At 38.8% G+C, this 53,976-nt stretch overlaps 1 pseudogene; it reads right to left on the minus strand.

Annotated features, from left to right (window-relative positions):
* Positions 1-1,893: 1,893 nt before the first annotated feature.
* Positions 1,894-28,784, minus strand: LOC120304353 (annotated as a pseudogene).
* Between the last annotated feature and the right edge of the window lie 25,192 nt (positions 28,785-53,976).

Raw genomic sequence — 53,976 nt, forward strand, 5'->3', positions numbered from 1 at the left:
CCTGTGCATAGATGGGAGGAAACACAGTCCCCATGGTCTAGGGTGCACATTGACTACGCTGGGCCCTTTCAGGGCCAGTTCTTCTTGGTCCTTGTTGACAGCCATTCAAAATGGCTTGAGGTTGTGCCTGTCTCATCCACCACCACTGCAAAGACTATTCAGGTACTGAGGGGGATTTTTGCTGCACACGGGCTGCCAGATGTCATCGTGTCCGACAACGGCCCTCAATTCACCTCCTCCGAATTCCAAGCTTTCTTACAGGCAAACCTGATTCGTCATGCCACGTCTGCGCCTTTTCACCCGTCCACCAACGGTATGGCGGAACGCATGGTGCGCATCGCAAAGGACGCCTTGAAGAGACTCACCTACGGGGACTGGCATCACAGGTTGGCTGACTTTCTCCTTTCTTATCGCACCACACCGTCCACTTCTACAGGGAGAAGTCCAGCTGAACTTCGTTGGGGGCGCCAACTTACTACTAGACTTGACCGGTTGCATCCGGACAGACTGCCTTCATCTACCTCACATCCTAGGGCACCTAGACGACTACTTGTGGGTGCCCCGGTTTGGGCTCGCAATTACGGGCCTGGTCATACATGGGTCCCCGCTTCTGTGTCCAGGATCACAGGTCCTCTCTCCTACGAGGTTGCCCTGGACAACGGTCGTGTCCTGCGTCGGCACATCGACCAACTTCGCTCTAGGCGAGACTTTTCTGCTGAGACTCCTGGGTCTTTTCCAGGGGGGGAGGGGGACCCTTTGGAGCAAAGGGAAGGGCAAGAGTTACTGCCCATCTCCACTGAGGGAGCCACAAACGGCCCGTCCCCAGATTCCGCAATTGCTCCGAAAAGGAAGTCATGGAGCTTACCCACACAACAGGCACTCACGCCTACTCCAGCCAGGGAGTCACCCCGGGGGCATACTCACGTTCCACACACGTCACACAGCACTCCAGTCACGGAGGATACCCGGGGGCATCCCAACAAATCATTCCCCGCAAGAGAGCTGGCACACAATCCCCAAAGTTGGCCTGACCTTACCCCAAATCCTACAGGGGGTCAAACATACACAGAGCTAGTCGAGGAACCAAGTCCCGACTACAACAACCCTAGCACAAATCAGGGAACACCTGAGTTTTGGGAAAGTACAGAAACCCACACGAGCCCGAGCACAGAATGGGGTTCAGGGAATGGACAGCCTCCTGACAGGTCTTGGACTGACCTAGGAGGTTCTACAGAGACGCCCAGCAGTGGCTATCACTTCAAGGGGCCTGAGGGTCTACAGCTAGGTAGGACAACCAGGTCACAAAGCAACAGAAGCCCTGGCCTGACGAGCCCGGTGGGCAAGCAAGCAGGCCAGGCATCGGGGCACAGTCCTTGGAAGACACCAGGGCACAATAGAGAGAACAGGCTCACGCCTCCCTCCAGTCAGGGGACTTATGCCAGTAACCCACAGCTAAGAAGGTCACAGAGAGCAAAGAAATCTCCTAAGTACCTAGAAGACTACATAACATTGCTGGCAAGGCAAAGGCCAGTAAACAGTGGGAGCACTGGGGAGCAAAATGTCATATAAAATAAATGTTGTATGTTGGTAGTAGTTTTAGCCCGGGGGAAAGGGGTGTTATGTCCCGAGCCTTTGCAAACGGCTCGGGCGTTTGCAGGCAGTCCCGGGCAGGTGCAAAGCTGCCCGGGACCAGACAGGCTGTCGCCAGCGCCGTGCGCATGCGCGGGTGCTGGCGCGGGAAAAGTAACCCATTTACCCGGGAGTTGCCTATATAAGAGGCTGCGAGGCGTTTGGGCGAGGCTGAAGCCATCTTCCTGTAAGCTGAACGCTGAATAAAAGAAACTGAGAACTCCAGCTGCTTCTCGTGTCTGTTTTCCCGCCAAGGACGCAACAGGAAGCCCACTATATTATTTTATTTTAGCAGAAGCAAGTAGCAGAGCAGCCTGACTGTATCAGTTCATTCTGGCAGCCAATTTGTTGGACCAAACTTTTGCAGTTCGCGTAATCATCTACTCGTGTGCAAGGATTTGCTGAAAAATTTAAAAAGAGAAAAATGTAAATAAAAGTGAGACATCACCAAAAGTACAGCTTGCTAGGGACTCTTTTACAATTTTATGCATTGTTTTAGAGCTCAACATCAAAGTTATTTTTTTTCTTAAGGGGTGGATTCAAAGCTGAAGATTTTTAAAAATGAAAATAGTACTTAGAGTAATTATTTTAGAGTATATATTAGAATGATTATATGCAGCTGCTGAATTATTACTTTCATCAATAGTCCTGAACAAAATCCAACAAAAAGCTGGTATGGATTTTAAGTTCTTCCTAAGCTGAAATGGATTGATATCGTCCTTGTCTTCCCTGATTCAATTATCTGGGCTCATCAACCACTAGTGTGGGAGCATATAGAAGCACCATTGAGGCAACTCTGGATGTCTGGTTATCCCACGATAGCATGCTTCATGTATGTGGTGATCCAGATGTCTTGCCTAGGCCTATCTTACTGGATAGTTGGCTATCTTCCATTAAACCTGTTATTCTACCTAGAGATGATTAGCTCCTCATATGAAATCTGTTCTTTGCTGACATGACATGACCTTTAAAAATGTTGGTTTAATAATTTACTTTAAAAAAAACTTACTGCATAATCCATTGTCACAAGCGGAAGGACAATCCCCACAAGGTGGCCCGGATTTATATGGAGTAGCAGTTTTACCTATGATGTTTCCTCTGGAATGAAAAAGATGAACAGAAAGGTGCCATACATTATTACTGTTCCATTTGTGATTGATGAAACACCCATGCCATTTCAATAGATAATTGACTTTGGTTGTGTTGTCTTGGTTTCTCTGGTTTGAGTTTCCAGTTTGGAGAGAGCAGACAGCACTACCATCAGAGGGGAAGACCTGACTTCTGAAGTCTTCTCCAAAAGGGAGTAAACCCTGTCAAGTTTTGTGAGAGAGCAAAAAAGGATTTTTCTGGCTTGTTAGAGAAAGAATTGAGGGAAACTCTGACTTCCTCCTAATGTCTTCCTCCTTCCCCTCTTTCATTTCTCCTCCGAAACATTCTCCTTCTCCCATCTCTCTATCTTTCTCAATTCTCTCTAACCAATACAGAAAAGATTTCCCCCTTTCCTGCCAATCATATGCCATGATAGCTTGAGGATGCAAGTCTGCCTTCTATGCCTATCATCCATGCTGTCTCTCTGCAGGTTATTTCCCATGTATTGCCCATAGTTGGAGAGGGACCATGTGACAAACATGTGACTGCAGATTGAAGATTTCCAGTTCCATTCCTGGAATTGCCACTCAAGTTAAAAAGAATAAGATGAATGAAAAAGTAAGCAAAATGAATACAAAACAATGAAAAATTAAGGAAATTAAAATAAGTAAAATCTAATATTGTATATTTTATATGTCCATGTAGTAAATAATTTGTCCCTTTACTCATATCAAAAATAGTAATTTGGTGTTCTGGGGGCTGCATTCAATACTTGGGTTACATCCAGGTCTAGAAGGAGAAAGAAAATATCTATTCATCCACAGCTTTCTATTTTTTTTTTTTATTTTCTGGATGGATGGATGAATTGAAAGAGTTTCTTGGCTACTCCATTCCAGAATGACTCTGTTCAGCTTCACGAATTAAAGAAACAGTATTATATTAAAAACAGATATCCAAGCAATATCATAACATCCTACCACATCATGACCAACACAGAAGGGAAATTGTCTGCAGAATTATATAGGTAGTCTTCATTCAGTGATTGACTTAGATAGCAAACTTTTGATGGCAACAAAAAATTAACGTTGCGGTCAATCCTTGATTTTACAACTTTGCAGGTCTGTAAAAGTAAAGGAAAGTAAGATCGACACTGTAACACAGTCAAGATTCCCCTTTGGGACCACTTGGCTTAATGACTGAGTTGCTAGTCCAAATTGTGGTAATTAAATGAGGACTACCTGTATAGCCTTTTATTTAAAAATTCCAAAGTCAGTTTTGATTTAAATCTATTCATAATCCAGCACAGAAACAATACAATTAAATAATTGGAAGATATATTCCTGAAATATAACTGTGTATGTCAGCCAATCTTATGAAAATTTAAGTATTTTTGATTCTATTGCTTGCTAAAAGCATCTGCAGGAAGGAACAGTGATGTTAGAGCACAACCTTGTGGCTTAACATGTTGTGTTTAATCAGGGCACAAGAAAAAAAGGATGGGATTTGCATTGTACTGTTATACAGTACAGATACTTCTTTTTTTACAGCAATTATACAACGGTAATCTAATATTTACATTTCCCCCTTATTCTTCTTTAGAATATTTGTCCTTATAGCCCTGTTATTTCTTATTTACATTTTTCTACCTTCATGTTCTACTTCTTACTAAGAATAATTCATATTAATATTATTATACATTATTATACACATATTTTCACTTTTGACCTTTCCATATTTATTCTCCTCTATTAATTCTAGTCTCCAACCAGACGTACAACTTGTTCCATATTATATAATACTCTGCGTCTTCCTTTTCTTTTATCTCTTTTGTTAATTTGTCCATCTCAGCACAGTCCAGGATTTTCCTTATCACTTCTTCCTCTGATGGTATATTCTCATTTTTCCAGCACTGTGCATATGCTATTCTTGCCGCTGTTATTATATGTAAAATTAAGTACCATATTTCTTTACTATATTTTCTATTTAAAATATCCAACAAAAAAATCTCTGGTTTCCAGTCTATGGGTTGGTCTATTATTTCTTGGATCCATTTTCTTATTGTAGACCAGTATTTTTTAGCAGTTCAAACTTTTTTTATTAGATAACATTTCAGCCCACAGCAACTAGAGAAGACTATTGAAGAAAACCTGTGCCATTTTGGATTCTATCCTAGAGCATCACTGGCTTTGGGACAGGATGAGGCCATTTTCATTCTTAGCAAAAAGGATTCTTCTTGTAGAAGCACAAGTGGAACATAGTAAATTACTTTTGAGGATAGCATTAGGAAATTATATTCTTTCAAAGTGGCAAGGTCAGTAAATGATCTGGGAGATTTTTCATTGCTTCAATTTCATATTCTACCATCAGCCAACTTCAAAGGCAGATTTAGAAAAACTACCTACATAGAAAGGATTTGTCCATATGCTTCAGGCCCATTGCTTAGAACTCTTAGAAATTCTTTGTTGGAACCCCTATTTCAGGTAATCCTTGGTGTCTTGATATGTTTCATCTTCAATATCTTATACTGAACAAATGCCCTCTCCAAAAACTCACATACAATGGCTAAACTTGAATTATTAGCATGCAAAAAATATTGCAGTTAGCTGACGTATAAGTCTATCTAGGGCAGTGGTTCTCAACTTGTGGGTTGGGACCCCATTTGGGGTCAAACGACCATTTCACGGGGATCGCCAAACAACGCAGTCCACCATGTTTTCCCCTTTTCCTTAGCTGTGCTACTCCCTTTTATTCTATTGGCTTTTGAAAGCCAATAGAATAGACTCTCTTGAATAGAGTCTAATTCTATTGGCTTTCAAAAGCCAATAGGAATTGTCCAGGCTGTCTCTGCCCTGCTGAGCCTGCCAAAAGTCCCATTCTGCAAACGGTGCTGCACCAGTTGAGTAGTTTTCGACTTACGACTGGTTGAGAAATCCTCGACTTACGACCGGTCGGGGGTCGCGGCATTAAAAAGGTTGAGAACCACTGATCTAGGGTAGCGATATTTTACTGCTACATTCGCATTTATTTTGTTCTTTTTATCATACCCTGCTTTATATTTTGTTTGAGTGTAAGATAGTAAACAACATTTGATTTAAGCCCATTGTTTTCTTTTCCAGGGCAATCAGAATCATTCTAATTAGACTTGCTGTAAATGTGACAAATAAGGAAATCATAGTTGATACATACGCTGGGCAGTACTGACAAACATAGAAGTAGCTGTATTCCGATGAAGGACAATAGGCAGCAGCACAACCAACACGGTAACTTTTGTACCAAACTACCTGTAGATACAAAAATATGCACACAGGTTAACATGCTAGTAGCTTAATATTGATAATAAACATTCAGATTGTATAGGGGCATGTAAAGAAAATTGCATAAGGGATGTAAGAAAATGTACTATATATAATTGTCTGCTCCTAGCCAGTGAAGTGGGATACCACAATAACAATGAGTGTACAATGAACATTTCCAATCTTTTTTTTCCTCTGAGTTAAAAAGTGTGTTCATTTCTATAGTTTCAGAAGCAAATAAATATTAGAACAAATGAGGCTTCATCCTCTGTGCTTTAAATGTATGTATTTAAAATGTAAAATATGAAAATGCTCCATCCTGAACTTTATAGACCATCTCTTTCTAAAGTGCCCCATCACATCCAAAGCAAGCCAAGTAACTTGCTATTACCAGCAAGTTAGTTCTTCCTTCCTAGCTGCATGAAAGCCAAGATCTGAGGCACTAAATGCGAATAACAAATAACACATTTAGTATGTTTGCAATCCTATATCAGAATTCAAAAAACAAAAAAGTACAACACTTTAACCTAGTCTAGTTTTCCCTTTCCTTAACATGCATTGGGACTATGGCTCTTAGCCCAGATGCTCATGTTTATGGAATTAGTTAGTGATTGTAAGGACACAGTTGCTTGGTTTTCATGGCCACAGCACCACACATATTTTGCTATTATCTTTTTGTGGGGTGTTTTCTCAATTTTCCAGTCTACCTTCAAGTCATGGCTTTCCTGTGCAGCAGCCAGGCCTGGCTTAGCTCAGTGATTCAGGATCAGCCAAGGACTTGAACTTGATTCAAGGGAGTCTACTTTTTTAATCTTATTCATTTTTGTGGGTTTATACCTGTGAACATAGAAATGAGAAAGATATGAAAAAGTACTACCTGAGTGAAATGGCCGGTTACAGCATATGGTGGGTCTGCTCCAATGCCATACTTGAAATTTTTGTTTTCACCATGCCAACCGTGAATAATTTCAGTCCATTTTATAGGAACAGATGACATATATATATATATTCACCACATTTTATTCCTTCTAAAAATGGGGAGGGTTGAAAAAAAGCAACAGCAAAAAAAACCACAGGTGAATACATGTTTTGAAAGAAGTGAAGGACAGCAAAACTCACGGGGGGGGGGAAAGGAAAATTAAGAAAATTATTACCTTCTCAATTCTTCTACCCCCCAATTAGAAAAGAAAAAAGAAAAGAAAAAATAGGGGTGACATGATAGTAGTATTCCAGTATTTGAGAGGCTGCCACAAAGAAGGGGAGTAAAATTATTCTCCAAAGCACCGGAGGACAAAACAAGAAACAATGGTTGGAAACTGATCAAAGAGAGAAGCAACCTGGAATTAAGGAGAAACTTCCTAACAGTGAGGACAATTAATCAGTGGATCACCTTGCCTTCAGAAATCGTGGGCACTCCATCACTGGAGATTTTTAAGAAGAGACTGGATAGTCCTTTTCTGAGATGGCGTAGGTTCTCCTGCTTGAGCAGGGGGTTGGACTAGAAGACCTCCAAGGTCCCTTCCAACTCAATATTCTATTCTATTCTATTCTATTCTATTCTATTCTATTCTATTCTATTCTATTCTATTCTATTCTATTCTATTCATTATCTACATGGGAGTGGCAACTATAGAGTGATTCATAGGTATTACTCTTGCTGCTAATATTGACGAATAAGATTGATTGTAAGTGGTATTTAATGTGAAATATACTATTAATCCTCTAACCAGCTATAGCTATACTATGCTTTTAGATTGACTTACCAAGAACTCTTGAATCGCGTGGACTGTGACTCTCAATACATCTGTATGCCCAACGTTCTGCATTAGCAGCAGCTTCAGGATACCATTCCTGAACAGAATAGAAATCAACAGCAACAATCAATCAATGAAAGAGGCATAATTTAAAATTGCAGAAAATATTTGCTCCTTTTTTACTACCTTTTGGCTTCCTTCAACTCTGGTAGTTAAGAACTCAGAAGTTACAGCAATATTCACTAAAACATCCTTTGAATAGTTGGAGTGGGAGTGTATGGCTTCCTCCCCACCCTTTTTGACACCAAGTGCAAGCAACCTATGTTGCACCCTGATGAATGCCATTAATGTTTCCTTCTGACCAGCAGTGTTAAAATTCTGATTAAGATGGAGTTCTCTAATGAGTGTATGTTGAATGCTCCTGCATGCAGAAGCCCAAAAAAATATGGTATTTTCCAATCCAAGAAAAAGTAAGGTTAAGAGATGATAATTATGGTTGGAACCTTTCAACCATTATTATTGTAGCTTGCTTATTTATATTTATATTTCAAATATATATAGCTGTCTATCTCACAAAACTCTAGTGGTGTGCATAAATCATTACATTTGGGCTTTTTATTCTGTTTTCTGGTGATATTGCCATGTAAATCAAAGATCTACCTGGGCCATTTGCTTTGGCAATATGCATTGTTATTTTAATGGATAAAATACTTTGTAAAACTGGTTTTACTTTTGAAAAAAGCTAATCAAGTTTTTTCATAAAATAAAAAAAATCACATTGTACAAAACAGTACAGAAAACTGGTATTATCCTTTTTAAGAACAGACTGGACAGCCATTTTGTCTGGAATGGTATATAGGATCTCCTGCTATGTGCAGGCGGTTGGACCAGAGACCACCAAGATCCCTTCCAACCCTATTATTTTATGTTTGATGGCAATTGAAACCACAGTGCTTGGATGTAACTGGCAGTATTTTAACTGATTTTCATGTAAAAGAAGGAAAATCCAGATGTCGTAGGTATTGTACTATGCTTGTTGTGTCCGACCCATCGTCACCCCATGGACAACGTTCCTCCAGGCCTTCCTGTCCTCTACCATCTTCTGGAGTCCATTTAAGTTCACACCTACTGCTTCAGTGACTCCATCCAGCCACCTTATTCTCTGTTGTCTCCTTCTTCTATTGCCTTCAATCTTTCCCAGCATTAGGCCCTTCTCCAGTGAGTCCTATGCTATGTAGTTACAATTATGTATGTATGTATGTATGTATGTATGTATGTATGTATGTATGTATGTATGTATGCAGTGTAGGTAAAATTACTAGAGCACGTGCTATTGATTTCCATGGGATTTATATCAAACTAAAGGACCTTGAGACTGCAATTTATGTGAAATGTTCAACTCTGCAAGTCTAGCCTTTGCTGTGATTATGGCAATTAAAGATACAATAGCCAATATTGGAAAAGATATAAAAAATACAGCTATGGGGAGATACTTGATATTGCCGAAGACCCTCTTAATTTCCTCTCAATTTCCTACTTTGATTATATGTTTTCATGATCTTTTTTTTCATTGTATATTTCTCTGAGTGATATTATAACTGACAGATTCAAATATAAATACAGGTGCACCTAAATGCATATGGGCCAAAAAGAGAATCACTCAGTCAATAAATAGTAGGTATGTTCTCTTATCCTATTTGGTAAATCACATAATTTTTATACTAGAAAGAAAATTAAACTTCCAAACTCTCTGACAAATACAATTACATTTAGTTTACCATTTTTAGCATGTTGCTAGCAGTTGGATTCACAGATCTCCTTAAAGAATTGTGCAAGTCAACAATCTCGTTTTGTATTTCTGGTTTCCTGGGTGACTCAGAATCAAAATCAACCTTAAGATAGCAAGCAAAATAAAATAAAAACAATTAAAATTGTATGACTTTAAACAGAACAGGCAACTAGTGGTCTCAGGACTCAGTGAATGACTTTGCCTTATCTCCTTCTGTCACCATTCTACTCCATGCAACTTTCTTCTGATCCCCAGCTATCAAACAGTGGCCCTATTTGTCTTTGTATTTGAAAAGAGACTAGCCATAAGATAGGAAAAGGGGATCACAGAACCAAGTTAAAATAAATTAATCATTTCCCCCTAATCTATTCTTCAAGGGAATACTGCAATGGTATTTACGGATTTATATCAAGAACTTATATGGATGTCTATATAATGATCCTAAGTGGCTCACAACAGGAATAAAAAGAGAGCCATCATACCCACCAAATGTCAGACCAAGCAGCCTCATTGAACCCCCATCCTAGCCCTACACTTGGGGAGGGGGACAAAACCAGGTCTTCACTGCCCCCCCCGAAGGCTTAAAAGGGTAGGGATCCCTAAAATCTCAGTTGTGGGGGAGCTATTCCAGCAGATTGGGACTTGAGTTCTATTATAGACCACAGGAATTAAAATTATTCTTTTCATTAAATCTGTCAGCATGATTGTGTTTTGCTTTGTGTGTTCAGCCCTGTAATATATTTATGAATTAAAATGAACAGTTAGACTGACCAAGCTTCACCGACCAGACCAAGAAACCATAGTAATGAATCTAATTCCATTTGATTACAAGGTTGATGTCAAAGCTGCTAACATTGGATGTTCTTGCTCTGACAAAATATGCAGAGCTGTGTGGTATTTTTAGAGTTAACTCAAAAGACGCTGGGAGGGGAGAAGGAAGAAAGTATGAGTTGCAAATGGAAGAGAACCTTTGCCCTTCAAACTAATTGGAGAACGTGAATCATGAAAGCAAAATAAGGGAGGGAAAATGTTAGCGAAAATAACTGCTGGGGGTGTGTGTGGAGATTTCAGATCTTAGCATCCTCTCTTCATGCCATGCCGACATTTTGTCACATGAATAAAAAAGACGTTTTAGAATAAACAATGCCTGGAAGTTCTTTGAAGTGTTTCATTAGTCGGAAGCATGACAGTTACAGTGTTACAGCAAGAGTCTTGAAAGTCTGAATGCATTTTCCAGCCTTCTTCTTATTGAGAGCTAAGAGTGGTCTTGTCTGAGAAGCTTTCTCAAATTATATTTACGCGCTAGATTCAGATTTAACTGACTGTTGTCTCAGCTACATCTCTTCCTCTTGTTCCTCAAGGTTATTTCTACCGCTCAGGACACATATGGAGCAATCCAACATATATTAGGCAGTTTAATGAATGATTAATTGTAAGAGGAGAAAGTTATGTACTGTATATATATTAAATCTGCTATATGTGATACAAAATTATTAAACTTACACTTCCAGAAGACTGTTGCAGCACTGCAGCAAGAATTGGCAAGATAATGAAGGCAATCATTTCTAAAAACAAAAGAACATTGAGACGTATCAATGTTTTATCTCCTTAATGGGATTTGTCTCAACTTTCTGTAAGTAGTTCAGATATCTCCTAGACACAAAACTTACTCTATGTGTGTTCTCTTTTATTCCCTTGTACTCCAATAGGCATCCTACATATTCATGGTTCATTCCATGGATATGTAAATCATCTATAAACCCACACTAATTCCTTAAGTTTTCCCTTATTTAACAAGACTGGCTGAATCCCACCACTAAGTCTAACAACAGGGTGATTTTACCTTTCATGTTTGTTTCGAAATGATATTGAATTTGTGGATGTTTAAACTCTGCATTATAAGGTGGGGTTTTTTTATGTAACTATTTTTGTTTTAAGTAAAAAACTACTACAAATTATCCAGAAGATTCACAGCACTGAGGAAGACTTTGTTTAAAATGTCTGGTTTAAGAGTGCCATCAGGGATATTAGACTGCTTTATGAAGGTTACCTTTTTATAATATTTTGATAGATGATTTTTATATCAAATTACAAACACACAAACAGACATATAGATACATATACACAATACATTGACCAATCAATGAGGCATTTTGCTGTTCTACAGAATTTATTTATTTGTTTGCTTATTTAATTATTTATTACATTTATAAAGCTGCCCGTCTTTCGATCAACTCTGGGTGTCTCCCAATCAAATATTAAAAGTAATATAAAATCATATCAAACTATGAACCATAACCAATTAAAACATGAAAAACACCAAATCCTGGCATATATTTTGCATGAATGGCATCAGATCAGTTCTAGATTAGTTTTAATATAAGCATTTAAGAAATCCTTGTGGTATAGTTGTAGTGCAAAGAATTTTGGTGATGTTATTTTCAGGCCTTCAGTATTTTCTTTAATCAACCTTTTTTGATACTACGTAGGCTTGTGATTTTTCCTGTGACCCTTTGAACTTACAGTTTTCATCCCTAGCCTTTACTCCTGTTGATGTTTCCCTTAGGCATTCATAGGACATTCATGCAAAGTATATGAAATTAAATGTCAAGTAAGAATTTGCTGATACTAAAAGATGCCATGATTTTAAGATATTTCCGGCAAAAATAAAAAATATTGAATGGGAAGCCCACTATATTATTATTATTTGATTGTCTACTAGGACTCGGAGGTCCCTCTCACAGTTACTACTATTGAGCAAGGTACCCCCTATACTATACATGTACATTTGGTTTTTCTTGCCTAAATGTAGAACCTTACTTTTTTCACCATTGAATTTCATTTTGTTAAATAGCACCCACTGTTCAAGTCTGTCCAGATCCTCCTGTATCCTAAGCCTGTCTTCTGGAGTGTTGGCTCTTCCTGCCAGCTTGGTGTCATCTGCAAATTTGATGATTTCCCCATCTATCCCCTTGTCCAAATCGTTGATGAAGATGTTGAAGAGCACTGGGCCCAGAACAGAGTCCTGGGGCACCCCACTACACCTTTCTCCCATGTAGATGCGGTTCCATTGAGGACCACATGCTGAGTACGGCTGGTCTTTATGCAGCCGTGCTGGTTTCTTTTGAGAGCTGTTATTTTTCCTCTTTGTTGGTATTGTGCAGGACTGGGCTTTTATTATCTCACTTTTCAAAATTTCCCAAGTTTCTTGAGTTGTTTTCCCCTTGAGGATTCTCATCCATGGAATCCTTCCCAAGCCCTCTCTAAGTTTATTGAAATTAGCTCTCTTAAAGTCCAAGACTTTAGTTTGACTGTGTTCTATTGCTTGTGCTTCCATAATGTTGAATTCCAATATTGCATGATCACTTCCTCCCAAGGTTCCTGTGGCTTGAACACCTTCTATCATTTCATCTCTGTTAGTGAGAATTAGATCCAAAATGGCTAATCCCCTAGTTCCCTTCTCTACTTTTTGGGAGACAAAATTGTTTGCTAGGTTTGCAAGGAATCTATTTGATCTTCCACTTGGTGCAGAGTTTGTCTCCCAGTTGATTTCAGGGTAGTTAAAGTCCCCCATTACTATTGTGATGTGCTTCCTACATACCTTAGTTAGCTGACTAGCAAAAAGTTCATCTATTTCCTCTGTTTGGTTGGGTGGCCTGTAGTATACACCTATGGTAATGTCATCCCCCCCCCAAATGCATTCAAGACAGTTTTCATCATTGTTCTGCTCTATTTCTGTAGAGATGTAGTTATTTCTTACATATAGAGCAACTACGCCTCCTCTTTTATTTGGTCTGTTTCTTTTAAATAATTTAAATCCCTCTAGCTGTGTGTTCCATTTGTGGGTTTCATCCCACCATGTTTCCGTAATGGCAACAATATCATATCTGCCCTCATTAACCTGAATTTCTAGTTCACCCTGTTTGCTGTTCATACTCTGTGCATTGGTGTATAGACATTTGAGTCCTTTATGACTGACCCTATGTTTACTTTCTATGTAACCTGTGTAGTGCCTGAGTTCCCCTATTGTCTTACCACCTATTTGGTTAGTGCACTTTGTGTGATACTCGCTATTAGAAGCTTGATTTTGCTTGACAGCAAAGTGGATATTCTTGTCCGCACACACATCTATGTTACATGCACTGATAGCCCTATAGTTTTTAGATTGCTGGGGACAGGGATGTTCTGTATCAATTAACTCACTGTCTCCGCTGTTTAGTTTAAATATTCCTCCAGAAAATCTGTGAATTTATAGCCGAGTAACTCAGTCCCTTTCTTTGATGGATGCAAACCATCTCTTTTGTACATTTTTTCATTGGACCAGCTACAGATATCATGACTAATATATCCAAACCCTTCCCCTTTATACCACTCCTTTAGCCACATATTGAATTGTGCTATACACTGGCCTTTTCCATTTTGCTCCTTATATACTGGTAAAACTTCTGAAAAAGTAAGCTTACAGCCTGTTCTGCTAAGTTCCTGCCCCAAGCTCTGGAAATCGTTCTGCACAGAGAGTACATCTTTTTGGGATAGATCGTTAGTACCAAGATGTACAATAGCCTCCATATCACAGTCCTTGCTGGCATTCTTGATTATTTTAGTAATACGCTTCTTTTCCCTACTGGCAGTAGCACAATGACATATGAGCAAAATTTGGGGTCCATTGTGGTTGGGACTACTTATAATGTTATCACCCCTGCAGTTACATTTCAAGATAATGTAAAAATATTGAAAGTATATAAACTGTAGCTTTGTGATCATTCAAACTCTATACTCATATGCTAATAGTGTAGTATGGAGAATGATAACCTTGATTTACCAAAAAAAAAAATAAACCTACTGCAAAAGACAAACTAGAAACAAAAATTAAAGTAAGCAAGAAAATGGTAACATAACACCTATCCGACCTTGACAAATATAAATCACCAGGACCCGACAGATTACATCCTAGAGTTCTGAAGGAGCTGGCAAATGTTATCTCAGAACCATTGCACCATATCTTTCAAAAATCCTGGAGCACCCGGGAAGTACTTGAGGATTGGAAAAGGGCTGATGTGGTTCCCATCTCCAAGAAAGGGAAAAAAAAACCCAGACGTAGGAAACTACAGACCAATTAGTCTAACCTCAATATCTGGGAAGATCCTGGAAAAGATAATCAAAAATCAGATCTGTGAACAACTAGAAGCAAACAAAATTATAACCAATAGCCAGCATGGGTTTGTTAAAAATAGATCATGCTGGACTTCCAGTTTGCCATCGCAGTGCTGTGGACACTAGAAAACGAGCTTCATCTTTCACATCTGAAAGTCACCCTGTAGGGGTGACGAGCAAGGAGGGGACCCTTCTGTTTGATCCGGGGAAGCCCTCCAAACCAGCAGGAGAAAGACCAGCCATAGCAATATGGCTTATCACTAAGCTGCTGACAGTCAGAATCACCCACCAAGCATTTTTAAAGCAACACAGATGAAACTAGGTGAGATCTGATCCTCTCTTGAAGACTTTAAGTATTTTTTCCTGTAAAAGTTGCCCAAAGTATTTTCCCCCTGTGAGGAGAGAGGGAAGGGAATTTCTACCCCTCACTTTAAGACAAGCGGCAGCTAACTACCTAGGGGAAACAGAGCAACTATAAGAACAATTTTAATCTAATTGGATGTGTATGCTTTTGAAACTTGGGGACTAAAGGTTTTCTGGAGATGTTTGTTTTTATCTTAAAAAGAAAATAAGACTTGAAAAACTATCATAAAAAGCTTTAAAAGGTGTCGGTGATAGCTTGTGGCGAAGTATGGCATTACAATTTGTTATTGCCTAAAAATACTTGGCTTGAAGCCCAGACTCCAGAAAAAACTTCTCTGACCTTGACAGTTACCACCTGTGCAAAACTCATCTGCAAAGAAGGAACCTCTGGGTGGCGTATCTGGCCTGTTTGAACTTTGAATGTAAACTTTTACTGACTTTCAGAGCTATACTTGGGGAATTGCTTTCCTATTTCTTTCCATGAGAAGCATTTGTTGTTATATGAGATGATGGAATACCTTGGACTACAAAAACTTACTTGACAAACAATTTCAACTATAAAGACCACCTATAACACGTGAAATAGGTCTCCCATATCTAGCTATAAAAACGATTTTTATTGTTTGATTCTAAAGTCTTCAACTTAACGTACTATCAAGAGAATATGGATGAAGATCAGGAAAAAAACCCTTTCCATGTTGAAATCAATACATAAAACCATTCTTTCAGCTTGTGACAAAATAAGATTCAACATAAAGGAACAAGATGCCAGCTTAAATATACAAACCCAAATCTTGACTACAACCAAAGAACTAACAATGCAGAAAATAACAAGAAAAGTGGAACAACTAAACACTAAGACAGAGGACCCAATTGACCAACAGATCCAGCCAACAGAAAAATCAGAAAAAGGAGTGACAATACTGAAAATAGAAAAGACTTTTTAGAAACATCAGAAGAAATTTTCCTGTACCTGCATCAATCCTACCCTTTCCCTACCCATATAAAATCTAATAAAATATATTTTTAGAAAAAGAAAAAGAAAACCAAGCTTCTTTTTAAAGACGGCCGCCTTTGGTGGAGTCTTGAGCGATGACTTCTGCTCCTTTGAAGTTGAAAGTATGGCCATGTTCAGCTATATGGGTCCAGACTTGGGAGTGTTGTTCTTGTCTTTTTATTGCTAGAATATGTTCATATATTCTAGTTTTAAGCCTTTTAGATTTCTCTCCAATGCAGTTACATTGGCATGTGTTGCAGTTAATTTTGTATATGATGGAAGACAAATCACTTGTTGGTGATGGCTCTTTACGTCTGATGAAACTTGGTGGGTAACCATTTTGTTTGCATATGCGGAGGAAATATGCTTTCTCTTTAGACTTTGCTGTTTCTATGCTGCAGTGGGTCTTGACTCTTTTGAATAGTGTTCTTATGCAGCTGGTTTTATGTGATATGGGATGATTGCTTTGGTAGTGAAGAATTCTATCTGTGTGAGTGGTTTTATGATAGACGGTGGTTGACAGATTGCTATCCGGAAGGCGATGGACCAATACATCCAGGAAGGGTAAGGTGTTGTTATTCTCTTCTTCTGCTGTAAATTGAATGTCTGGATAGATGGAATTAAGTTTTTGCAAAAATTTGATAGTGTCACATCGCTTGTTGATTGCAAAGGTGTCATCAACATATCTAACCCAAAAACTGAGTTGATAATCAGTCATCACCACATGTTCTAGTTCTTGTAATACCGCTTCAGCAATAATGCTTGAGATGGGTGAACCCATGGGTGTGCCTTTTACTTGCTCATATATTGTGTTTTCGAAAGTAAAATAGATTTGAAGGCAGAAATCTAGTAATTGTATGTAATCCTCTGTGTTAGGAGAATTGGGGTGTTGTAGTTCTTTTTTTTGTAGAAGGTTTCTAAAAATAGAGATGGCTAGATTTTGGGGAATGGAGGTGAATAGGGATACTACATCAAATGAGGTCATAATCTCATTGTTCTTCACCTTTATTGGATGCAATTTCATTAAAAAATCTTCAGAGGATTTTACTGTGGTTGAAGAGTTACTGACTAGATGTTTAAATTTTAGGCTTCACCACTTTGCCAGGCCATTAAGACCCATTGTATCTTTTAGAGGCACACCCACCTATGGCCTGGCAAAGTGGCAAATCAAGATCACATTAAGTATTAGTATCACTTTAAAAAAAACCTAGTAAGACCACACCTGGAATACTGCAACCAATTTTGGTCACCATACTGCAAAAAATATGTTGAGATCAACTAAGATGATCAAAGACTAAGATACAAAGATTAAAACATACGAAGAACAGCTGCAGAACTTGGGTTTGGCTAATCTAAAGAAAAGAAGAAATAGGGGTGTCATGATAGCAGTATTCCAGTATTTGAGGGGCTGCCACAAAGAAGAGGGGGGTCAAATTATTCTCCAAAGCACCAGAAGGCAGGACAAGAAACAATGGTGGGAAATGATCAAAGAGAGAAGCAATTTGGAATTAAGAAGAAACTTCCTAACAGTGAGAACAATTAATCGGTGGAACAGTGTGACTTCAGAAATCCTGGGCGCTCCATCACTGGAGATTTTTAAGAAGAGACTGGACAGTCACTTGTCTTAAATGGTATAGGTTCTCCTGCTTGAGCAGGGGTTGGACTGGAAGACCTCCAAGGTCCCTTCCAGGTCTATTCTAATTCAACCTTATACAATAGATGCTCTTCAGAAGGTCTTGGGTTTAGATATCCTAATTCCCAAACGGAATAGCTAGGTAATCTTAGCCAACCATACCATCTAAACTTTAGTGGTAGCATGACAAGCAATAATATGGATCCCCTTTTCATTACCGCCCTCAATGTATTGTTTTCCATAACAACAGATTTGAAGTTCCATGTCCTGCCAGGTTCAGCTGTTGTAGTTGGCTCTGTTTTACCCCTTGACAAATACCAGGGATACCTCTCTGGGCTTCCCACAAACCTGGGGCTCATAAATCAGCTTTATCTGCTAAGGACATCTATCAGGATTGATTCAAGGAAGTCTGAAGATGTTTCTGTCAAATTTTAGGCTAGGGATCATTGATCCTCAAACACCCTATATTAGTCTGACTATCTCAAACACATTTAGCCACAGAATGGTCACAGTAACCATCTGTCCTAATATGGACCCCAAACACTTGTAACTTTGGATACTGCTGTCAAATCTATACATAGGATATTCATAGTATCTTTTGGTCTCAGTACCATACCAGGGATGCTGCCACATCTTCCATCCTTTTCACCATGGCCATGCTACAACATCCAGGCTACACCGCTCTTTGGGTCTTTGAGTAAGCTTAAGGCTTACAGATCAGAGCAGGTTTACTTAAAGCTTAAGAAATGACATACATGTCATATAAAATCGAACATCTAATATTTTGTAAATATTTGCAAAGTTTACCATGCTCATTTAAGGGAATGTCATCTTCTTTCCAAATTACATCCTTTTTTTTTTTTGCTTCTTCTGACAACCTGAGAAAATCTAGAATCAGTTTTTCCTTGTAAAATAAAAGCAAGGACTGGGAGTGAGAAAGACAAGAAAAAGATGGCGGGGGGGGGTATGTGCTTTTGCCAAATTATATCAAAATAAAGGAACATTCAGTGTTTCTCACAGGGCTCCTTTTATTACAACCCAGAAAGAATTTCCCCATTCTGAGAGGGGGCATCACCTGCTGGAGATGTACATAACTATTTCGTGGTTATCTCTAAAGGACAGTTGTGGGATTTCTCTTACGAATGTTCTACACCAGGGGTAGTCAACCCTGGCTCTTTTATGACTCGTGAACTTCAATTCCCAGAATTCCTGAGCCAGCTTAGCTGCCTCATGAATTCTGGGAGTTGAAGTCCACGAGTCATAAAAGAGCGAAGGTTGACTACCCCTGTTCTACACTAAACTGAATAGGCATAAAGAATCAGATGTTTATCAAATGACTAGGAGCATCCAGAGGAAAGTGTCCTTTCATTCCCATTCTACTATTGCTCCTCCAGGCTTTTTATTTTTAGAGCCACATTTCGCTGGCAACTTACTTGAATTTTGGGTAGTAATAAAAAGATCTGAACCAAAAGAAAATTAGCCTTTTCCAACTATGCAGCAATGCGAGAATTTGAAAGCTACCATTGTTTGCTGGGACTGAAGTAATATTTATGAAATTTGTTCTGTACCACGTTTTTACAAATGTAATGTTATTGAAATATTTTTAAAAGAGTAAACATTAATGCAAGCTAAAAATAAGAGTATAAAGGAAAAAAGAAAAGGGAAAGGGAAGCAATGAAAGAGAATGCTAAAATACAAAAAGAAAAAAGACAGAAGAAAAATAAAAAATAACGAAAAAAGGTAAGTGGCTTCCAATCTGCTTTGTAGCACTTATAAATACAATTATAGATTTTCCTATTTCTCAAAAATTATGTTGTGACTCTCTTCTTTGTGTAATCTATCCCACCTACTTGTCAAAACTATAGTGCGTAAGTATGTTTTTCTGCTTTACACAAAAAGTCCATAAGGTTTCCAGTCAGCAATAAATTTGGCCATCTCATTCACCAACCACTCCTCTGTATTATCAATTCTTTCAAGTATTCAATTATTGGTTGAAGAAAGGATCAATACTGTCCCAGTCATAGTTTGTAATATTTTGCCCTATCTTCAGACTTGTTATAATTTTATTTAATAACCTAGCTAGTATTGCAATGGAAAATTATATTGGGACCAAGTCCAATTCTCCCTAAAAAAATAACTCTCCCTACTTAAAGATCAGGAAGTGAAAACAGTGGGAAAAGCTATGCAGTAAGTCATGACTTTAATGTTCAAAAGATTGAACATTATATACATCAAACTTCACAGAAGTATATCAAGGTCTTACATACAAATTAAATACTCTGCCAGTGTTGTGATATATTTAGCTACAACATTAAACTTACAACATGTTGGGGTAAATTAGGTTGTCTTCATATAAGAGTTTCTAAATAAGTCTCTTATTTACTTACTTACTTACTTGTTTATTTATTTATTTATTGCTGATCTTGATAGTAAAAGCTGTAAAATGGTAAAACATAAATATGTCTAAAAAGAATAAAATAGAATAGAATCACAACAAAAAATAAAATTACAGTTGAAAGATGGGAGCAGGATGTGTGTGTGTGTTTGTGTGTGTGTGTGTGTGTGTGTGTGTGACTTTCTCTTAATCTATCAACTATCTCCAGTGTGATACCCCTTCCTTACTTCCCTTTTGTAGACCTCAATGGATGAGCTTTTAAGGATTTCTCAAATTTGTGTGGTCCGTTTGTGTATGTGCAAATGAGGCCGCTAGTGCCGCACCAGTGCGCATGGACCCGTTTGTGTCCACATAAACACATACATCAATTTGGAAGCTGATCTCCTTTCCTTTGGGCTGCGAGCCTGGAACGATTGGAGACCTCTGTTCTAGACAGTCTGCATTAGAGACTAGTTGGAGATCCCTCAGTTCCTTTTACTATTACTGATCATAGGAAGCAGTTTTGAAGCAGTTTTGGTGGGTCTGCTTTCATTTCTCAAATGCTACTGGAAGCACTGCTTAAACCCATTGAAAGGTATCCTGAAAAGTACAAGTATAAGTATCTCCTGTACATCTTTTGATAACATCTATGGTAGCACAGTGGTTAGAATGCAGTATTGCAGACTAATTCTGCCAACTACCAGCGGTTTGATCCTGACCGGCTGAAGGTTGACTAACCTTCCATCCTTCCAAGATTGGTGAAATGAGGACCCAGAGTGTTGGGGGCAACGTGCTGACTCTGCAAGCAGCTTAGAGAGGGCTGTAAAGCACTATAAAGTGGTATATAAGTCTGAGTGCTATTGCAATTGTTATAATTTAAAAGAGAGAAAGGCAAGCGTCGAGTTTCCTAGTCAGTATATGTAAAAGAGGTCACATTACTTTATAAAAAACAAATCCAGCAATATTTAATAAAGATTGTGTATATACATAGCTATATTTATTTCAGTCATTTACCAGTCTAAAATCACATCAAGGTGTAAAAATATAAAAGTCTTTTGGATTAAGATATGGTGGAATATTCAAAGTATTTTTAGAAAGAGGGTAAAATTTACCCCACAATTGTTTTTGTTAGGTATTATTACTGACTGTGACGCTAAGGAAGTTATATTGATGTTAAATTTGATTACGGCCGCTAGGCTGTTAGTAGGGCAATACTGGAAGAAGGAATCTTTGCCTACCTTGCAAGAGTGGTTTTTTAAAGTTTCTTATTTGGCGGAAATGGCAAAGATTTCGGCTTTCTTAAAGGAGCAATCGCAAGAGAAATTCTTTGCGGTATGGGAAAAATGGATAAATTTTATACAATATAAATTGGATATAAAAATATCATTTAGCTTTTTAATAACTTGTATAAAAATTTTAATATTTTATAGATTGTACTTTTTTATATCTCTTTTCTTCTTTCTCTTTTCTTTTTTTTATTATCTCTTTTTTAAGTACTTTTTCTTTTTAATACTTATGCTTTTTTCTTACATATATTTTATTGTTAATTACTTTAGAAGTTGTTTTTGTAAGGTATTTAGATATATTTATGATTTATACTTTTTCAATTTTTTTAAGATTCTTAAAAATTTTAATTAAGCCTATAATCAGCTCTGGGAAGGTCGGGGGGGGGATGGAGAGGGAGGATTGGGGTGGGTGGGTTAGGGTTGTTTTTTTGTTTTTTTGTTTTTTGTAAAAATATTTAAAAATTTTCAATAAAAAAAATAAAAAAAAGTATTACAATCATTTCAATAAAAACTATTACAATCATTTCAATAGAAACTATGAGATAGCAAAGATCTTAATCACTCTGGTATTCCTTTAGTGTGGTAAGGAGCGGTATAGAACCTATTAGAGTGCATGATGGAAAGCAATTTTTTTATTTCTTGTGCTTGAACATATCTATACTTTGATACTTCAACCTAGTAAATACATATTTATCTTTGTGTGCTTCTGTTTGGGTTTGTTTGATGAGTGCATGCACTCACACATACAGATACATAAATATGTAGATAGATAAAGATCAGTGTGCAGGAAGGAAAGTGATTGGCTGCTCCTTTCCTGATCCAGGAAAGGTTATAACCGGTGCATAACACAAAGCTGTGCAAAGGCTTTCCTAGCCACCAGGTCTTTGAGCTGGAATTGCAAGACCAGGAGAAACCCCAAGTTGCAGAGCAGGTCTGTCTGAGGTAGTGCAACCTGTCCAGAACTAAGAATGTTAAAATCCTGTATCTTGAAGCTCTATGTACCCAAAGTCATTTGGTCTTGCCAATGTTCAGTCAAAGTCTGTTACCCCCATCCAGACCCCTGCAGCCTCCAAAAACTGTGAGAGGGCAGCAACTGCATCACTTGGATCACTGGTGTGTGTGTGTGTGTGTGTGTGTGTGTTGTGTGTGTGTATAAAGTTGAGGATTATCGTACTGATGATACCTCAGTCTATGGTGGTGAATGATCTCACCCAGTGGCTTCATGATAAAAAGGAGTAGGGACAGCACCGAGTCCTGTGGCATGCCAAAAAGGAATGGCCATAGGCTGGACCTCTCACTCCCTATCAAAACTGATTGGGATTAGCCTTGGAAAAAGGAGCCAAACCAGTGCAAGACTGTGTTGCCCAACCCAAACCCTAGAGCAGGTCCAAAAGGATATAATGGTTGATGGTACTGAAGGCTGCTGAGAGGTCAAGGAGAACAAGGATGCTTGCACTACTTCCATTCCACCCTCTATAGCGATCATCAACAAGGGTGACCAATGCTGTTTCTGTCCCATTACCAGGCCTGAATCCTGACTGGAAGAGGTGTAGATAATCTATTTCATCCAATATCTTCTGAAGATGCCAAGCAACCGCCTTTTCTATCATCTTCCCTAAAAAGGGAAGATAAATAACTGGATGAAAATTGTCCAGGCAGGTGGGATCAAGTGATGTTTTTAAAGGAGGGGGTAAACCAGGGCCTCCTTAAAAGGCCCTAGGAACATCACTTCTACAATAAAGGATTTACCGCTGCTTGAACTCACCTGATAGTCACCATTCTGGAAGCATTCATAACCAAGAGGGACAAGGATTTAATTGACAGGAGGTTGCAGTGATAGCCTTGAGGACCCTACCCACTTTATCAGATCCAAAGGATCAACTTGTTTCCAGACTTTTCCCCAGGCATCTCACATGGACCTGCATCACACATGATTCCAACTGGAAATGAATCCAAGCAACTTTGTTTGTTAGGTGTTGAACAAATTCCTCTGCATGGTGCTGAAGATGATCACCCAAACCTGCCTGTTCCAGGAGGGACCTGGTCGTCTGGAACTGGACCTCCAGGTGTAGATGCAACAAGAAATAATGCTGTTTCACTGCTCTTATTGCCATTGATAAGCCTTAATAGCAGCTCTAATATATTCAGTGTGAATCATCCTTTGTTTTCCTACAGTGTCCATAACATATTTCAGAACCCACATCTCTTCTGTGAAACATGGGAGAGTTAGGAGTGATGGATTAAGAGAGGGGTGATCTTTTTCCAGAACTTGGCCATCCTTTGATTCCAGGATTACATCAAGGCTTCAGCAGGGTCGTGTGGCAAAGCCCCTGGGATATCCCCCATTTTCCTCTGGAACCCATTTGAGTTCATCAGTTGCTGGGGTGGACCGCTTAAATGGATCTGGCTTCCCTATGAAGGGATGGTGGTGGTATAGGAGAATCTCAAGGATACCAGGGCATGATCTGATCATGACAGAGGGGATAAGGTTAGATTCCCTTACCAAATCATGTTACCATTGCTCTGACAAAAAGATCATATCTGGTATGTGACCACTGTCCTAAGTTGGATCCAAGATGATCTGGGATAGGCCCATGGCTGCCATGGTGGCTATGAACTTCTGGGCTGCTTCCAAAGCCAAACCAAGAGATGGTAGATTGAAGTCCCCCAGAACCATAACTCTGGGGAACTCCACTGAGATGGTCTCCAGGAGCTCAAGCAGAGAGGTTGCTGTGCAGCCAGGTGCATTAGCAACAATTCAAACTGATCTCATGAGACTTGAGAAGCAAGGCCCCTGAAGGCCAAGAGAGATTCTGAATGACCACTTTCATCCCACCTCTCCTACCCTGGGGTCCCAGCTGGTGCCAAATCCTAAACCCACCTAGCCACATCTCTGAAAGGGAAACACCTGCCTTGTTTTGACAAATAAGATGTTCTTTAATAATTATGATCATCAGCAAAAAAATGCAACAAGTGTTTCTTATTTCAAAATGAATGTCAGGCTGGCTGGGCTAATACATTGCCAAATCAGACAAGCACTTTAATGATGTAATAGTTAATTTTAATTATAATAGTACAATCTTTCTTTTTAAAAAATTAGCAATGATCTTGTTTTAGCTTTTTTTTGTGCCTGGGTGAATGTTGCATCAATCTGATGGCAAGATGAGGCATTTGTAAGCTTGCATAAAGTGGGACATACATGGAAAACTGTTTCAAGCTAAACTATATTGATCAGACATAAGTAATGGTTACCAAGGGATGGATAAATACCTCATATCCACCTGCGACATTAGATAAAATCTATTCCTTCCCCTTAATAATCAGGCCTGCCTTTGGAAAGCTTCTCACGGTCAGATTTCCATTTAATGCTTCCAGCTTTTAACAGAAATGAAAAAAAACAACAGTTCATTCTGTACAAAATATGGGCATCTAATCATCTGTGCTCATAAATATTTCAGTTGCTGTCAAGCAAAATCAAGCTTCTAACAGTGAGTGCCACACAAAATGTACTAACCAAACAGGTGGTAAGAAAATAGGGGAACTCAGGCACCACACAGGTTATGTAGGAAGTAAACACATGGTCAGTCATGAAGGACTCAAATGTCTATATACCAATGCACAGAGTATGAACAGCAAACAGGGTGAACTAGAAATTCAGGTTAATGAGGGCAGATATGATATTGTTGCCATTACAGAAACATGGTGGGATGAAACCCACAAATGGAACACACAGCTAGAGGGATTTAAATTATTTAAAAGAAACAGACCAAATAAAAGAGGAGGCGGAGTTGCTCTCTGTAGAAGAAATAACTACATCTCTACAGAAATAGAGCACAACAGTGATGAAAACTGTCCTGAATGCATTTGGATCAATATAAAAGGGGAAAAAATGACATTGCCATAGGTGTATACTATAGGCCACCTAACCAAACAGAGGAAATAGATGAACTTTTTGTTAGTCAACTAACTAATGTATGTAGGAAGCACATCACAATAGTAATGGGGGACCTTAACTACCCTGACATCAACTGGAAGACAAACTCTGCATCAAGTGGAAGATCAAACAGATTCCTGTCAAACCTAGCAGACAACTTTGTCTCCCAAAAAGTAGAGAAGGGAACTAGGGGATTAGCCATTTTGGATCTAATTCTCACTAAGAGAGACAAAATGATAGAAGATGTTGAAGCCTTAGGAACCTTGGGAGAAAGTGATCATGCAATATTGGAATTCAACATTATGGAAGCACAAGCAATAGGACACAGTCAGACTAGAGTCTTGGACTTTAAGAGAGCTAATTTCAATAAACATAGAGAGGGCTTGGGAAGGATTCCATGGGTGAGAATCCTCAAGGGGAAAACAACTCAAGAAGCTTGAGAAAGTTTGAAAAGCGAGATAATAAAAGCCCAGTCCAGCACAATACCAACAAAGAAAAAAAATAATAGCTCTCAAAAGAAACTAGCATGGCTGCATAAAGAATTCTCTGATAAATTGAAAGATAAAAAGGACAAGTATAGAATGTGGAAAGAGGGGCACATAACGAAGGCAGAATATCAGCAAATAGCCCGAGCCTGCAAAGATGAAGCGAGGAAAGCTAAGGCTCAAAATGAACTAAGGTTTGTGACCAAAGTAAAAAATAACAAAAAAAGCTTCTTTCAACATGTAAAAAACAAAAAAGTGAAGGAAATGATTGGTCCATTCGTGGGGGAAAGTAGCAAGAAGGTGACAAGCAACAGGGAGAAAGCAGAACTATTTAACTCATTTTTTGCATCTGTCTTTACAAAAAGGGAAAAAACAGATCAACCTATCAAAATAGTGCCATAAAAAACAGAATAGAAACACAAGTTAAAAATGAAACATATAAGGAATTGTTGCTGGAATTGGATATGTCTAGTTTAATGAAGAGAAGGACGAAGGGGGACATGATAGCAATGTTCCAATATCTCAGGGGCTGCCACAAAGAAGAGGGAGTTATAAAGAAGGCAGGACAAGAAGCAACGGATGGAAATGGAGAGAAGCAACCTAGAACTAAGGAGAAACTTCCTAACAGTTAGAACAATTAACCAGTGGAACAACCTGCTTCCAGAAGCAGTGAATGCTCCAACACTGGAAGTTTTTAAGAAGAGACTGGACAGCCATTTGTCCAAAATAGTATAAGGTTTCCTGCCTGAACAGGGGATTGGACTAGATGACTTCCAAGGTCCTTTCCAACTTTATTATTATTATTATTATTATTATTATTATTATTATTATTATTATTATTATTATTTAATCTTCCAAATTATTTTCTCTTTTATTTTTAATCTTATCTTTATATGATGCATAAGGAATAATTTGACTTTGAATAAATGTTTTATATCTTTCCCATTCAAAAAGTTGGGCACTTGATGTTTCTGAATTCAAATCAGAGTATTGTAAGGTCTCTACTGGCATTTGTTGTACAAATTCTTTATCATTCAATAGGGAAATGTTGATATAGTAATTTCTTGATACCTTAACCAGTTTCTGAAAGACAAATTTAAAGGTAACTGCACTATGATTGCATACATAACAAACATCAATATTGCATTCTTGAATTTGGTGATTTAAAGTCAATGATATTTAAAAAAATCAAGCCTAAAAAATACCAGTGCATTCTTGAATAAAATGTATATTCATTTTTAGTTGAATATTTTAAACACCAAAGTCTATTTAATTCAATTCTTCCATATAAGTTTTAATTGTTTCCCTCAGTAATGATTGTTTTATTTCATGCTGGGGATCAAGCCCAGGGTCCAACTCTTCTATTATCACTTTATCATTCCTTGAATGCCTATGCAAATTTATCAGCACCACCTTACAATGATACTATGAAATGCATGTCAATTTTTTGAAGGCACCTGCTTCTCTTTCTGGTTTGATGATTACTCATGCAGGCCACCATAAAAGGGATTGCTGACCAGCAAAGTAGTTTATGAAAGTAAGGGTTGCTGTATTTATTTATGTTTTAATATATGTATATATTTATCTTTTATTATTGTAATCTGCCAGAGTTAACCTGGTGGTAAGATGGGCAGCTAATAAATTTGATAAACAAGCGAATAAACAAATAAATAAGGCAGGTATATCACTCAATTCATTCTTGCCAGTCCTAAAGATTAAAAAGGAAGACTACCAATCTCAAGAAGAGACATTCTTATATGAGGAAGTTTAATCCAACACTAATAAAAACAGAAGAAAAACTATAAAGTGTTATCATGCAAAAATATAGAATAACATTAAAAATATATTCAGAATAAGAATATAGCTTATTTTTCTGAGATAAGCTTTTAGTTTAAAAAGACTGTCTGAGATTAAAAGAGCAAGAACAGTTTCAACAGCAATTTAATCCTTTTTCTCCTGGGATTATAAAGGCTGTAGAATATCCAAACAAAACCAAAGGTAAAAGTAAACAAGGTTGACTCAGGCTTCCATCGTTCCAATGTCAGTAAAATGAGGGCCCAGATTGTTGGGGGCAATATGCTGAGAGAAGGCTGAAAAGCACTGTGAAGCAGTATAGAAGTCTAAGTGCTAAATGCTACTGCTATGGTTGAACAGTCAAGGAAAGAAGGATGTGTTGCATTGAACGAGAAAATACTATCATGTGAGGCCATGGTTAATTTATGACTGCTGGGTTAATTAGCTAAAGCATTAAGAAGTTTGTCATGTGAATACAACCACAGTGAGCTTTGGTAATCCTGTGCGGATTAACCACTCAAAGCGGGTATTTTATTTCCTTCTAATTCACTCTTTTTTCTCTCAACATCTGCTCATAAAAATACAGACTTCTCTTTGAATTCCCTTTCGTAACTGAGCAAAATAAAGTAGTGATTTCTAGGTTGTCACAACTTTATGTCCAGCATTACAGGACAGGGTAAAGTGTTTAAGCACTATAGACTTTTTAAATATAATATCTCAGCTAGCTTTTCAGGTTTTATTTACTGATTTATTCAATTTATATAGCCACCCATCCTACACTTGTGATCAGAGTGACATACACAAGTAAAAGCCAAACAATCCACAGAATTAAAACATGTAAAATAAAGTTAAAATGGTTAAAATAACTATAATAACAAAAAGATGGGGAGAGTACATTCTCAACTTATATGCATGCAACCATTCAAAGGGCTCCATAGTTCCATGAGATCTCCAGACCTGAGGGCAGAATCAAGTTTGAAGGGCCTCCTGGGAGGGCAAGAGAGTTGAGGCCAATTTCACCTCAGGGGAATGATGTTCTAGACTAGAGGGAGGTGACATACCGGTAGCAGAAAGGCTCTCTCCTGGATCCGTCAAATGAAGCTTTTTGGTCAATGGAATCCACAAATGTTCCTCCAGCCTCCTTAGATTAATTTTAAGTGGGCTTTTAGGAATGGTTTGGGCTAAGACTGTATGGTAGTCTGGTGCTCACCAATTAGGTAATGATTCAACCAAGTAATATATTAAGTTCAAGGAGGGCATCACTGCTATATGGTATATGGGATTTTGCCAAAAATTCAACCGTAGCTCTAGCACTGTTACTTAACTATTTACTTACCTAAGCAGACACTCCATGCCATTTTGTTTTACTGTATTTGTGGTTTTTATGTTATAACCTATAAAGGAGATATGTTTCAAGCATTTCTCTCATTTTCAGAAATAAATGTAATTATTTCAGACATAAGCATAGAAACGTAAGCAGAGTTGGCCAGCGTTTCTTCTCCATGATCAATGGCGGGTGTATAGCATTAGTTGCCAGCCAGGGCTAAGTCCCTGATCTTGTTCTATTGCGTTGCTGTTTAAAGAAAAAAAAATCGATAGATTCTTGCTAAACTACCACATAAATATAGGAATACCAAGGTATGTTCTAGTAATTTCCCCATCACTAAAATCAGAATGAAGAGTTTGTAATTCCTTGGAACATAGAATATTAGAACATAGAATATTAGAATTGGAAGGGACCTGGGAGTTCTTCTAGTCAAGTGTTTCTCAACCTTGACAATTTTAAGGCTTGTGGACTGTGGCATTCTGGGAGTTTAAGTCCACATGCCTTAAAATTGTCAAGGTTGAGAAACACTGTTCTAGTCCAATGCCCTGCTTGAGTAGGGGACCCTATACCATTTCAGACAAATGGTTGCCCGATCCCGTTTTGAAAGTCTTCAGTGATGGCCCGAGCACTCACAACTTTTGAAAGCAAGCTATTCCGTTGACTGATTGCTTTCATCATTAGGAAACTTGTCCTTAGTTCTTTTTTTCAAAAAAATATATTTTATTGGTTTTTTAATTTTAACAAAAAGTACTTAAAACGCACCATGGTGTTTGGATAAACAAACATTTCAAGGTAAAAAACATACATAAACAGCTCAACTTAATACATTCACTATCATCTCTCTATTTCTCACAAATGACATAATAGATTTAATATATTCCATTTCTAGCTTAAATTTCTATTACTACTCAACCTGTTTTAAAGCTTTATCAATTTAAAATTACCTTAATCAAATATTGTTTTACATCAACAAATTATCACTTCAAATATCTCTACCAAGTATATTCAAGTTCTTAATCTCTCTCAGCCTCTTCTTATCACTAATCTCATTTATTTCTTCTTCCATTGATAACTAACTTGATTAAAAAAAACAATATTAAACTTTAATTCCTTGGGGATTAAATTAAATTGGGGATCCCATGGGGGTACTCTTAATCTGCTCATATGTGATGCCCTGAAACGTAAAATAAGTTTTCAAGCCCTAATGACCTTGTGGACCTTTTGGGATTGTGCTTGAAAACCTATTTTACGTTTCAGGGCATCACATATGAGCAGATTAAGGGTACCTCCATGGGATCCCCAATTTTGAGCATTATAGCCAAAGCTATTTTGCAGCAATTAGAGCACGTGGCGATGTCCCAGTATCACCCCAAGTTCTGGGCCCGCTATGTGGACGACACTTTTGTCATCATTAAGAGGAGTCGGAAAACTGACTTTGTGGGCACATTAATTCAGTGTGTGCGGATATACAGTTTACGGAGGAAGAAGAACACCAGGGTAGGTTGGCGTTCTTGGATGTTCTAATCCACCGCCAACCCGATGGTACCCTGAGAACCAAAGTCTACCGTAAACCCCCACACACTGATAGGGTCTTACATTATCACAGCAACCACCCGGTGGCCCATAAAGTCAGCTGTATTAGAACACTCTTTAAGAGAGTGGACTCCCACTGCAATACAGCCAAAGCCAGAGTGGAAGAAATGCAACACCTCTTCCATGTCTGCAGGCATAACAGGTATCCCACCAAATTTATTAAACGCCATGGTGCTCTGTCTAAAACCCCCAATGGTTCACAGATGGAGGTTTTACCATCTCAGACGACACCTGTCACCCTCCCTTATGTTAATAACATCTCGGAAGCCACTGCTAGGTTGTTGGCACCCTACAATGTTAGGGTGGCACACAAACCTAACCGGACACTGCGCTCTTGCATTATGAGACCCAAGGATCCACTCCCCACAGTGGAGAAATCTGGGGTGGTGTACAAAATTAATTGTAATAACTGCCCCAGCAATTATGTGGGTGAGACCTCTAAGAGGGTTAAGACAAGGATCCAAGAGCACAAGTTGGCCATAAGAAGAGGGGAGCAATACTCCCAAATTTTGACACACATGATAGAGTCTGGCCATAGGTTTGATTTTGATGGGGTGAAGGTGGTGGCCAATGACACCACGAAGAGTGGCAGATTACTAAAGGAGGCCTGGCTCTCGTGTGAAGGATCCATCAATTGCCACATAGACCTATGCCCTGCACATATAGCGTTGAAGGCATGGGAAGCTTGCACCCGACCACCATGGCGTAGACAATTCCATAGTGGCAGTCCCATTCCCTCACCTCAGAGAATTAATACCCACGGGAATAACAACTGATGATTAGAGACTTTCCCGACTGTGAGAATGGAGACACGTCCACCACATATGGAGAAACCCATCAACCTTAAGGACTTGACCCCCATCGACTTGGATACTCCCTCCACTCCCATGGAAGCCTCCATTACTATTGATTCCTTTACTTGCCCGTCAGGGACGCATTCGTGCCCGTGTGAAGTGGCGGAAACATCGCAAGACAGAAGTAGAATGGTGCGCGAGTTGGATCCCCCACCTTATTCCCTGCATCCGAAGGGAGCCACACCCCCCCATTGTCACATGGAAAGAGAGCGTTTGCGAGCTCCTTGTCCCAGGAATGACTACACGCTTCCGAATGGCAGCGCAGCGGATGAAGAAAGACGAAAACACGACCACTAGACCAGACTCCACATTAAAACTCATGGGGGGGAAGGGCAAAAAATACCAACTAGATCGTGTGCTGAAACGAGGAAAGCCTATCGCTCCGTTTAACGGGCAGCAGGGATCATAGATCAGCCCTTGGAATGGATTAGGAACCATCACAGGCAGGAAGGGGATGGGCGCTTTAAAGGATTGTGATAGTGGGGAGGTTAGAAAGATGGAGTGTGAAAGGGAATCCAGCAGTGAGAGTGCGTGCAGGGTGTTTGCAATGAAACCTCGGAATAGAGAGTATGAGAACAACGATGACGGACATCAAAAGGTTGGAGGGGGGAAGGGATCCGTCCATATAGAATATCTCAAGGAAGAGGAGAGGGGGAAACAATTCGACGATGATGGTTGCATGCTGGATTGGAGGAAGACCGATTGCCCTCTCACGTCATGGATGCGGAAAAGTGGAGAAGTAGCGGCCAATACGCATGTAGACAAGGGGGATGAGGACAAATTAACTAATTGTGTAGAGATTAGCGTAGACACAGTGATTGGTCGGTTAGGACCTGTTACACGGTCTAGAAATCGAGCGCATGCGCTGGCATGCCTATAAATGTTTCTTCCATTGATTTATTTGTACCCTGCTGATGTTGGCAGGAGCCAACGAAAGCTAGGTCTGCTTTTTATTAAAATTTTAATGTTTTATATTTAAAACTTTTAGTGTTTTATATTTAAAACTTTAACTTATTATTTTTCCTGGTGATCACATTATATATGATTATATATTTTTTATCCTTAATACAATCCATAGAGCCAAGGTTCTTTTATCCAAACAAATTTCCATACAACAAAAAAAAATCTAACTAATTTAAACACATATGTATATAATTATAACTGACTTAATTAAGAGAGAAAAGAAAAAAAATAATAATGTTAAACCTTAATTCCTTTCAATTCATTACACAAACTTCAAATTCCATCCAATTAATTATCATACCTTATTAGATCATATTATTATACAGAAAAATCACCTAATCAATTTAAGCACTTACTAATTTAAACACACATGTATATAATTGCATTTTTCTTACTCCTAACTCTAGATCATTATCCTTAAAACAATCCATAAAATCAGCATTGCCTTTTACTCCATTAAACATTTTTGAATTTCTTTTTCAGTCTAATTCTGGGTTTCTTTCTATGCCACACACGCTTCCATAAAAGCGCTTCCCTTTCAACCAATAAGTCCATTCTTGGTGCTTGTAGTAATCTTTGAATAAATATAAGTCCCTTCCTCTGCAGTAAACATCTTTTTTCCCTTTCAACCAATAGATCCATTCTTGTTGCTTGTAGTAATCTTTGAGAAAATATAAATCCCTTCCTCTGCAGTAAACGTCTTTTTCTGTTCTCCTTGCGGTATAGTTGCTTTGTATTTTGAGGTCTTGGTCTTTGCTTCTTCTGGTTCTCTAAGTTGCTGAAGAAAGGATTGTCAGATGAAATAAATTCCACTTCTATCTCTGTAAATTCCTCTTCCGGTAAATTTTGATTTATGCCTTAGTCAGTTGTAACCTGGACATCAGTTTGAACAGATGTAGTAGAGTCTCTGGATCTTAATTCTAAAGTACAGTTTTTGAATGTAGCACAAATTTCTGCAGTGGCCTCATAAATCTTTTCCAATATAAGTGCATAGTTCAGTTGTATCTGAGGTTTCTCCATTTTAATACTAATGCTTAAAAGAAAATCTCTTTTTCTTTTTTGTAGAGGCTTTATTTAATGCAAAAACATCCACCCCTACAGCTTCACAGGTGCACAGCTTATTTTTAGTGTTTTGAAATTCAGTAGAAAAATAAGCAAAGTTGCAGTATTACATTTTCGCCATTAGATGCCCTCAGTGAGTTAAGAAAGTCTTTTCCAAAAATCAATTCCTTTTTTCTGTCTTTTAAAGTATAATATATATATAAAAAATAGAAACAGTAGAGTTCTTAAAAAAAGAGGAGAGAGAAAACCTTTTCCTTCTTTTTTCTTTTTTAGTGTCCAAATAAAAGTACAATATAGTCTTTCAGTGTTTATAAGATGCCTTTCTTCCCCAAAAAATCAGAAGCCGCCTTTCCAAGCCAGGGAAATAATTCCAAAAGCTCTTACAGGTACACAAACAAAAAACGGCAGAAAAGAAAGAGAAACAAGAAGAAATTCTCACCCGGATTCACCACGGGGGCACTCAAAGCTTAGATGTTGTCTGACTTATGGTCTGAAGCGGCAGGGCAATTGGCCATTTTACTGGCCGATCTTCTCCGTCGGCCCTCGGAGATTTGTCTGGACAGCTGGAGGAGCTGCTGCTCCTCCGCAGCCAGATAGCAGCCTTCTCAATGGAAGTCGCACCCTCCAGGGTGACTTTGGACCCATATAAGGGTCCACCACCCCTTTATGGATTACTGCCTTGTCGTGGCGAAGGGGCTTGCGTAACTCAATGAAGCTATAAGCTATGCCGTGCAGGGCCACCCAAGACGGACAGGTTATAGCAGAGAGTTCTGACAAAATGTGATCCACTGGAGAAGGAAATGGCAAACCACTCCAGTATCTTTGCCATGAAAACCCCATGGACAGTACTAAAAGGAAAAAAGATATGACGCTGGAAGATGAGCCCCTCAGGTCGGAAGGTGTCCAATATGCTACTGGGGAAGAGCAGAGGGCTAGTACTAGTAGCGCCAGAAAGAATGAAGTGACTGGGCCAAAGCCGAAAGGACGCTCAGCTGTGGATATATCTGGTGGTGAAAGGAAAGTCCGATGCTGTAAAGATTTTTTCTCCATAGGAACCTGGAATGTAAGATCCATGAATCAAGGCAAGCTAGACGTAGTCAAAAAAGAGATGACAAGACTGAACATCGACATCTTAGGAATCAGCGAACTAAAATGGACAGGAATGGGTGAATTTAACTCAGATGACCATCAGGTATACTACTGTGGGCAAGAATCCTCAGAAGAAATGGAGTAGCCTTCATAGTCAATAAAAGAATAGGAAAAGCAATACTGGGATACAATCCCCAAAATGACAGAATGATCTCAATTCGAATCCAAGGCAAACCATTCAATATCACAATAGTCCAAATCTATGCCCCAACCACTGGTGCTGAAGAGGATGAAATTGACCGGTTCTATGAAGCCCTACAGCACCTTATAGAATTAACACCAAAAAATGATGTCCTTATCATCATGGGGGATTGGAATGCTAAGGTAGGAAGCCAAAAGATAACCGGAATAACAGGCAAGTTTGGCCTTGGAGTACAAAATGAAGCAGGGCACAGGCTAATAGAATTTTGTCAAGAGAATACGATGGTCATAACAAACACTCTTTTCCAACAACCCAAGAGACGGCTCTACACATGGACATCACCAGACGGTCAACATAGAAATCAGATTGACTATGTGCTCTGCAGCCAAAGATGGAGAAGCTCTATACAGTCAGTAAAAACAAGACCAGGAGCTGACTGTGGCTCAGATCATGAGCTTCTCGTTGCAAAATTTAGGCTTAAATTGAAAAAAGTAGAGAAAAGCACTAGGCCACTCAGGTATGAACTAAATCATATTCCTGATGAATATACAGTAGAGGTGACAAATAGATTTAAGGAACTGGATCTGATAGACAGAGTGCCTGAAGAACTATGGATGGAAGTTCGCAACATTGTACAAGAGGTAGCAACTAAAACCATCCCAAAGAAAAAGAAATGCAAGAAAGCAAAATGGCTGTCTGAGGAAGCTTTGCAAATAGCTGAGGAAAGAAGGGAAGCGAAAGGCAAAGGAGAAAGAGAAAGATACACCCAATTGAATGCAGAATTCCAGAGAGTAGCTAGAAGAGATAAGAATGCCTTCTTAAATGAACAGTGCAAAGAAATAGAACAAAACAACAGAATAGGGAGGACCAGAGATCTCTTCAAGAAAATTGGAGATATGAAGGGAACGTTTCATGCAAAGATGGGCATGATAAAGGACCAAAATGGCAGAGACCTAACAGAGGCAGAAGAGATTAAGAAGAGATGGCAAAACTACACAGAAGAACTATACAAGAATGAGCTTAACATCCCAGATAACCACAATGAGATGGTCATTGACCTCGAACCAGACATCCTAGAATGTGAAGTGAAATGGGCCTTAGAAAATCTGAGCAACAACAAAGCTAGTGGAGGTGACAGTATTCCAGCTGAGCTATTCAAAATCTTAAAAGACGATGCAGTAAAAGTGCTACACTCAATTTGCCAGCAAATTTGGAAAACTCAACAGTGGCCACAGGATTGGAAAAGGTCAGTTTACATTCCAATTCCAAAGAAAGGCAATGCCAAAGAATGTTCAAACTATCGCACCATTGCACTCATTTCACATGCTAGTAAAGTTATGCTTAAAATCCTACAAGCTAGACTCCAGCAGTATGTGGATCGAGAACTACCAGAAGTACAGGCAGGATTTCGAAGAGGCAGAGGAACTAGAGATCAAATTGCCAACATACGCTGGATCATGGAGAAAGCTAGGGAGTTCCAGAAAAACATCTACTTCTGCTTCATTGACTATGCAAAAGCCTTTGATTGTGTGGATCACAACAAATTGTGGCAAGTTCTTAAAGAGATGGGAGTACCAGACCATCTCATTTGTCTCTTGAGAAACCTATATGCGGGTCAAGAAGCAACAGTGAGAACCGAACACGGAACCACTGATTGGTTCAAAATTGGAAAAGGAGTCCGGCAAGGCTGTATACTGTCGCCCTGCCTATTTAACTTATATGCAGAGCACATCATGAGAAAGGCAGGGCTAGATGAATCAAAAGTTGGAATTAAGATTGCCGGGAGAAATATCAACAACCTAAGATATGCAGATGATACCACTCTAATGGCAGAAAGTGAAGAGGAACTAAAGAGCCTCTTGATGCGGGTGAAGAAAGAGAGTGCAAAAGTTGGCTTGAAACTCAACATTAAGAAAACCAAAATCATGGCATCCGGCCCTCTCAATTCCTGGCAAATAGATGGGGAAGAAATGGAGGTAGTGACAGATTTTATTTTTCTGGGCTCCAAGATCACCTCAGATGGGGACTGCAGCCAAGAAATTAAAAGACGCTTGCTCCTGGGGAGGAAAGGTATGGCAAATCTAGACAGCATTCTAAAAAGCAGAGACATCACCCTGCCAACAAAAGTGCGTATAGTCCAGGCCATGGTTTTCCCAGTTGCAATGTATGGCTGTGAAAGCTGGACCATAAGAAAGGCTGAGCGCAAAAGAATTGAGGCCTTTGAACTATGGTGCTGGAGAAGACTCCTGCGAGTCCCTTGGACTGCAAGGCGTTCAAACCGGTCAGTCCTAGAAGAGATCAACCCCGACTGCTCTTTAGAAGGCCAGATCCTGAAGTTGAAACTCAAGTACTTTGGCCACCTAATGAGAAGGAAGGACTCACTGGAGAAGAGCCTAATGCTGGGAAAGATTGAGGGCAATAGAAGAAGGGGACGACAGAGAATGAGATGGCTGGATGGAGTCACTGAAGCAGTAGGTGTGAATTTGAATGGACTCCAGAAGATGGTAGAGGACAGGAAGACCTGGAGGAACGTTGTCCATGGGGTCGCGATGGGTCGGACATGACTTCGCAATTAACAACAACAAGGGTCCACCAACGGAGGGAAACCTAGTCAACGAGGAGAGAAGTCTCCTCGTATGACTCGTGATGCCGCGAACCGGAACAGGAAGTGCTTAGTTCTAAGTTGCTTCTCTCCTTGGTTAGGTTCCATCCATTGTTTCTTGTCTTGCCTTATAGTGCTTTGGAAAATAGTTTGACCCCCTTGTCTTTGTAGGAACCCTTCAAATCCTGGAAAAATACTACCACATGTCCCAGTCTTTCTTTCCATTGGACTAGACCACAGGTCGGCAACCTGCGGCTCCGGAGCCACATGCAACTCTTTGAGCCTTCCCCTGTGGCTCCCAGCCTCCTCTGCCATTTGCAGAGAGAGACAGAGACAGAGAGAGGCACTTGTGCTTCCCTGCTTCTCTCTCTCTCTCTGTGTTTGTGTTTCTGTGTGTGTATGTGTGTGTGTATACATGTTTGTGTGTGTGTGTAAAAGAGAGTGGACTCACTGTGTTCTCCGACAAGCTGAAAATCTTTTTGGGCGTGGCTCCTCCCTTTGCTGCATCTCTTCAGGAAGCAGGAAGGGCAGGAGAGAGCTAGCTAGCCCAGCTATGCTGACTCAGGAATTCTGGGAATTGAAGTCCATAAGTCATAAAAGAGTTGAGGTTGCCTACCTCTGAGCTTGTTGGAGAACATCTTGAAGCCAGCTTGCCAGGTGAGCAGAAGATCAGAGAGAGGGAGAGGGGGGGAGAAAGAGAGAGAAAGAGAGAAAGAGGGAAGGAGAGAGAGAGAGAGAGAGAGAGAGAGAGAGAGAGAGAAAGAGAGTGGGGGAAGAGGACTGGCAGACCAAGGGCAGAAAGAAAGAGAGGGAGAGAGAGGGAGGGAGAGAGAGACCCTTTTGATATCTAAAAGGAAGATAACACTGCATATATCCTTTTTTACCTTTATGAGATATATATATGTGTGTATATGTATATGTATGTGTGTGTATATATATATATATATATATATATATATATATGTATGTATGTGTGTATATATGTATGTTTGTATATATATATATATGCACATACATACACAAACATACATATATATATATATAAAAGGTAAAAAAGGATATATGCAGTGTTATCTTCCTTTTAGATATCAAAAGGGTTTTGCGGCTCCCAGTGTTTTGTTTTTGGTGGGAAACGGGTCCAAGTGGCTCTTTGAGTGTTTTGGGTTGCCTACTCCTGCTTTAGAGATATAGCTATAACGTACATGGCAAAAAAAACAAACAAACAGAAAAGAGAGCAATATATACTATTAAAAGAAAAATTTGAAAAACTAGAATCAGAACTGCAAATGAACCCGCAAAAGAAGATTCTGAAAAGAGAAATGGAAACAATAAAACATAAATTAAATCTGTTGGATTCAGAAAAATTGGCACAGCAAATAAAAAGAGCAAAGCAAAACTTTTTTGAAAATGCAAATAAACCAGGAAGATGGTTAGCTTATAAACTTAAAAAACAGAAGGAGAAGAAAATGATAAATAATTTAGTAGATGAAAAAGGTTGCCTACAATTTAAAAATGAAGAAATAAAAAAGATAATTAAAGAATATTACAAGAAACTGTATGACACAGAAAAAATTTCAAGAGAGAGAATGAGCCAATATCTGGAAGAAAATAGTCTTCCCAAAATTTCAGAAACCTGTAAGATTATGTTAGAGGAAAAAAGAACAATGCTAGAAATAACACAGCCCATAAGAAGACAAAAATAAATAAATAAAATGAGAAAACATTGGGGCCAAATGGACTACCGGTGGAGTTATATAAAGCTTTATAAGATATACTAACTAAGTGAACCACTGAAAGACGTTTGCAATGACTCAGATTTGACACAGATAAAAAATTATAGATTGATATCGTTACTAAATGTGGATTATAAAATTTTTACTTCAATAATGGCAGAGAGACTGAAAAGATTTTAACTGAATTTATAGATTCAGACCAAAATGTTTTTTTTATTTTTGCCAAAGAGACAAATTAAAAATAATTTAAGAGTGATAGTGGATGTATTGGAATATTATAAATTACATCCAGGGAAAAACTGGCACTAATATTTCTAGATGCTCATTTGATAATGTTTCCTGGCATTTGATAATGTTTCCTGGCAATTAATGATTCAGCAATTAAAAATAATGGACTTTGGACAGAACTTTATAAACATGATAAAAAACAATATACAATAAACAAACAACGAAAGTGATTGTGAATGGAGATTATACTGAGAACTCTGAGATAAGAAAAGGCACAAGACAAGGATGTCCATTATCTCCATTGTTATTTATTTTCACCTTGGAAGTTCTAAATAGAAATATTAGACAAGATATAGGAATTAAAGGACTAGAAATAAAAGGCGATGTCAATGCTGCTAATATTGAATATTCTTGCTTTGACAAAATATGCAGAACTGTCTGGTATTTTTAGAGTTAATTCAGATGACAGAGAAAAGGGAGGAGAATAATAACAAAAGCCTGGGAAAAGGAACAGAAGTGAATTTTTGCCATCTGGGCTAATTGGAAGATGTGACTTGTGACTGCAAGATAAGGGAGGGTTTAGCAAGAAAAGTTAGATGCCAAGTAAGAGGAATTCAGATTCTGGCATACCTCCATGATGTGCCGTCAGTTTGTAACACTGTTAATAAAGGCTTTAGGATAAACATGCCTGAAAGTTCTTTGAAGTGTTTCATTAGTTAGAACCTTGACATCATGCCAGAATCTGCATATCTTTTAAACTAATTAAAAGGTCCTGGACCTCGGTCACTATTCCTAATCTGAAGGAGATAATGACAAAGATCCGGGGAAGATCTCATTATGAAAGGAGAAAGATGGCTTGAGGCCAGCCGTTCAGCAACAGCAGCTTCCCCAGGGAGTGGAGTGGCAGCCAGCCAGCCGAGGGAAAAAGAATTCTGGCAGATCTCCCAGCTGAGAGCAAAGACTTCAAAAGCAGAATGCAGAGATAATGAAGTTTTGGGTGAGTCACTGGAAAGATTTCAAAACCCAGATGTGAAAAGCAAAAATCAATTCCTGGAGAGAGGAGCCTATACGCCTCCCATGACCCAGCAGAATGCCTGTCAGAACCTGTCTTCCCCTGCCAGGGACCCCAACCCTGAAGAGAGAGGGAATTCCAGTCTGAGGCATCTGCAGCAATGGGTAGATGGGGTTCCCCAGCAGATGGATGGTCAGTGATTTCTGAGCTTGCCACAATTAATAGAGGCCTTGCAACAGCTTGGGGTGGTGCAGAAACCAGGAGATCAGCAGCTGGTGGGAGACCGATCACAGCAGGGAGATTGGCCACAGCCCCTGAATCTGCAACCCCTGGGCATAAATCTGCAGCCAGGATGGGGCCAGCAGCAACAGCCTGTGTTTGCACCACCCTTCAAAACAATCTTCGATGGGGACCCAGAGAAGCTGATTTTTTTTCTCAACTATGGGAAGAAATAGCTATGGACTTTATAGTAAACCTATCTGAAAGTAGTGGAAATACTGTCATCTGGACTGTAATAGACCTTTTCTTGAAGCAGGCTCATTTCATCACCTGCAAAGGACTCCCATCTGCCCAACGACTGACCAAATTGTTCCTGAAACATATCTACCGGCTGCATGGCGCCCCTAAGCGAATAATTTCGGACAGGGGGGTGCAGTTCACAGCGAAGTTTTGGAGAAGTTTCCTTACATTAATTGGATCATCTCAAGGTTTATCATCTGCTTTTCATCCGGCTACCAATGGGGCCGCAGAAGTCACTAACAAAATAGTGGAGCAATATCTTAGGTGCTACATTTCTTACCAGCAGACGAACTGGACTGATCTCCTCCCTTTTGCGGAGGTGGCATACAATAATTCTGTGCACAGCAGCACTGGCTACATGCCTCTCAGAGTGGCCACAGAAAAAGAGTTCAGCCCAATACCTGAATATCCTCAGGTGCCCTCCGCTTCCCAGACACTTGACCAGTGGGTGAGGGGGTGGGAAGAAGTTTGGAGAAACACAAAAACTGCTTTAAAAAAGACTTTTGAAACCTATAAAAAGCAGGCTGATAAAAAAAGGCCTCCCCAAAGAACATTCCAAGTTGGGGAAAAGGTTTATTTGTCAACTAAATATCTACGCCTCAAATTGCCCAAATTCTTGGGGCCTTTCCCATGGTAAGGATCATCAATCTGGTCACCGTAGAACTAAAACTCCCTAGACTTTTAGGAAGAATTCACCCAGTCTTCCATTGCAGCTTGTTGAAAACTTATCGGGGCTCCACTTTAAGACCTCCCCTGAAGAAGGCACCTGGGCCCCTCGTAGTTGTGGGACAGACACACTATGAAGTGAAATGAATTCTTGATTCTAGAATCTTTGAAGGGAAATTGCAGTACCTAGTACAATGAAAGGGATACCCGTTGTCTGAAGCCATCTGGGTGAAATCCATTGAGGTGAAAGCTGACAGGCTCGTCAAAAGGTTTCATGCAAAATACCCCAACAAACCAAAAACTAGTCATTAACATATGCTTTTGTTTACATTACAGAATCTGTCCTTTTTGTAAGGGGGGGCTGGATGTCAATGCTGCTAATATTGAATATTCTTGCTTTGACAAAATATGCAGAACTGTCTGGTATTTTTAGAGTTAATTCAGATGACAGAGAAAAGGGAGGAGAATAATAACAAAAGCCCGGGAAAAGGAACGGAAGTGAATCTTTGCCTTCTGGGCTAATTGGAAGATGTGACTGCAAGATAAGGGAGGGGTTTTAGCAAGAAACGTTAGATGCCAGCAAGAGGAATTCAGATTCTGGCATACCTCCATGATGTGCCATCATTTTGTAACACTATTAATAAAGGCTTTAGGATAAACATGCCTGGAAGTTCTTTGAAGTGTTTCATTAGTCAGAACCTTGACAGGCAAAACATATAAATTATAAGCATTTGCTGAAGATTTGGCATTTATTTTAGAAGAACCTTTGGAGATGATTCTTAAAGTTTTGGGAAAAATAGAACAATATGGAGAAATGGCAGGACTGAAAATAAACAGGAAAAACCAAAGTAATAGTTAAAAACCTTACAGATAAGCAAAAAACCCAAATGTCGGAAAAAACAGAATTGCAAATAGTTAAAAAGGTCAACTATTTGGGAATATATTTAACAGCAAGATGTTCAACAATAAAAGAAGATAATTATACAAAACTATTGAATCAAATAAGACTGGATTTGGAAAAATGGAAAAACTTGCAATTGTCAATATTAGGAAGAATTGCTACAGTGAAAATGAACATACTACCGAAAATCTTATTCTTTTTTTAAAAACAAATTTTATTAAATGTACATTTTAAAAACAAAAATGGACATGATTCAACCTCCCTGGCTTCAACATTGCTATTAACATTACCTTATGTTACAGAAAGTAAAACAGAAACTTAAAATACATTCTATAACAGGACAGAGTATAACAAACTTTGCATATAACATCTGTAAATTTTTTGATAAACCAGCTTTCAATCATCAATGTTGTATTTACATATCATTCAGTTGTGTCCTAATATAGGTACTAATAAGAAGTCCTTATAATATCAACTAGTCAATCGATAATCATCTCAGCGATCCTCCTTATCTCTAACCAATCATACAAATTTTTCCAAATTTCATAACAGTCTGTTTCAGTTTTATTTTTCATCTCTAGAGTTAACCTGTCCATTTCGGCGCAGGATAAAATTTTATTTATTATTTCTTCCTCAGTGGGGGTTTCCTTTCCTTTCCATTTTTGGGCGTATGCCAATCTTGCTACGGTTAAAATATGCAATAGTAAGTAAAAAGATGCTTTGCTGAGTTTATCATTAATAATCCCCAATAAGAAGATTTCTGGTTTTAAATCAATTTTTTGTAATAATATTTCTTCCAGCCAATTTTTTATCCAATTCCAAAATTTTTGCCCCTTTGAACATTCCCACCACATGTGATAGTAAGTCCCTGGAAGCCTTCTATACTTCCAGCATGTCGGTGAGGTTTTTTTATCTATTTTTGCTAGCCTTGTAGGGGGAAGGTGCCATCTATAAAACTTCTTGTATAAATCCGAAAACCTTATTCTTATTCCAAACAATACCTATAAAACTTGAGAAAAAATTCTTTGAAGGCTTAAATTTATTAATCTTGAAATTTATTTGGCAAGGAAAGAAAGCTAGAATTAAGATGAAAATGTTACAAGATGCCAAGGAAAATAGAGGTCTTGGTTTACCAGAGTGGGTTTTATATTATCAGGCATCTGCATTAACAGGGTAAAAGAATGGATAACTCTTAGAAATAAAAGGCTGTTATATCTGGAGGGGCATGATTTACAATTGGGGTGGCACACTTTTTTATGGTATGGGAAAAATAAAATTCATAAATATTTCCAAAATCACTATATAAGAAATGCATTATTAACAACATGGGAAAAAATAAAATGTTAAATATATTTGAAAATTCCAGGGTGGTTGTCAATCATGGAAGCATTTGTACACCCAAATTAAGTGAACTTTGAAAAAATCTGGACATATAGAGATATTCTAAACTCTGAAGGGAATTTTAAATCTAAACAAGAAATGGAAAATCAGGGTATCAATTTATCATGGTGGGTACATTTACAAATGCAAGCTAGATATCATAAAGATGTTAAACTGTATAGATTTTATAAGGAACAAACTGTGTTTGATAAGACATTGCTAACTTTTGATGAGAAACTAATTAAGAAAATGTATAATTTTCTATTAACTTTGAAAATGGAAAGCGAACAAGTTAAAGAAACAATGATAAGATGGGCAAAACATTTTGGATACAATATAGAATTAGAAAAATGGCAAAATTTATGGGAAAGAAATTACAAACTGACAATGTCAACTTCCTACAAAGAAAAATTATATAAAATGTTTTACAGATGGCACGTGCCACCAGCAAGACTAGCAAAAATGTTCAAAAACATGTTAGATAGATGTTGGAAATGTAAACATAAGTCAGGCACTCATTATCACGTTTAGTGGACTTGTGACAAAGTAAAGAGTTATTGGAAAAAGATACATGTCTGGCTAGAAAAGATGTTGGAGAACATGTAGATTTTAAACCTGAACTTTTTAAATTAGGTATAATGCCAGAAAAGATTAACAATCAAAGCATGTATTTGATTTTCATGTCACAACAGTGGCAAGAATTATATTTGCGTGCAGGAAACTCATATTTTACTTAAAGATCAAAAATATTTAGCTAATGCTCGCTTGGGATCTCATTTTGTATCTCCTGCCTCTGGGAAAAAAGGGGGTGTGGTAATTTATGTTAAGCAAAATCTACCAGCTAGTCTGGTAGAATCAGATCCTCAAGGAAGATATGTTATGATTGAACTTGGCTTATATGGTAAGAAAATACTTATAGTGGGACTGTATGCACCAAACCAGCAACAGGAACAATTTTACAGGTTGTTACATCAGAAAATAGCTTTGTTGGATTATAGGTCTGTGATATTAATGGGAGACTGGAATGGTGTTTTAGATACACAAAAGGACAAAAAAGGTTTTTCTACTTTTTTCAAGCAGGCTAAACTACCTAAAGCTTTTTTTGATTTGAAAGAAGATTGGGAATTGAGAGACTATTGGCGTGAACGTAATCAAGAGGAAAGAGACTTCACTTTCTTCTCAGATAGACACCAATCTTTTTCAAGGATTGATTTCTTCCTGATTACAACAGACTTATACAATAGGGTGAAGAATGTAAAAATTTTTCCTAGGTCATTGACGGACCATAGCCCAGTTTGGATGGAACTGGTTGCTGAGAAAGAGGAGAGGAGATCTTGGAGGTTGAATGAGAATTTATTTAAACATGAAAAGAATGTTCAAAAATTAAAGGAATGCTTAAAGGATTATTTTGCTTTAAACATGTATAAGGGAACATCAATGTCAATGGTATGGGATGCAAGTAAAGCCTTTATGCGTGGGATTTTGATAAAAATGAATAATCTTCATAGACAAAAGCAGACTCAGAAACGTAAAGAATTGGAAGATGAGATTAAATTAAAAGAGAAGCTTTTAATCTCAAATCCTTTAGATGAAAAGGTGAAAGAAGCTATAAAATTGTTAAAAATACAATTTAATATGTTGATGGCTGACCAAGCTGCAACTAATTTAATGTTTATGAAACAAAATACATTTTGTAATGCTAACAAACCAGGGAGATGGTTGGCTTATCAGTTAAGAAAGAAACAGAGACAGAGAATTATAGATAAAATAAATTATAATGGCAAATTGGTTTATCAGAAAGAATTGATTAAGAAATCTTTTTTAGAATATTATCAGAAATTATATAAGAGTACTAATGTACAAACTATAGATATAAATAATTACTTAAGTAAAGCTAATTTTCCTAAATTAACAGAAGATCAGAAAAAAGAGATTAATGGTTTAATTACTAATGAGGAAATTGTGACAGCTATCAAGCAATTGAAATTAGGTAAAGCGCCGGGTACGGATGGTTTGACGTCTATTTATTATAAAACTTTATTAGAAGAGATGACTCAACCTTTGTGTGAGCTTTTTAATAATATATTACAGGGTTTAGAGATCCCTCCGTCATGGCGCAATGCTTTTATATCTTTGATTCCAAAAGAGGATCAAGATCTCACTTTGCCTAAGAATTATAGGCCTATATCTCTCTTAAATGTGGATTATAAAATTTTTGCAAAAATTTTAGCTAATAGGTTTATGGGGGTCTTGCAGCAGCTTATACATAAGGATCAATCGGGTTTTATAACTGGAAGGTATATGAAAAATAATGTTAGACAAATTATTAATTTATTAGAATATTTAGATAAGAACAACCAAGTCTCTGCAGGGCTGATATTTTTGGATGCTGAAAAAGCCTTTGACCAACTGAATTGGCAGTTTATGTTAAGTTTAATCAAGGAGATGAATTTTGGACAAAAAATAGTACAAGCTTTATCTAACATATATCAAAAACAGACTGCTCAACTTATTGTCAATGGGGGTTTGTCAGAGGTCTTCACAATAGAAAAAGGTACAAGACAGGGGTGTCCATTATCTCCGTTATTGTTTGTTTTAACATTGGAAATTTTGTTGATTAAAATTCGGGAATCGCAAGAAATAAAAGGAATAGAAGTTAATAAAAAAGAATATAAGTTAAGAGCTTTTGCAGATGATTTGGTTGTTACTTTGTCTCAACCTACTTACTCGGTAGTAAAATTATTACATTTGATTCATCAATATGGGCGTGTTTCGGGTTTTAAAATTAATAATAATAAGACTAAAATATTATCTAAAAACATGACTAATTGTGATAAACAGACCTTAGTTAATTTAACAGATTTTGAAGTTGTTGACAAGGTAAAATATTTGGGGGTCACACTATCTGCTTCTAATGCAAAATTGTATAAAAACAATTATGAAAAGTTGTGGATCGGGGTACAGAAGGATTTAAAGAATTGGGATAAGTTACAGTTATCTCTTATGGGTAGAATTGCAGTTATTAAAATGAACGTTCTACCAAAATTTCTTTTTTTGTTTCAAATGTTACCTATCTTAAAGAATGAGCTTAATTTAAATGAATGGCAGAAAGGTATTAATAAATTTATTTGGGCAGGGAAAAAACCAAGGGTAAAACTTAAATTATGCAAGATTTTCGTGAGAGAGGTGGACTCAAGGTACCAAATTTGAAATTATATTATGATGCTGTGGTTTTATAAAATGTTTTATAGATGGCACCTTGATCCACAAAAAATGTCTATTATGTACCCTGATTTACAGCCTAAATGTTGGAGATGTGGTTGTTTGGATGCCACCTATTATCATATTTGGTGGTCGTGTAAAAATATAAAAGCCTTCTGGATTATATTGTATAGATTGTTTTTTTTTCTTTTTTTCCGTCTTTTGTTTTCTTTCTTTTTTTTCTATTTTTTCTTTTTCTTTTTTTTCTTTTTCTTTCTCTCTCTTTTCCTCTCTTTTTTCTCTTTTTTTAAAGTATTTTTCTTATTAATGCTTATGTTATATTATTTTATTATTAACTATTTCATAAGTTGTAAAATTTTGTTTAGGTTTTTTTTTTAAATTTTAAATAAGCCTATATTCAGTTCTGGGAAGGTTGCTTTGTTTTTGTTGTTTATTTGTAAAACTTTTAAAAAATTTTCAATAAAAAAAAAGAATTATATTTGCGCAATACTGGAAAAATGAAGGAATACCATCAGATGAAGAAATAATTAAAAAAAATACTAGAATGCGCAGAGATGAATAGACTGACTATGAGACTGAAAGAAAACAGAATATTATCAAACTTGGGACCTATTTTATCAATGGTTAGAGAAAAGATTTAGGGATTAGGAATTTAATTTGTATTAGTGAATAAGATATTCAGACAACACGTTTTGTTGAATAATTACCATTGAATTCTCTTAAAAATTAATCAATAAAACTTTATAAAAAAGATAGAAATGGTATTGGTCATGCTTTTGAATGATCTCTGGCTGGGGCGGGATGGGGATAGTGTATTCATCTTGGCTCTATCTCATCTCTTGGCCGTCCTCAACACCATCAACTATGGTATTTTTCTGGAATGGCTATGTGGTCTGGGAGTGGGTGGCACTGTATTGTGCTGGTTCTCTTCTTTTTTAAGGGGCAGACACTGGTTGGTGTTGATTGGGAATGAGAGTCCCTTTATTATGTGGAACGACACTGGGTTTGGTACTTTCTCCATTCCTGTTTAACATCTACATGAAGCTGTGGCGGAATTATATATTTCTACCCCGGCAAAGTAAGAAATGCTGTTGATGTCCTATGTCAATGCCTGGAAGCTGTGTATATCTGAATGGGAAAAGTAGGCTTCAACTCAACCTTGGAAAGACAGAGTGGTTTGGGGTTTTAGGGCCTTCTAGATTTGGGACTTTACCATCTTTGTTAACGGAGGGATAGCACTGCCCCAAATAGACATGGTACACAATCTGGGGGGGGGGAATCCTTTGGGATGCACAGATCCTGCTTGAAGAGCAGGTGGCAGTCATGGATAGGAGGAACTTTGCACAGCTTTGTGTTGTGTGCTATTTGTGCTCATTCCTGGGTGGTGTTTATAGATACTCATGCCCTCATTACCTCTTGAATGCTGACCAAATGGACTATTGTAATGCACTCCAGAAAAGGCTGCCCTTGAAGAAACATCTGGAAGCTTCAACTGGTACAAAATGTGATGTGCAGGCAGTTATGTGTACTCCCAAGAATGGCACATGTTACACCTTTGCTCTGCAAGCTGCATTGGTTGCTGGTTTGCTTTCTTGTTCAATTGAAGATGCAGGCTTTATTTCTAAAATCCCACAGGCATGAACCCAGGTTATTTGAGGGACTGACTTTCCCCAATTACATATACCGGTCCCATGAGGCCTAGTAGGAGAGGCATGTTATGGGTATTGTGGATATTGTCTGCTAAGAAGGAAAGCCTTTTCTGCTTTGGCACCCGTTCTTTGGAATGTCAATCTCCCTGAGGTGATATTAGCCCTAATCCTACTGGCATTTATGAAATCCCTCTTCAGCAACACTGGGGACCCCAAAGAAATGGGGATCTTATGAGATAGTTACACTGTATATCAAATGCTGATCCATTTCTCCCATGTTGTTATTTTAATTTGTATTTAATTGTTTTAAACTATTGAGTCACACTTGTGAGATAGGTAGCTATACAAACTTGAGAATATACTCTTCCCCCTCCTCGTGTGCGCACACAAAAATACACACATACTGTATATAAAATCTTTTCTCACAGGAGACTTCTATCTCTTAGGACAGTGGTTCTCAACCTTCCTAATGCTGCAACCCCTTAATACAGTTCCTCATGTTGTGGTGACCCCCAACCATAAAATTATTTCCGTTGCTACTTCATAACTGTAATTTTGCTACTGTTATGAAATAAATGGTCCATTAGTTCAGGGATTTTCAATCTTTTCACTGATTGTACCACTTTTAGAATATGGCAACATTTGAGTACCACCAGTCACCTAGCGAGGTGTCAAAAACTTGATGACAAAAAAAAAATGAAAAAAAGTGATAAAGTACAGGTAGTCTTTGACTTACAACAGTTTCCTTAGTGACTGTTCAAAGTTACAACGGCACTGAAAAAAGTGACTTATGACCATTTTTCACACTTATGACTGTTGCAGCATCCCCAGGGTCATGTGATTTACATTTCGATGCTTGGCAACTGATTCATATTTATGATGGTCACATTGTTCCAGGGTCATGTGATCCCCTTTTGCAATCTTCTGACAAGCAACGTTAATGGTGGAAACCAGATTCACTTAACAACCATGTTACTAATTTAATCTCTTTCTCCCTCTTTCTTTCTCTCTCTCTCCCCCATTTCTCTCTCCCTCTCCCTCTTTCTTTCTCTCTCCCTCTTTCTTTCTTCCCCTCTTTCTCTCTCCCTCTCTTTCTCTCTCTCCCTCCCTCCCTCCTCTTCCTTTCTTTCTCTCCCTTTCTCTCTCCCTCTCTTTCTCCCTTTTTCTATCTCTCTCTCCCTCCTCTATTTCTCTCCCTCCCTCCCTCTCTTCCTTTCTTTCTCTTTCCCTCTTTCTCTCTCTCTGTCTCCCTTTCTTTCTTTCTCCCTCTTTCTCCTTCTCTCTCTCCCTATCACTCTCTCTTTTTTTCTCTCCTTCTCTCTATTTCTCTTTCCCTCTTTCTCTCCCTCTCTCTATTTCTCTCTCCCTCTCTTCCGCTCAAAGATCCTTAAAATCCTTAAAAGTTATGCTTGGGTGGAAGACTTTTTCTTTTACAGATGGGTGGGTTGGCAGACAAGAACTCAAAAAAACAAAAAGGAAAAATAAGTGCGAATAGGCATCCAGTAGCTAGCTTGAAGTTTGAACGACTTCTTTCTCTTGCCACCGGCTTCTAGGAGGAGCAAAAGACATCCAGCACTGCAACCAGGGGCCCTGGACTGGGCATTCCAGGGCTTCCTGCACCGGCTGACTTAGTTGTCTGCAACCTCCTGTTGTTGCTTGAGGGGGGGAAAGAGACACGGGCGGGAGAGATTAGTTCTTTCTCATCCAAGGAGGGAAGTTATGTTGGACCGTCGACTCTGTGTCGAGCCCTGTGGGCCCGACATTCACGGGCAGGTGGGAAGCCGCCTGCTGAGCCGCCACCTCCCCATTGCCCTCCATGCTGGCCGGCTCCGTGGCCAGACCTCCCAGCTGACACGCGCACATTCAGGGGGTTGCCAGCTGACGGGTGCAGAAGATCGGCGCCACGGCAGCCACCCAGCCACCCACTTCTTCGGCTGGAGCAATTGCCAGGGCTTGCATGGTTGCCAGCAGGGGGGAGCGAGTCAGTGGCCATTGGGGACCACGCCAGTAGCTCAGTGCCACAGAGGCTTAAGGTGTGGGACGCGGGGTGGTGCGGTGGGAGGCGGAAGGACAGGGGGGAGGGGTTACCTGCATCCTGCTGGCCAAACTCTGGAAGCCTAGGGGGAGTTGAAAGCGAGACAGGTTCCTAAGAATATGTGTGAGGCATGGGGGGCATCGGTGGTGGGCTGCCCCCCCCGAGCTGGAGTGGCTGGTGCAGCCGCCCCCACCTCCATACCCCAGCCTGCAGCCACCCCGTGCAGCCCTGCCATGCAGAGCGGGCCCCGCAGCTCCCACAGCACCAGCTGCACACCACACTGATGGTGCAGAGCTTGCAGTTGCTGAGCCAGATGCCAATGGCGGGAGGGTGCGGGCTGCGGGCAGGCTGCGGCGGTGGCAAGCATCATGGGCCAGGTGCTCCAGGGCGGCCATGTAGGCACACAGGTTGAGACAGTGGTGGCGCAGGTTCAGCACCGGCTAGACCACCAGCTGGCCTGGCCCAAGGAAGGTCAGCCACCCACCACGCCCCATGCATGCCACCTTCGCACCCAGCGCTTGCCTCTGGCCCGCCAGCACCACCTTTGCCACCACCTTTCCCGCACAGCCCCGCTGTGTCAAATGGGCCCCGTGACTCCCACAGCAGAAGCCGCAATGCACACCAATGGCGCACGAGATGAGCACGAGGCAAGCGAGCACATGTTTTCCATGCTTCAGTACCAGGCTCTCTGTTAGAGAATTTTAATTTCTCTATTGGTGAAAAATAAATCAGAAGCTCTCACAGTTGACTGCATTTTGCTGATTCAAATAACTTTATATTTATATAAAAATATTTACAATACCATTCTTCTTTACAGCAACATAACTCAATGAAGTCTTCTTACAGAGACAGACCAGAGACAAAACCTTGAGACTGGAAATCCAGCTCCTAACTCAATGCTCTTCTTGCACAGACTCAGTAGCACTTTCTTCCCATTGGCTGACTGAGTTACCACATGACTCTTCCTGTTCATGAATATTCCAACACTCCTCCCTTCATGACAGGAAGAGACATCAGACCTATTAACTTAATACATTTTTTAATAGTGAATAACCTTGTGCCACTAACCTGGCCTTATACTGTATATCATTATTTGGCAATACCTTTTTCTTATATACCCACTTACAACCCACAGCTTTGGTTCCCTGTGGCAAAGTCACTGATTTAAATACTTCATGATTTCCCATGGATTTCATCTCTTTATCCATGGCCTCCTTCCATTTTTCTTGTTCAGCTTTTGGTAATGCCAACACCTCTTTGTAACTTCTTGGCTCATACCACACATTGCAAACCTTTACCTTGCTGGCAGAATACCTGTCAGGTGGAATTCCTTTATTACATCATTCTGACCTACGAGGTATTAACTGCTTCTGTGTCTCAAGTCTTTCTGGCTTCATGTCTTGTTCAGCCTCTCCTCCCTGAACATGGACATCTTCAATAATGATTTTTCATCATTAGATGAATTATTGTCACTAAACAGATCACCGTCATTAAGTGAGACATACCCAGAATTTGCATTAATTCTGCCCCAATTTTGTTCTGCAAAATTAGCAGACCTTGAAATTATAATTCTTTTACTTCCATCACTAAAGCGATATCCTTTTGACCCTGGCTCATAGCCCACAAACCTGAGCTTTCTTGCCTTCTGCTGTCTCTTTCTTCTGATTGCTTTTGGAATATGTACCCATGCAGTACTTCCAAAAATTCTCAAATGTGCCAGTGATGGCTTTCTCCCATATAGAATGGCATATGGAGTATTATTAATGGAGGAACTCCACAGCCTGTTAACTATATAATTGGCAGTCAATATGGCTTCTCCCCAATATGACCTGCTCATACCAGAATCCTCCAATAATGAATCTTTCATTGTTTGCAAAACACCATTCCTTCTTTCAGCTACACCATTCTCTGCTGCTGAGTAAGGATTTGTACGTCTATGTCTTATCCCCAACTGCCCCAACCATTGTTGGAATTTAGTTGACATAAATTCAGTACCTCTGTCAGTTTGCAACTGACACACTTGTTGTCTGTATCTTCTCTCTACAAAACTTACCCACTGTTTGAATTGTAGTAGCACCTCTGTCTTTGCTCTAAGCAAATAGCAAAATGAATACCTGCTATAATCATCAACAATTACCAGTGCATATTTTGCTCCTCCCAAACTGGCCCCACCAGATCTGCATGGACCAGCTCTAGAACTCTTTTTGTTTGTCTCGTGCTACATTTACTAACTGGGAATGCCTTTGACTTTGATGCTTTGCATACTGCACAGTCTAAATATGTTTTGCATCCCTTCAAATTTAGCCCTTCTGCAAAATCTTGCATTTGCTGCAAAACTTTAAAGCTTGCATGGCCAAGTCTTCTATGCAGAAGATGAACACATGAATCATGCTCTGCAACATTCTTAAATATATGAGAACATTGAACCTTTTGTCCCTGCAATACATATAGATTATCTTCCTTTATGCCTTCTGCACAAATATTCCCATTCCTTTTGATGAGACATTTCCCATTTACAAAAATGACCTCAAAACCTTGTTTGTCTAAATTAGACACACTTAACAAATTATGTTCCATCTCAGGTACACAAAGCACATTGGTAAACTTTGATTCCAAATATGGAATTTTTACATCGCCTCTTCCAATGACTTTTGCTTTCTGGCCATTTGCCAAAGCCACAGCTTCTTGTGCTACTGGAACAAACCTGCAAAATAATTTAGAATCATTAACAATTGTTTGACTTGCCCCACTATCTATTAGCCACTTGTCTCTGTTGTTGCTATTGCAAACTTTTGCAACACCAAAATGTTCCTTTTGCAAAGCAGTCCTTTTTCTTTGCACAAATGTCTTTTTCTGCAAACAGTTCCTTTTCAAATGTGTCTTTTCTCCACAAATGTAGCAAGCTCTCTGCTTGCAAAATCTCTCCTTTGTTGCAATTTGGTCCGGGTCTAATCTGCTTGTTTCTTTTCCTGAGACTTGCAGTCTGGACCCCCTCCTCAGGAATTTCTCCTCCTCGTGGCTGCTTCTAAAATGGCATTTTTCCTCTTCATTAAGCAAACATGCCTTTAAAGCCTCAAACTTTAAGTCTTGCTCTTCTTTACACTCAAATATTGCAGAAACTGTGTCCCAGGTTTTATCTAAACTGTTCAACACCAACAAAACCTTCTGGGACTCAGGGAATTTAATCCCATGTTGTTCTAAGTCCAAAAATAAACTTTGCATTTTATTGAAATGCTGTTCCACAGATTCACCTGGTTGCAAACAGGCTCTGTAAAGTTTTCTTGAGAATTGCACTATGTTGCAAGCAGAAACATTCATGTGCACAGCTCTCAATTTCAACCATATCTTCTTTGCAGTCTTTAAAT

Source organism: Crotalus tigris, unplaced genomic scaffold (assembly GCF_016545835.1).
Source record: "Crotalus tigris isolate CLP2741 ecotype Arizona unplaced genomic scaffold, ASM1654583v1 scf7180000017634.973608, whole genome shotgun sequence".
NCBI classification, from domain to species: Eukaryota; Metazoa; Chordata; class Lepidosauria; order Squamata; family Viperidae; genus Crotalus; species Crotalus tigris.